At 34.4% G+C, this 72,089-nt stretch overlaps 4 protein-coding genes across 4 annotated transcripts; 3 read left to right on the top strand and 1 right to left on the bottom strand.

Annotated features, from left to right (window-relative positions):
* Nucleotides 1–21,583: 21,583 nt before the first annotated feature.
* LOC149153655 (uncharacterized) lies at nt 21,584–22,333 on the bottom strand. Its single transcript, XM_089443889.1, has one exon. The coding sequence runs from the start codon at nt 22,331–22,333 to the stop codon at nt 21,584–21,586; it is 750 nt and encodes a 249-aa protein (XP_089300015.1).
* Nucleotides 22,334–25,255: 2,922 nt separating this feature from the next.
* LOC149153656 (linoleate 9S-lipoxygenase 6-like) lies at nt 25,256–31,062 on the top strand. The gene is made up of 9 exons (XM_089438123.1): nt 25,256–25,588; nt 25,700–25,983; nt 26,668–26,920; nt 27,012–27,353; nt 27,463–27,548; nt 27,664–27,771; nt 29,364–29,668; nt 29,775–30,038; nt 30,126–31,062. Exons 1-9 carry the CDS (start codon nt 25,381–25,383, stop codon nt 30,895–30,897), a joined length of 2,622 nt encoding a protein of 873 aa, XP_089294249.1. The 5' UTR covers nt 25,256–25,380; the 3' UTR covers nt 30,898–31,062.
* Nucleotides 31,063–50,124: 19,062 nt separating this feature from the next.
* Nucleotides 50,125–50,499, top strand: LOC149153657 (chymopapain-like). Its single transcript, XM_089443890.1, has one exon. The coding sequence runs from the start codon at nt 50,125–50,127 to the stop codon at nt 50,497–50,499; it is 375 nt and encodes a 124-aa protein (XP_089300016.1).
* A 7,720-nt stretch (nt 50,500–58,219) lies between these two features.
* On the top strand, nt 58,220–60,354 carry LOC149153658 (linoleate 9S-lipoxygenase 1-like). The gene is made up of 4 exons (XM_089445408.1): nt 58,220–58,494; nt 58,620–58,903; nt 59,176–59,870; nt 59,976–60,354. Exons 1-3 carry the CDS (start codon nt 58,287–58,289, stop codon nt 59,455–59,457), a joined length of 774 nt encoding a protein of 257 aa, XP_089301534.1. The 5' UTR covers nt 58,220–58,286; the 3' UTR covers nt 59,458–59,870; nt 59,976–60,354.
* Nucleotides 60,355–72,089: the final 11,735 nt, after the last annotated feature.

The raw sequence follows: 72,089 nt of genomic DNA on the forward strand, positions 1-72,089 counted from the left end.
GTAATTTATGGAAATCTATATTGATTTCATAAATGAAGGGATATATGTTAACACTTCATTTTTATCACCATGAGACATCTATTATTGACTTTAGTAAACATCACCATGTGGAATTTGAAAAAGGAATTAGTGATGGGTATGTTAGTCTATTATTTGCATGAGTAACCCCATGCAGAAAAAAATCATTGATAGGTTTTTACAGAGTAGTTTCTCACAATATCATTTTTTCCACTAGCATTTTCATGGCACGGGTTTTGAGTTCCATCGTAATGTTTTTTTGGTTAAGGAACTACGAGTATATTATAATCTAGGGTTAATGCATTTGAGGAATATACATATTGTATTATAAAATTGTAAATATTGAATATACTAAAAAAATGTTTCTAGTTTTCTGAATTTGGGTTTCGAGAGTAAAGTCTTTCGCTAAATGTGTGTGTGTGTGCCCATGCATACCATTGCATCTTTTTTATTTTTATTTAGAATATTTTTGCAACAATTAATTGTATAGGGTCAACACCTACATCTGTTATCTAAATAGTTTGGCTTCAAGGGGATGCCTTTGTGGCTAAGGGTTTTAGCTTGGCCCTTAGGAAAACCTTGTTAGAATCGCAAATATGTAGTGTTGATTCTTATGGTGAAAGGAAATGGCGAGCAATTAAAATATAGCTATTGAGAAATTCTATGGGGAGTTTTGAGATGTGGAAGCTCAAAATGGAAGATATATTGGTGGAAAAAGATCAATGGATTGATATGGATCTTGGTACTAATACAATGAGGATGTTAATAGAACATTGGACCAAGTTGGATTAGAAAGAAAAGAGAACAATACAATTGTATCTCTCAAATTTAGTATTACTAGATGCTATAGGAGAAGCTACAAGGAAGGCATTGTGGAACAATTTAGGGGCTTTGAATTATTCTAAGTCCCTCGTGAATAAATTGTTCCCACGAAAGAAGTTGTATAACATGATGATGAAGGATGGAGAGCCAGTGAAAGATCATTTTAATGCCTTCAATATTGTGGTAAGTAAGCTATTATTTATTTATCATAATATTTTAGATGAATATAAGTGTCTCATATTGTTTTTTTCTTTACCAAACTCATGAGATAGTCTAGTGTTTTCCATAGGTTGTAATGCAACTACTTTTAAGTTTTGATGAAATAGTCTTATGGAGTAGATGAGCTAGAAAAACGAATAAAGATAGAACATAGATTCCTTATTTATAAGAGGATGATCCTTTTATAGAATAAAAATAAATCCCAATGTGGGCGATTTAAATCTAGATAAATCTCGAAGAAAATTTGTAAAGGTATGATGGAGAAATGCAAAAGAAGGGAATTACAAGAAACATTGTATATCCAAAATTGTTAAGAAAGGGAAGGGATCTAATGTTGCTCCTCTCCAAAAGCAAAAACCTTTTCAAAAGGATGGGATATGTACTTGTCTTCTTTAAGTACACATGCAAGGTTAGTCAAATTAGGTGTATCTTTTCATAAGATTTCTCACAGGGAGTGGTTTTGTAATATGAAAGATATGATGGCATTGATGTTTTCCTAAGAGTTGATTTAATAGCCAGAATCATAAGATGAGGAAAAGTCAAGTTGAAGCTCATTGATGGAAGGATTAGAACGCTTTATGGTGTTATACACATCCCACATTAGCCAAAAAATTGATTTCTATAAGCAAGATGAGCAATGCAAGTGTAAAAATAATGTTTGGAAAGGAACCTATAAGATGGTTCAAGGAGAAATGGTATTTCCAAGGGTATTTTGGATTGTAACTCTGTATAAGTTGCTAGGAAGCACTATTAGTGATGAGTGCAATAGCTCCATTTTTCCTAATAGTAGAACTAAAGAAGGAAAAAACCATGTAGTCTATGGAGAAAAGAATATGTTGGGGTGTCAAAGACTAGGACATACCGAAGAGAATGACCTTCAATTACTACATGATAAAGGTATTGTTAAAGCTATGTCTAGATTTTATCTAAACTTTGATTTTTCTATGAGCATTGCTTATATGAGAAGAAAAACCAAGTAATATTCTCCTCTAGTGCTATGAGGATAGAGGGAATGTTATACCTGATGCATAGTGATGTGTTTTGTCAGTTCCATCATTGGGTAAATGTGTATTATTTCTCATTTATAGATTACTTCTTGAGGAATACATGGATTTTTTTCCTGGGAACGAATATGAATACTTTGACAAGTTTAAAGAGTTTAAGGATCTTGTGGAAAATCAAATAGAGAAGAAAATCAAGGTGTTGAGGATATATAATAGTGAGGAATTCTATGGGAAAGAGTTCGATGAGTTTTTTAATATGTGCAGTATAGGAAGGAAAAAGACTACACCATGCACACCTTAATAGAATGGGGTTGCAGAAAGGATGAACATGACAATGATGGAAAACGCAAGGATCATCCTCAAAGGTGCCAAGTTAGGACATGAATTCTTGTAGAGGCAATGGGCATTATGTGTTACCTAGTAAATAAATCACACTCCCGAGCATTGGATGATAAGAATAGGAGCAAGATATATAATAAAACTTGAAATAGTATCTTTATTAGAAATAAAAATGTTATGAAAGGTTATAAACTTTGGAACCCAGAAACTAAGAAGGTTGTGTATAATCAACATGTGGTATTTAGAGAAATCAAAGTTGTTGTCAAACAAGAAGTCCTACAGAGGGAGAAAGAACTTTAGAAAGTAGAGTTTGAATTGAAGGGTGATGAATAATACTCTACAAAACAACATGACTGAAGAAAATCATGTTTCAATATTGAGGATATTGGTTCAAGAAAGAAGGCAACAAGAGAGGTATTCTCCACTTGATTTTCATTCCAAATTTTCTTTTATTTATTATTGATGATGATCCTAGAACTATTAGGGAGATAGTGGATTCAAAGGATGGAAACATTGGAAAAAGGCCATGGTTAAGGAAACATAAATCTTGGTTAAGAATGAGGCTTGAGACCTAATGGAGTAGTTGGTTGGAAGAAATCCCATTGGCATCAAATGGGTGTTTAAGAAGAATTTGAATGTAGAAGAAAAGTGGACAAATACAAAGCTCATTTAGTAGCAAAAGATTATTTCCAAGTAGTAGAAATTAACCTGTGAATTTTTTTCTCCTATGGACAAGTTAACTTCTTTTAGATTTCTTTTATCTATTGTTGTTGCTTTTTATTTTGAAGTAGAATAGATGGATGTGAAAACAAAATTTGTACATGGGGATTTAGAAGAGTAAATCTAGATGAAACATCCAATAGACTTTGTAGTGAAGGGAAAGGAGTTGGAGGGTTGAAAAAGTCATTGCATGGGTTAAAGAAATAATCAAGGATGTGGTATAAATTTTTTGATACTTATACAGTGGGACTTGGATTCATAAGGAGAAAATCATATCACTGTGTATATTTAAAATTAGTTGGTGATCATCTTATTTGTTTGGTCTTGTATGTGGATGATATGTTGTTTATTCGAAACAAAGAAACCATATAGGTTGTGAAAACTTAGTTTTCCACTAAATATGACATGAAATATCTTGGTGTTGCAAATTTCATTTTGGGAATGGAAATTAAAAGAGATCGAGAAAACAAGAATGTATAGTTAAACCAGAGGACATATGTTGAGACAATATTTTATAGGTTTAATATGCAAGAATCTAAACCGATAAAGGCCCATGTTCCTGCAGGTGTAAAGTTATCTATAGATCAATGTCCCGACATGGGAAGAGGACGAGGACATGTCCCATGTTCCTTATGCTAGTGCTATTGGTAATTTGATGGATGCAATGGTCTATGCTAGATTGAACATTGCATGTGAAATGAGATTTTTGAGCAGTTATATGTCAAAACCAAAGGAACATTGGGAAACAATAAAGAGGGTTTTCAAGTGTCTACATGGTAGTTATCGATTTCGCTACTAAGGAAGACTAGGATTGGATAAAGTGTTGGACATGCATGGGTTTGTTTATGTATAATTGACTAGAGATTTGGATCACAAAATATTTACAAGTGCACGTGTTTAACCCATTTGGATGATCAATTGGTTGGATAAGAAAGAGACAATATACAGTCACACTCTCAACTACAAAAGTTGAATACATGGCATCCCCTCATGCAAGCAAGGATGTAGTATGGTTACAAATATTGTGTTCAAGTATTAGGTTTGTATAGAAAACTCTAATGATATATTTTGATTGTAAGAGTGTAATATTCCTAGTGAAGAACCCAATTTATCATTATAAGACAGAGCATATTGATGTTTAGTATCACTTTGTGAGAGGAGAGTTTGAAGGCAAGATAGTGTTGTTGGTGGAAGTGGACACCTTGAAGAATTTTTCAGATTCACTAATAAATTGTATGAGCACTAAGAAGTTTTCTTGGTGCAAAGAAACATTGAATGTTGCTTTCTTGGATCATTGATCAAGAACCCTTGTGGTGCCTGAAATGCAAATAAAATGACAAATGAGAGAATATTTTTTATGTGTTATATTCTTTGCATGATTATTGCCACATGTGATTCATTACATTGGGCACAACAAGGGGTCACAAAGGGGATATTACCCCTTGTGCGGGGTCCCAAAGGGGCTTGTTGAGAAAAAAATCATTGATAATTTTTTATGGAGATTATTTTATTAAGCGATTTTTTTGGTATGGTTTTTGTCTTTGGTTGTTTCATGGCACATGGTTTTGAGGTCCATGGTATTGTAATTCTAGTTAAGGAACTATGGTTATATTCTAATCCAGGGTATCAAAATTTTGATACTTATACATCGGGACTTGGCTTCATAAGGAGAAAATCATATCACTGTGTATATTTAAAATTAGTTGGTGATCATCTTATTTTTTTGGTCTTGTATGTGGATGATATGTTGTTGAATGGAAACAAAGAAACCATCTAGGTTGTGAAAACTTAGTTTTCCACTAAATATGACATGAAAGATATTGGTGTTGCAAATTTCATTTTGGGAATGGAAATTAAAAGAGATCATGAAAACAAGAAAGTCTAGTTAAATCAGAGGACACATGTTGAGACAATATTTTAGAGGTTTAATATGCAAGAATGTAAACTGGTAAAGGCCCATGTTCCTGCAGGTGTAAAGTTATCGACGGATCAATATCCCGACATGGGAAGAGGAAGAGGACATGTCCCTTGTTCCTTATGATAGTGCTATTGGTAATTTAATGGATGCAATGGTCTATGCTAGATTGAACATTTCACGTGCAACGAGGGTTTTGAGAAGTTATATGTCAAAACCAAAGGAGCATTGGGAAACAGTAAGGAGGGTTTTTAAGTATTTACGTGGTAGTTATCGATTTCGCTACTAAGGAAGACTAGGATTGGATAAAGTGTTGGATATGCATGGGTTTGTTGATGTAGAATTGACTATAGATTTGGATCACAAAATATTTGGAAGTGGATATGTTTAACCCATTTGGATGATCAATTGGTTGGATAAGAAAGAGATAGTCTTTAGTCACACTCTCAACTACAAAAGTTGAATACATGGCATGCACTCATGCAAGCAAGGATGTAGAATCGTTACAAATATTGTGTTCAAGTATTGGGTTTGTATAGCAAACTCTAATGATAGATTGTGACTGTAAGAGTGTAATATTCCTAGTGAAGAACCCAGTTTATCATTATAAGACAAAGCGTATTGATGTTTAGTATCACTTTGTGAGAGGAGAGTTTGAAGACAATATAGTGTTGTTGGTGAAGGTGGACACCTTCAAGAATGTTGTAGATTCACTAATAAATTGTATGAGCATTAAGAAGTTTTCTTGGTGCAAAGAAACATTGGATGTTGCTTTCTTGGATCATTGATCAAGAACCCTTGTGGTGCTTGAAATGCAAAGAAAACAACAAATGAGAGAATGTTGGTTATGTGTTATATTCTTTGCATGATTATCACCACATGTGATTCATTATGTTGGGCGCAACAAGGGGTCACCGAGAGGATAGTAGCCCCTGTGCGGGGTCCCAAAGGGGCTTGTTGGGCAAAAAATCATTAATAAATTTTTATGGAGAGTATTTTATTGAGCGGTTGTTTTGGTATGGTTTTTGTCTTTGGTGGTTTCATGGCACATGGTTTTGAGGTCCATGGTAATGTAATTCTAGTTAAGGAACTATGGTTATATTCTAATCCAAGGTTAATGGATTGGGAGGATATATATATATATATATATATGGTAACATTGTAAAGATAGAATATACTTGAAGAAAAAACATTTTTGGTTTTCCTCATTTGGATTTCCAAAGTAAAATCTTTGTGTTAAATGTGTGTGTGTGTGTGCCATTGCATCTTTTCTATTTTATTAATAATATATTTGCAACAATTCATTGTACAAGATTAAAACCTATAATTGGATATAGCATAAACCTTGAGAGACCATATATTAGCCTCAATATTAATGATGTGCATGATTTTCCCCATTAAATATGTACAAAAGAGGCTAAATAAAATTGAAATTAATGAGCATGCTCTCCTTGAGTAGTACACAGCCATTGAAAAGATCAAAATTGATGTAGGGATTTTCCTAGGTTGATTAAATCAATCTTAAGTTGATAGCTTGTGTGAATTAACCCATGGTGATTAAGTTGATACTTTATGTGAATTTAACCCATATTGATTAATTCAAGCTTGATTATTTGTGCAAAGTCTATTGTACCTTTTATTGGGATCACACTCTTCTATCTTTATTGTGTCATAATTAACCACTTGTGAAAAGGTCAATGTGCTTTATATGGAGTATGGTGATCTATTCATCCTTTATCAATGTTGTGTACATATTATGCATTAGTATTTCTTAAGTAATGAGTCACATTAATAATAACAAACCATTAGAAACATCACACTCTATTTAAGAGAATCTTTTTCCATAGTATTTAAAAGCATCTTTAATATATGTTATCTATATTTTGGTGTGACTCCCCTCTAGATATATGAACTTGTCCTTGGACATTGGGCTCCGACTATTGTGATTCTTTTTTTTATGGAAATTCTACCAAACTTAATTTAAGCTAGTGAACGTTTAATCCCATTGGACATAATAAAGCTTTAAAGATGATCGAACTACAAGGGGAAGGAACTTAGTTTAGTCACATCAGTTCATATGGTATAGATCTTGTTGATGTATCTCTTTCTTCTTGGAAATATAACATCCGCCATTTACCCCCATTTAATTTTGTTGGTTTAGTGCTTTTATTTGAATTCTTATGCTTATATGCCATTGAATCTTGCAAGTAGATTCAAAGGTTTTTTTTCTTTATTTAACAAGTTATATCTATATTTTTACAACTTGTAAAGGAGAAACACTATTTTTATTATCTTTTATAGAAGGATGTTGGAGCTAGAACCTCCTTTTCTTTCCATCAATCCAACCATGAAGATTCAACAAGGAGAACTAAATTACATATTCTTCTCTTCCCTTCTATCTAATAACCCTAGTTTGAATCTTTATTACTTGTTTGATAGAGTAGAGTAAACTTATTGTCTATGAATATCATTTAATTGGCTACTACAGATCAAGTTGTAAGATTGCACAAATAAACCTATCAAACCTTCTACAAGTTCTAGACTCATATAGTCTTCCTCCTGCGAGCTTCCAATTTTTAGTTCTTTCTTTTAAATCTTATTCTCTAATCTAAACCATGGTTGAATGCCCCCTTTCTTCCATGTTTTTCTTTACTTATTCTTCGTTACTATGTTCCTAGGTTAAATTCATTTTCCTACCAAACCCTGGTAAGATTGACGATCTATATGTAACGTGCAACCTTCTCTACTTCCTTTAATCCCCTGATAGTTCTCCCAACTACCATGCTAACTTCCTTGATTATATATGGATCCACCATTTGTATAACCCCCCTACCACATGGCATCCTTATATGGATGTGATACTTTTATCCCCTCCATTCATTTTGGTGTCATCGATATATTATAGGCTTCCAATTTAGTGATCCATAATTCATGATCTAACCCAAAATTCCTTTGTGGAACTTTTGGGGACCTTCCCTCCAATCTTCTACAGAACTCTCACATCAATCTTGGTCAATGGCCATATTCTTGGATCAAAAGTTGTTAAAAACTTTGTAGGCCTTCTCCATGTCTCCTCCTTGCACTTCATAATGACCTACACACTAGAACATGCAACACACCATGATTTCTTCCTTACACAACCTAATCAATCCACACCATTTCATATTATTCAATGTGTTCTTCCTTCTTGTTCATCCATGCCAATTTTGTCCTTGAGTGGCTAGAGATTCTCTTGCATCACCTTATGAGGAAATATTTTTGCATAAACAAAGTCTTTAGAAATGATGGCCTTGACTTAGCGAAGGTGGTCCCTTGACTCTTGTTCTAACATAGATGGTCAAGGTGTAAAGAGGAGTGTTTGATTAGGATAATGGAAGGGTTAATAATGTTTCTTTAAGTTCATGAAGGTAAAGAAAGAATTGCTTAAAAGGAAAATGGAGGAGCCAATATTGTTCCGTCAAGTTCATGAAAGTATAATAAGAAGTGTTCGGTTAGGGGTTAATACCAATCCTTGAAGTGGGTGAATGTATAGAGAATGTATACATATAAGTTTTTTAATTAGGAATATGGAGGGGTAATATTAATTAAAGGTACTGAGAGATGTATCTATTCTGCTAAGTAACATGACACGTGATCCTCCTCCCTCGACTTCAGGTGTCAGATAAAATACACGGGTGACACGTGTCTGATATGAGTTTGAATCATGTCCTCTTCGTAGAACATGAGTTTAATTAGTGTCAGACAGAAGATCCACTGGTGTCCTGAATTTTGGACATTTGTCCAGTGAAAAAAGCATCTTAAAATCGTTTATTTCCTTATTCTCATGCAACTTAGTCATAGTTTTAGAGATCTCAAAGGATTTGGAGTGCAGCTAAGGGAAATTAAGCAATTTTAGAAGGGATTCCAAGTGTTGGAAAGTGGATTTATCCAAGTCTTACTATTGCTATGCAATTAATGGTAATTTAAAATTCTTAAAGTAAAAGTGACATTCTTCTTAAAGACGAATGTCACTTTACTTATTTTTTTAATACTACCATTAATTACCATTAACATTATCATTAGATTTTATATGGAGAAAGTAGAATTTTAGATCCCACTCAAAATTCAATAGATTTAACAATTTTCAAGATAGACTTAATCATTTTCAAGATTTTAGGATTGGGGGATTGCAATGTTCCCATTGGAGTTGCCATGTATGAGGGTATGGGACTAACATTTAATTAAGATGATTAAGCCCTCTATGTACCTTGATGTTGGTGGCATTAATTGTTGAACTCTTGTGTCATGACCTAATAAAAATGCACCCATCACTCAAATAGAATTTCAATTTGATATGCTAAGATTTTTCTATTTTATTTTAATGCTTAGAGGGTGATATTGATGATGAGAATCCCAATATAAATAATGATTTTGATGATATATAGAACTAGTTATTGTTATATTATGGCTTTATGTAACTGTACAAGTCATTTAAGGCCTCTTTATTGATGTATTTTTAGTTAGAAATAGATTGCACTCAATGCTATTTTGATTATATACATTAGTTATATGATTAAATTTGTATTATCTTTATTTAAATGTTTTATATTTCATATTATATGTGTAATTGATTAATTTGTTATATTTTTAAATACATATTATATTTTTTAATATATAATATATGTGTCCTCTGTGTTATGTTCTGTTCTCCGGAGACACTAAGTCACTTGTCCGATATTTGTTATTTGTATTTTCTTGTCTTTTGAGTTCGTGTTTTTGTATCATGTGACTTCGCTATTTTGGAAAAGGGAGGGCTAATATTAATCTTTTTATATTAGTAAATGAAGTATAAAGAAGTATTTGGGTACGAAAATGAAGATAAAATTTGAAGTTGGTGAAGGTAGGGAAGAAGTTTGAAATTGATGAAGGTATTAAGAAAAATATTTTGATTAGAGAAATGGAGAAATTAATATTGGATTTTAAAGTTGGTGAAGATATGAAGAAATGTATTTGGTTAAGGAAATGGAGAAATTAATATTGGATGTTAAAGTTGGTGAAGATATGGAGATAAAGATGTGGGAAGAGGATTTTGGTAAGATGGAAATGAAAGTATGAAATGTTTCAAATAAAAAGTGAGAAATTTCCTTCAGTAGGTGAAAGCATGAAATAGTGTTTTGTTTTGAATGATTTTTTTTAGAAGATGATAGCTTTAAAATTGGTGAAAGTATTTGGAGAAACGTTTAATTTGGAAAATGAGAAAGTATGTTTAATTTGGAAAATGAGAAAGTATTTGGAGAAACGTTTAATTTGGAAAATGAATAGCAACTATTATTCTCTAAGGCAAAGACGGATTTGTGGATGGAAAAATAGACTGGCCATTATTGATCATTTAATGGGGATGGTAAGAGATAAATGTCTAGTTGAGAAATGCAAGGAACCATTATTGATCTTTAATAGATAAAGAAGTATTGTCTGGTTGGAAAGACGGTGGGGGCAAAGTAATCTTTAGCTGGGAAATATACGGAATGGTTGTTGATCATTTAATGTTAAAAGATTAGAAAGTCTTTGTCTGGTTGGAAAGACGGTGGGGGCAAAGTTATAGAAAACGGAGTAGTCTTTAACGCGACTTTTTGAAAGTCTTTCTGGCGATTTTTTCCGGTGAAAATCCGGCAGTAATTTATTGGAATCCAAATTTGATAGCTAATTTTTGCACAATGAAACCGTCCCAGGGGTTTTTCAGGGTGCTGAATCCGAATATGCAGTTAAAAAACCATTTTAACTGCAACAAATCATGATTTCATGTCAATTTCTTCCACCGGATTCCGTCACCGGAATCTCAAAAAGTCGCATTATAGACAACTCCATAGAAAACAGTACGGGAAAACGATAGGGGCGAAGTTATAGAAAATAGTCATGGGCTAGGAAAACAGTGGGGTCGTTCATTTAAGTTTTAACCAAACACAAACACAGTACATGGTACAGGAGCCTGACTTTATTTTGAAAGGTGAAGTATATTTTATAGGCCTGTGAGTTTATTTTTAAAATTTTTAAAGGTTAGGTTTAATTTATAAATAAATGTTTTTGTTTTTTCTAATTTGTTTATTGTAATTTTTTATAATTTAAGATGTTTTTTAAATATATAAATAAATTTAGTGTCTTGAAAAATTATTGAGTTGAGAGGTTTATTCTATAACTTAGTATAAGGGGATATGCAAGGGTAATATAGGGGATCTGTAAAGTTGTCAATGAGTCTGTTCTCTTTTAAAATAAAAATAGAAATTAAAAATTATGTTTTAAATTGAAAAATAATGTAAATTATAATAATAAAAAAGGAAAATATTGTAAAATAATTAGAAGTAACAAAATGTGTAAGTAAGATCTCTGCTAACTAATTTATATTCATATAATTTATATATAGAATTTTTTTTGTTAAAATGAAATATTTTAATGCTAAATTATATATATATATATATATATATTGGTATATTAAGTTTTAGTGTTAAAACATTTATTTGGTTCTATATATACTCTATTTAGTATTTAAAAATACAATTTAAATAATGAAAAATAATACATTATATTGTGCACTCTAAATAAGTTTACAAGTGGAAGAAATTTGATCCCTCTTAGCATATGTTAGATCCGTACTTAAGATGGATCTATGCTAGTTATACATTTAAATTTTGTTAAATAAATAGGCTTAAATTTATTCTTAAAAATTATCACTAAATTTTGAACAAAATAAAATAATTAAAAAAACATGCACTTCTGTGGTTACTTCTATCATAGCTCTATACAAGACCCTGGACATGTCGGGACAAATCAGGAACTGTAAAAGGAAAAACAATATAGCAGGAACTGTAAAAGGAAAAAACAATATAGCTATAGACTACAGGCACAGGAGCAATAGAAGTCATCCAGCATCGATGTCCATGGATCCACCATGTGCTTTTTTAGATGGAGCTGCTCAACAGGGGAGGAGCGCATGGGGTGTTTTCATCAAAATAATAGATGATCAGTGTTTTGGAATCCATTGGAATGCAGGACAGGGATCTAATAACAAAGCTGAGGTAGCAGGGCTCCTTTCCTTTTGTACTTTCCTTGACATTCCCAAGTTACATATCTACGGAAACTCAAAGTTAATTATTGATCATGTTATGGCAAAACATAACATCGAAAATATTCATCTTGCTAGATGGTGGGATAGAATTGCAGCTTTATGGAACAACAAGAAGATCTATACTATTTCACACACTGCCAGATCAAATAACAGGGAGGTTGATGCATTATCCAAAATGGGCCTTACTTCTCCCCAAGTGTATGGAGGATGCAAATTAAAACGGAAAACAACTGCTTCCAGATCTAAGGCTTTTGTCTTCGTGACATTTAACTCTCATCATGTTTTGTTTTCATTGTATGGTTTTGTTTTTCATGGTACGTATTTTACATATGCTAGGCCTATACATTGGCACTATACACAACAAAGGTATGAATATTATATTTCTCTGTTGGCATGGAAAACAATTTTGTTTTAGATATCTGATGAACAAATGCTTCCTATCTCCACCAAAATTTTTTGTATATATACAGGTCATACATCATAAAATTCTGCCATACATATAGATGTGGAGAAATCCCCACAGCTGTACATGTATAGGCATCTTGCTAATTTATTCAATATCAATATATAGCTTTTTTAGTGCTGAAAAAAAATAATGTATAATGTTAAAGAGTAAAGTTTTTGGAAATCTAAATTACAGTTGTGAAACTTTAGAATTTTGAGTATGACTTGCTGAATCTATTTCTATATTCAAACACTCCAAAATTTCTCAACTCCAAAATTTCTCAAGTGAAAATCTAAATTACAACTATAAAACTTCAGAATTTTAGATATCCGCCCGTGAAAATATTTCTTGCCAAATGTTTTTTTCCCTAGTTCGGACGAGAAATTTTGAGACAAACGCCTTAAAGTAAAGCTGGAAAGTGGAATGGAAATAAATATGTATCTTTCCGTGCGGATAACCTTGGAATGGAAATACAATTGATGTGAATGAGCGATCAAGAACAGAACGGACTTGAAGTTGGTAGCAGTCATTTCATATATCTCACGTTAAAATTGACGCCCATTTGCACGTTTTTGTCCATTTTAGGCGTCAAATACAGGTGATTTTAAAATATCCACGTCATTGCTGACTTGTAAATAATTGAAAAAAGTGTCATAATGACGGGTACTCACAAAAACACATGTTTCATTCAATATATATATATAATATTTATGATTTTGGGAAGGGATATGAAGCATAGGGAAAGAAGTTGAGTGGTACTTAAAACTAAAATTAAAATATTTAAGATCGTACTTAATTTTAAATGGGATATGAGATCGTACTTAATTTTAAATGGGATATGAATTAAATTTGACATTATCTACTTGAATATTTGAATTAATTTAAAAATCCAGTAAAATTTATTGAATTTTAATCAAATTAATTAAAAGTCCTGAAAACCTAAATTTACATAGAATATAAATTCAATATTAATTTATTTGTATATTAATCTGTTTAATATATATTAAATATAAATATATGGCAGATTTAATATATTTGTTATATTATAATAATATGATTAATTTATATAAAATTAATTAATTTATTTGTTTTATATAATATAAATTCAATATAGTTTTTGTGTATATTATTTAATATGTATTAAATTGAAATATATAACTAATTTTTATAATTAATAATGTTCATATATATTAGTCTAAGAATGGTAATAGATCGGCCTGGAGTATGCCGTAAAACTGCTTCTGCTTGGCTAAGAGCTCGTCTTCCTCGGACGTAAGGAAACAGGTTAACGGCCCAAGACCCAAAGGCATCTGGCAGGAGTGAAAGCCTGCTCCCTTACGGACCACCAGCGGGTTATTACAGGTGGCGTGGTTTTCCTTGATAACAGTGATGAGTCAAACTGACATTCGCGGATAGCAGCCAGAGATGGCTGTCCTCACTGTTGGTTTGACACCTGAGTTTGATAGGTTTTGCCACCTTCGAAAAAAAAAAAAAAAAAAAAAAAAAAAAAAAAAAAAAAAGAATGGTAATAGGGATTTTATTTGTTTGTTTTTTAATATTGAATTAAGAATTTTAGTAAATATAGATTTATTAATAAACTTATTTTATTAGATTGGACCATTATATAATGTAGAATAGTATATCTTAAAGAATAAATTACCTAATATAACTAAATTTAAGAATGACATAATATTTAAATAATAATAATTATAGACATATGACCATTATAGTTAATATGATATTATATTATATACTAAAAATATCAAATCGATTCTAATTTTAGATATAAATTAACAAGTTTACCTGTTGTAGCTATTTATAGTATTGTTAGGGGTTTGACTAGGATCCTTAGGTCAAATTTAGCAGTTGGCAATATAGCCGTTGGAGTCTCTGCACTCTCTATTTATTCAGCTTAGCCGGATTGGTTCTTCAACTTGTCCTCACGATGAACCACACTGGTTGGTTCGAAACGCGTCGACAAAAGATTGATTATGTGATTTTGCTGAAGATTATCTAAACAACCTAAGAGTATTGCTTAAAAATCATGATCGTAGTGGCATGCCTTCACTTACCGTGCACACAGCTATTTTCTGCGTCTAAAAATTTTGAAATTAAATAGACGCTGCTCCACACTCGGCGCTAGCCCAACTTCTGCCAGCTATTTTTTGAAATTAAATAGACGCTGCTCCACACTCGGCGCTAGCCCAACTTCTACCAACTATTTTTGGAAATTAAATAGACGCTGCTCCACTCGGCGCTAGCCCAACTTCTGCCAGCTATTTTTGGAAATTAAATAGACGCTGCTCCACACTCGGCGCTAGCCCAACTTCTGCCAGCTATTAACCGTACCTGCTACCAACCTCCGTTGGAACCTCCCTTGGATTAATATAAAACGTTTGGCTTATGCTTCAGTTTAGTTATATTTTGTTGCAGCCATAAAGGTTAGAATAATTAGAATACAAACGTTTTTAATTTTTAATTCAATATAACACATTTTTATTAAAATTTTAATATTAACTTTTATTTTTAAATAAAAAATTTAGAATGGAAATAATGTTAATTATATCTCTCTCCTAAATAGAATAGGATAAAATTATTTTTTCCATCAATTCTGGTGGTTTTTTCCATCAACTCTAGTGGGTTAGTTTAGGGTGATGTTAACAAGTTATAACTAATTAATCTTATATTTTTTCCACCATCTTTGATTGATGGCGTCAGGCGTGTAAAACTAAGTTTGTAATGAATTGATGTTGCACTGCACCATCAAACTTAAATAAGAATTGAATCGAATTTTCCCATCGTACTATTACCACTATAATCTCGTCTGCACACGCTAACTTTAGCATCCTTTGTACTTTTTGACAACATTGAATTTGCTTCAAATACATGGTTTGAGGTGTCCTAACTTCTAACTCGACCTTTGCTGCCAATTTGGAGGAACAATAAGAAATTAGGAATGGCAGTAGAATCCGCAACGCTATCTAGGAAATTGGAATCTGGAATCATTGCCTTTTGTGCATGGACATGCGGATCATCAACTTTGATCTGGTCAACTTGCAACCACATTTGCTAAATTATGCCAGCCTCGCTGTGGAACTACCTTTAGCATCATCCATGTTGATGTAACACCAACATTAAAATTCAACAATTCTTGAGCCTTGATCAAGATTTGGGATTCAGTGTGGTCCGTGGAAATTTGTTTGAGCTTGAGGTCCAAAATTCAAATAGTGCTGGAAATTTGTTGGAGCTTGAGGTTTGAATAGTGCTATAAAATTGTTGGAGCTTGAGTTCCCTGTTCGAGGAGAGTCAAATCCAGGTCTCACTGCTAAATCGAATAAATGCATGACAATCCAATCTTGTTAGTATTTCTTCTTGTCATGAAATTTCAATGTGCGTGTGTTTTCAAAAGATTTTTCGGAATCTTGAAATTTTACTATAATTCCCATGGGCATATATTTCGATTAATATATTCATGTGGACATCATAACGCTACAATTTCTCACCTTGCTTCCTGTCCAGAGTTTGCCTTCAATTCCTTTTTTTCATAAATACAGTTACGTGGTAACATTATTATGTGGTAACTGTAATGTAATAACTAGTGATATTTTTTTAAGGGTGGTTCATGAGTATTGGGTGGCAGTGATGTGATATTTTTTTAAGAGTGGTTCAGAGTATTAGGTGGTTGACATTTCAATTGGTGAAATATTTAGCAACAAAAACTCGACCCATTAAACTAACCTTTGGAAATGTAATAGCAAATATAATTTCATAGCTTGCAGATTTTTTCTATAATTTCATAGATTTTAAATTGCATTTAAACAAATTTATAATTCCATCCCCACCCCTGAAAGCATTCTATGAAAATAGTGTTTTTTTACTGATTTTTAATTCCTGCTATTGATATTCCATTCAAACGAATTATGATAAGACTAGCAGTTTAACAACCTCAAGAAATACAATTACTTTATGGCATATTAAAACTTCCTCAAAATTGTATTTTTATATTGGTTCATTTTTTATGTTTAATGGAAGGAAAGCTATATAATATGGTCTAATTTTTTTAGATGGACTAGCCAGTGCTTTATGGCATATTTTTTTTTTCTCCGTAAATACTAATTCTATTAAAAAAGTGAAAAAATATATACAATGAGGTCAAGACCTCAGAGGAGGCCGCAGCCTTTCCTCAGCCAAAAAATCAGGGACATTACAGTTCAGCCCTTCAAACAGATTTACAGTACTGATTCAAAAATTTTGCTTTGGTTCCTGACATACTGACCCAACTGACCAGACCTACCATCTTCATTGCCTATATTGACCAAAAAAACAGAGTAGCAGCTAACATAGGCATGTTTAAGACAAAATTTAAAGCCTGTATTGGCTGTTGTTACTACCTGTAGCATGAGAATAAACCATACATAGACCTCTGACTTCAAACTCAAAAACATAAGACCAAGATTGCAAAGCATATAAGCAAGAAAGCGACCCGGCAAGAAGGAGCTGTGATCAATCTGCATGACTTGGTGAAGCTGGCGTATCCTCCTTTGCCTGGCTAGTAGAAGCTACCCAGGTCACTAGACCGTCTTCGTCCAGAACCGGCTCACCATCATCAGGATTAATAACCAAATGTAGAACCCCAGCTTCTCGTTGAGATGTCCTGCAAGCTAAATCATCTTCCTGTATTGGACCAGGCTGCTGAGGCGCTTCCGAAACAGGGGCATCCTCTTGCATGTGGTCCACATGAAACACTCTCCCCGTCAGATCCCCTAGCAGAACACTATCATCCTGAGAAAGAGAAGGAGCGGTCGGAGACGAACTGAACTGGTTGCCCTCCTCCTCCGAGACAAAGATGGTAAAATTAACTGTCACCATGGGCCTGTTGAGCCAACTTTGGAAAATAAACCTGGAGGTCTGATAAGAAGTATTCGGGAGAGGCCTATCTCGGTCCGAAGGCGGAGAAGAAGGAGGAGCCAAAGCGATGGGAGCCACATTCTGAGGGGCATTTTGAAGAAGGCCACCTCTGTTCCCTGAATGACTGCCTCTGCGCGGGATTCCTCGTCTTCGAGACATGGTTCTAGAGACTAAAGAACTGGGAGAGCGTTTGAAACATAGCCAACCAGAAGTGCTGAGAAATTCAGGACAATTCCCCACCCTTTCTAACAACCAGACCCGAATGACTATGCCGCGAGTCTGAAGCGGCTTTGCTTCATAATAAACACAGTCATTAACTGCGGTACGCGGATCCATATCAGTGAACCAAACCATATGCAGAGCAGCCATGCTTGCAATGAATTCAAACCAAATTCGAGGCAGCGCGGTAGTTAATTCCTCTGCCCTAAACCTGATATACCAACCTAAGACATGTACCATACAATCCTTCCGCCTGCCATCCGTTAGGCCAGGTGTCTATCCCGCGAAGTCCTTCATTGATTGCTGGTAGAGTCACCCGCATCCGGGTGAGTGTTCTTTATCTGAGAAATGTCCTGAGAGACAATTTCCTGGATTTTGGCAATCTGGTCCTCAGGAACTAAGCTGGCGATAGTACCTTCAAAGAAGCCACCCTTAGCTTCCACTCCAAGATTGGCCAGAAAGTCAGCGAGCTTATTACCTTCCCTTCTGGTATGTTTACATGAGATTGCTTGGTGCTGAGAGAGCCAGTTGTTTATTAGCTCAAGCCTCTGGGCCATTCGCCAACTGTTGCTTACTTTGTGAATAGGTGAACCGTGCAGAAGTTTTATGATCATTCTGATTATGATTTGCGAATCCCCTTCTATAATCAGTGGAAAGAAACCTTTTTCATGGGCTAATTTGAGACCTCTCCATAGGCCCTCCAATTCTGCTGAGTTATTGGTGTCCCAGCCTATCGAGCCCATGAAGATGCATTGAGGATTACCATTATGATCCCTGAAGACTCCTCCATATCCTGCTTTCCCTGGATTTCCCTTTGAGGCTCCATCAAAGTTAAGCTGGAACATGTTAATGGGCGGCGGAGTCCAATTGCTTGATTCTTTTCCCTGCATTGTGGGGTTCCTTTTATTTATTGACATTTGGTTTATCTGGATCCTCCAGTTATCCCATACTGTTTTTTCCTGAGGTAATGTGGGGAGGTCGTCTGAGTGCCATTCTCTAATTGATAGAGTCTCCATGATGTTCTGATGTAGTTTATTCCAGATTTGCTCTAGAGACATAGTTTGATCTTTGAAAATTCTTCTATTGCGCTCTTTCCATATGTTCCACATCAGTAGGCCAGGTATAAGATGCCACAGAGTGTTGAGGAGATTACTTTGAAATGGTTGTTGACTCCAGCTGCGTAAAGTGGCTTTGAGATCTCCTTGTACTCTACCTTCTTTTTGACAACGGAAAGCGACTTTCTCCCAAAGTTTTCTTCCAGTTTGACATGTTTGCATAAGATGTATGGTTGTTTCCTCCTCCTGCCTGCATATGAGACATATAGAAGGGCCTGAGAAGCTTCTCTTTCTAAGATTATCCCAAGTTAAAATTCTATTGTGACAAAGGAGCCATAGGAATGTAGAGACCTTCGGCCAGTTGAAAGTATGCCAAATTTTCTCCCATAGATTATCTTTGTTTAGGTGCTCTTGGACTATTATTTTATACGCTTCCTTTGTGGTAAAGATTCCTTTCTCTTCATAACCCCATCTTAAAATGTCCATTTCTTCTGAGATAGTGATTTGCCTCTTTTGTAATTCTGTATTGAGATGTTGCTGCGTTTGTTCAGAGCTGTGCAATAAAAATTGATTTGCATTTTTCCATTGCCTATGATCTTGAGTCATATCTGTGCTCCAGAATTGACTGACCTTGGCGCCTTGATTGATCTCCCGCTCTGGAATTTGATGATCTTGGAGTATGTCTCTTATTTTTGGTAATTGCTGCCAGGAGTCTTCCCAAAAACGAGCAATTGTTCCATTTTTAATTTCCCAAAAACTGTGTTCTTGTATGAGACTTCTGTGTTGTATGGCCGAATTCCAGATCACCGAGCCCGTGCTTATCTCTGTCATTCGTATTCGCTCTTCTATGGGACTGTTGCTTGCGTATTTAGCTGTCCAGAGAGAGGCCCATGGAGTATTAGGATGGGCTAGCCATCTCCACCAAATTTTTGCACCCATTGCTCTATTGCTATGCTCAGGGTCTCTTAGCCCAATGCCTCCTGCATTCTTAGGAAGACATACTTTATCCCATTTAACCAAAGCCCATTTTCGATTTTGACCTGAGCTTCCCCATAGAAAGTTGCGCTGGAGATTCTTGATTTCTTTGAGAACCCATTTTGGGGCGGCCAGGATGGAGAATAGATACAGTGGCATGGATTGAAGGACCGCCTTGATGAGAACAATTCTGCTAGCCATATTCAGAGCACGATTGGTCCAGAGGGAGAGTCGTGACTCTAGTTTTTCCAACAATTGCTTCCAGGAAGAGTGTTTTAGAGCTGAGGCCATTAAAGGGGCACCAAGATACTTGGATGGCAAGGAAGCAATAGTGAATCCCAGAATTCGACCAATAGCTTTTTGGGTAGGAACAGGGGTATTGAAGAAAAAGATTTGGGATTTAACTCGATTAATAAGGGCTCCAGAAGCATCAGAGAAAATTGACAGGATTGATTTGAGGAGGCGAGCTTCTTGCACCGAAGGATGGCCGAAAAGCATATTATCATCTACAAATTGCTGGTGGGAGTAAGCAGGGGAATTATTGAAGGAAAGGCCTCTTAGTTGCTGAGCTAGCCTGGCCGAGGTGATACTTCTACCCAGTCCTTCTGCCATAATTACAAAAAGAAAGGGAGACAAGGGATCTCCTTGCCTTATACCTCTGGAGGGACGGTATGTGGCCGAGGGAATACCATTAATTAAAACAGAGAAAAAAACTGAAGATAGAAGGTTGAAAATCCATCTGACCCAAGAATGAGCAAAACCAAAGGCTATAAGAATTTTTTGAATATAGACCCAACTGAGACTATCAAAAGCTTTGGATAGATCTAACTTAAGCAGCATACCTGGCTTCTTGGTTTGCTTTAAGGAGTGGATTATCTCATGAGTTAGAATAATCCCGTCCGTTATTTGACGTCCTTCTACATAACCCGATTGCTCGGGCGAGATAATAAGAGGGAGCAGCAGCTTTAGTCTTGTTGCTATTACCTTTGAAGTAATTTTATAGATGATATTACACAAAGCAATTGGTCTGTATTTGTCTGGAGTATTGGAATCTTCCCCCTTTGGAATTAAGGCTATGAAGGTGGCATTTAACCCTGGATACATCCATCTGAGTGCCCGGGATTCCTCCACTACATGCCAGACCTCCTCCTTTATCAAGTCCCAGAACTTGTGAAAGAAATTTGACGTGAAACCATCCGGACCCGGCGCTTTCCCTTCCTTCAGGTGTTGTACTGCTTCTTCAACTTCTTCTAAGTTGATAGGCTTGATGAGAAGACTGTTGTGTTCCTCTGTTATTATCTTTGGTATGTTCTTTAGAAGCTTATTGATAGCCGACATTCTATTGATATTGGGTTCCTGATGCGCTTTCTTAAAGTAATTGAGAAATTCCTCTTCAATGCCCTCATGAGTTTCAATTTTATCCCCCTGTACATTTTTGATGTGAGTAATGTAATTTATCATTCTGCGCTGCACCGTAGTTTTATGAAAAAATTTTGTGTTTTTTTCTCCATTTTTTAACCATCTGATCCTTGATTTCTGCCTCCATAATATTTCCTCCTGTTTAGCCCTTTCTAAAATTCTAGATTCTATGACTTGCTCCTGCTTGGTTAGTTCCTCCGTGCGTCCGTCAGTGATGATGGTTTGCTGGATTTTCTTCATTTCTAAATTGAGATTGGCTTGAGCTGTAAAGATGTTGCCAAACGTATTATAATTCCATCGTTTGATTACTCCTTTAAGATGCTTGAGTTTTTGCTGAAACCTGGACATTCTGGTGCCTTCAGAAGGATTGAAGTTGAGCCAGGTTGTTCTAACTAATTCCTCAAAGTCCGGGTGAGTTAGCCAGAATTATTCAAATCGAAAGGGACGTTTGAGATTGTTGCCTGGTCTGTTCCATTGCAGTTCGATAGGCCAATGATCTGATCCTGAGATAGGAAGTATAGATGCTGTAAATTCCTCTCCTAAGTGAGTCGCATTATCTGAGATGAGGAACCTGTTAAGACGTGAAGCAATTTGCTGCGCTCCCTCTCTTTTATTACTCCAAGTGAAGAGACCATTGCTTGTGGGGACATCTATCAGCCAATTGTTGTGAATAAAATTTTTTAGTAGATTTCCTTCACTATTTGCTCTGCTTCTACCGCCTTGTTTTTCTTCCATGCTTGCTATCATGTTGTAATCACCTCCAGAGATCCAAAGTGGGTGTGGTCTGTCTGAATTGAGTTCTGACAGTGTATTCAGGATTTGAACTTTTTGAGCAGTATCCTGAGGAAAATATACATTTGTTATCAGCCCATTGATATTAGTACCTGTGAGATGGAAAGTTGCCTGAATGAAACTTTTATTAGCTTGTATATTGTTTAGTTGGATGGCTCGCGCATCCCAAAGGATTGCAAGTCCTCCCGAGGCTCCCTGAGCATCAACAGCGATTACTAGTCCTCCTGGCCAGGCTTTCGCTGCTATTTTTTCCAAAATTGTTGAACTGCATTTCGTCTCCTGCAGAAAGAGTATACTTGGTTTTTCTTGCATAAGCATATTTTTTAATAATCTGCCTTTCCTGGGGCCATTAAGCCCTCTGATATTCCATGATATCAACTTCATTGAGAAGTTTGGGGGTTTGCATTGAAATACTTGGTCAGTTTGGCATACCTCCCTGACTCCACTAATATCTCTCCGATCTTGATGGTTCTCTCAAGTGTCGTTTTCCTGCCTCTCTTCTTATTGTCCTTGGTGATAAATTTGCCATCCCATGGACTTCCTATTTGGACTCCTAGAGAGTATTTCTTCTGTGCTCTGTTCAAAACTTCTACTAGGTTATCCACTTGCCTTTCTGGTATTTTTTCAAAATTCCCTGTTTTGCATGCTTGTTCCAAACCTAGTATGTCCAGCTCTCCTATATCTAAGGGCTCCAGATCTTCTTCCATAATTTGAGGTTCTTGAGAGGTATCCGCTCGTTCCTTTACTGATTTTTCATTTGGCACCGTATATTCCACATCCATTCCTTGTGATTGCCATGTAGTGGGTTTAGGTTGAGATTGCAGATTTGATTGTTTCTGAATCTTCTTTCCTATTTGCCCTGAAGTTTCTCCTGGTTGTTCTTGATCGGCTTCTTTGTCCTTCTGCCTATCCTTCTCCAAATCTTGCTCATCATTGTTGGCCAATGCTTCAAAACTATTGCTAGTTGTTGGCATTGTCTTATTGCCTGGGTTTGCCTGTTGCTTTCTTGTTCCCTCTCCTTCTGTTTGTTACCCTAGTGAAGCCGTCTGTAGTTTGATTATCTGAACTATCCTGGGAGGAGGGTTTCTTATTTTGTGGACAGTCTCTGTAGAGATGCCCTATATCATGGCATTTCCTACATCTAAATGGTACATGCTCATAGTCTATAACTTGAATCCATTCAGAATCTTCATGAAAGAAACTTACCGTATCTGGCAGCGGTTGCTTGAGATCCATATAGACACAAATCCGAGCATAGGACGTGTATCTACATGATTTTGTTTCTTCTGCAGTCTTTACAAACTCGCCAAGTGCGTTCCCAATCTCTTGTAGAGATTTTTCTTCCCAGTACTCCCACGGCAATGAATAAAGCCTTATCCACACTGGCGCACAGCTCAAGTCCTCCTTATCTGGGTTGAATCTTTCGACCCACGCTTTGAGATATAATCCCGCTGAGTTGAAAAAATAAGGACCCCCATCTAATATCCTGTTGCGATCTTCCAGGCAGTTAAAAACTGCTGTGAAGAACCCCTTTGCTCCCAGATGCAGAGAGATGTGCCCCTTTGGATGCCATTTGGCACTAATCCAGCTTCTCAGCGCTTTCTCCGTCGGCCATATTCCTATGAATTTACCGATCAGCGCATGATCTCTCATGTACTGTATCCTAGCATTGATACGGTGACTTGGGAACTCCACCCTTGGTCTGTGGGTAGCTACTGGCTTGCAAGTTGAAGAACTTGCCCTGCATCTTTCTTCTGCATCTATGTCCTTACCCTTCCTCCTACTGTGTTCCATAGTACCGCCGCTTGTTTCATTGTCATTTTCCCTGTCTTCCGTATGCTGTGTACGCTTGTCCGCATTGGGGGGAGGCTCCTGGCCCTCCCCCTGAGGAGGTTGCATATTGCCTTCTTCCTTATGGCCGCGTATCTGCGATCACCAGTTCGCCTGACTCTACCGAATGTGCCAAGTTTGACAGGCCTGCCGTTGCAGGTTTCGCAGTAAACCCTAGGTTTGGTCGCAGCAGCCGTAGCGCATCCTCAGTGCTTTATGGCATATTAAAACTTCCTCAAAATTGTATTTTTATATTGGTTCATTTTTTATGTTTAATGGAAGGAAAGCTATATAATATGGACTAATTTTTTTAGATGGACTAAACAGTGCTTTATGGCATATTAAAATTTCCTCAAAATTGTATTTTTATATTGGTTCATTTTTTATGTTTAATGGAAGGAAAGCTATATAATATGGACTAATTTTTTTAGATGGACTAAACACTTTTGAGAGATTAAAAAAGGGAATATAGTGTTAAGGTAGAGTGAGTGAATTTTTTTGTTTATAAATTTTTAACGGAATATAAATTTATGATGATTTGTTTTAATATAATTATTTTTATTAATTTAGTATTAGAAAAAATAAAATAAAAATAGTATGGTTATCAAAAGTTAGATAAAGTGTTAACATAATTTTGATACATTTCTAAAATAAAAATGGATAATCTTTTATGGATGGGTAAAAGTAAATATTAAAATTCAGGCGAAGGACAGTTTAAAACCAAAACCGTCATTAAAAGATTCCATGACAGGCAGAGGGACCCGTCAAATTTAAGCCTTGGCCACGACGGTATATATCTATACACACGTGACTTAAACGAAGTTTCAGGAATGCACGCACCTTTACACAGTAGGCTTCTTCTTGTTTTCACGTATTTCGGTTGAATTCTATCCTTACCTGTGGAGCTACCTAACACTCTACTGAAACCCTTCCATCGATACACGTCTGCCTCATTGGGTAGACGCTGCGTCCGTGCATTGAATATGACTTCACAAGATTCTGACCGCGAATACGCGAAGGCCACCTAACAGTCCATGGATACCATAGAAACATCAACCAACATATCAATTCAAATCTGTAACGAGTGCAGCCTTTCGCAATCTCAGCAATTATTTGGCAAAATCATGGAAACCTGCCCTTACGTGACTGATCCCAACATCTATCGCTGCACTCAACATTTACTACCGCACTACGAGGCGTAACCCTTCGAACTTGTCACTTTTAACCCTTTGAACTTGTCATGCAGATGGCATAAAAGTCCTAAACCGTTTCACAAGGAAACTTTAACCCTTTGAACTTGTCATGCAGATGGCATAAAAGTCCTAAACCGTTTCACAAGGAAACTGTGGACTTTTCCTGTATGGTTATTGAGACCACGTCGAGTAGGTACTAGGTAAGTTTCCAAGATATATCGCAGAGCGTCAGCATCCCGTGTACAATACAGTATAAAATGGATCTTGGCTTCTTCCTTTTAGCAGTACCATCATATCTTTCTGTTGCATCTCTTCCTCGGCAGAAACTATCATTACAATTATACCCCCCCTTGAGATTCTTCCAGTAACTAGGGTACTTGCTGCAATATTTCAATTCATTCATCCATCATGGATAAACTTGCAGAGGTCTTTCACTTTGGCCCCCATCACAAGTCTACGTCTGGACAGCAAAAGAAAATTAAAGGGTTTGTGGTGCTGCAAAAGAAAAATGTTTTAGATTTTAGCGATTTCGGTGCAGACATCCTAGACGATCTTAGCGAGCTGATTGGGAAGGGAGTTTCATTCCAGCTCGTCAGCACATCTCAAATCGATTCCAGTGGGTGCTGCTTTCCCTTCATATAGATTCAATCCTCAAGCTGCTTTTTCCTTTTGATTCACCCATTTTTCTATAATTTAATATGTAAGCTGTTCGAAAATTCATCTGCAGGCAGTGGAAATGGAAAGTTTGGCGAGAAAGCGCTTCTACAAAACTGGATTTCTACCCCTGAAAGACTCGTTACAGGCCAGACTACGTATAGTATCGATTTTGATTGGGACTCCGACTTCGGACCCCCTGGAGCTGTCTTCATCACTAATTCGCATCATGATGAGTTCTTCCTCAACTCACTCACGCTTGAAGTTCCCCATCATGGCAACGTCCATTTCGACTGCAACTCATGGGTGTATCCCGCCTCTACAGACAATAGAGGCCGTATCTTTTTCTCTAATCGGGTATGTAGTGTTATGTGTAGATTAGATATGTAGTGTTATGTGTAATTCCTTAGAGTTGTTTAGCTAAATTTGATCGGGTTTTAAAAGTCCAGATGTATAAGAATTCATGGTTTTGTTAATGATATTTATGTTGGAATCTAATGGTAGGTCTAGATCTAGTGTCTAATAACTTATGATTTTGTCAATAATTTTTATGTAAAATATTATCTATTTAAAAACACTTACAAAATCAACTTAATTTTTTTTTACTTTTTGCCTACCGAAAGAAAGAAGAAAGAAATTATTTTAATCGTCCACAGAAGCTAAAGATAGTTTATGGGACAGATTGCTTTTTCATCTCCTTGATGTATTCTGCCTTTTTTTTGTGAAGATTAACAATAAATGCTCCTGTTTTCTTGACAAACCCCTCGTTAAATAGATTATCCCAAGAGCTAGCTTCCAGCTTATCTGCATAACTTTCCCTGTTGTCTTTGAAGACCTCACATTCTAAAATCACTCACCAAAATTAACCTAGCATCCTTTTACCTTTAATAAGATACCTTAGAGATGAATAGCCTGAACAAAAGCATGGATTGTGTAAACAAACTAACCTTACATTGATCACATCTCTGAGATCGAGTACAATGTCTTGAATGGAACTGACGAAATTATGTGCTACTAACCGTGTTTTACTGTAATATGCAGAGCTATCTCCCTTCGAATTGTCCTCCCGCGCTCATAAAACTGAGGAATGAGGACCTGATCGGCCTGAGAGGCGAATACGATGGAATGGCAGAGACTGAGAGGAAGGAGGAGGACAGAGTGTATGACTACGATTTCTACAATGATCTCGGAGACCCAGACAAGAGTGTGGAGCTCAGCCGACCAGTACTGGGAGGGTCTCAACAGTTCCCATACCCGCGGAGGGGCAGAACGGGCCGCCCTCCTACAAAAACAGGTTAGTGCATTTGTAGTGCCGATCTATAAAACAACACAATCCTTATTTTCCCACTCAATTGTGTGGCATTCGTTGATTTTTGGCATTACAGAGCCCGCTACCGAAAGCAGATTGCCACTGGACATGAGCCTTGACATCTACGTTCCCAGAGATGAACGTTTTGGGCATCTGAAAATGTCTGATTTCTTGGCGTATGCCCTCAAGTCAGTCGTCCAATTCCTGATACCAGAGCTCCAATCTCTGTTCGATCCAACCCCGAACGAATTCGATTCCTTTGAAGACATTATAAAGCTCTACTCCGATGGGATAAAGCTGCCCGACAACCCAATTCTGGACGCTATAACGAGTCTCATCCCTCTTGAGCTCATCAAGGAGTTCCTCACAACAGACGGCGAAAAATTGCTCAAGTATCCGCTTCCTCAAGTTATTGCCAGTCAGTACTTTTCTTCTAAACTGATCCCTTCATGTTCTTATTCTGCATTAATTTTAATCGACCTGATTTTAATTGAAATTGATACAAATTATGGAATGAATGGACACAGCTGACGAATTTGCCTGGAGGACAGACGAAGAGTTTGCGCGCCAGATGCTGGCCGGTGTCGATCCTGTTGTTATACAGAGACTTCAAGTAATTAGCAAAGAGCTGGCCCCTTCCTGCCATTATCAATATACAGAACATCGTTTGATATTTTAGTTATGCTAACTTCACATTGTTTTCATGTTATGAATGATTGAATTGACAGAGTTTTCCTCCGAGAAGTAAACTGGACCCAGAGATATATGGTCCTCAGATCAGTTCTATTACGGCTTCACATATACAAAAGAATCTCGATGGACTCACAGTGGAGCAGGTATTATCCAACCGTCTACTTGTTTCTTAATCTGATTCTACTTATGTAATTCTGTAAATTTATTTTTTACTATGCTTTCATAATGATACGATGCTTTCATAATGACCTGAGTAACAATTTACAATGAATTCATTCTGCCTTTAAATAGATTACATGAAAATATTATAGACAAAACTATAGGTTACCAAAACTGATAAATTTATTGTATGCATGAGTCGAGTTTACCCTCAGTACCCTAAAAATCCTCACTTTAAACTTTATTTATACAAATTAACTTGCTAGCCAGTAGCAAGCCAGAGAGACAGCTAGTTAGCCATTGCCCATTTAGCCAGCATTGCCAGAAAAAGTCCTATGTTCTTTAGGATTATTTATAAGATCAAAAAAAATCTCGATGAAAATAATTTATACCAACCTTCCTCATGAATGCCACCATCCAGAACTATAATGGGTGATGATAAAGAACAAGTTATCCTTACTCTTTCTTCCTCTTAAATTCTAGATGATTCTCACCATGTCCATGATAATACAATGTATCTTTTCTAGATCTGCTCAAGAGTATCATTTTCTCATCCTTTATCTAGAATTTATTACAATAATGGTTAAAGTCATTGGATGAAACAATATTCTCTACTATTATTTTTCATTGAACAATTCAGCAATATGTTAGTATCAATACGATCCACCATTATTTGTCCTCAAACAATTCAACAACATGATTTTTTAGAAATATTTCAAACACCTCTCTTTAGCTTTTTATGAGGTGGGGCCCAAACCTTCCCAATTGCATTATTTATGAATACTACAGAATATAAGGCTTTTTTGACTGGACGAAATACAACAAAAATGTAACAATTCTAATATATTTGTTTTCCTTTCTTGACCACTTCTCATAAAATAACTTTTTATACAATTGTATAGGCCTAATGATTAAAACCCTATGCTTCCTTGTAAAATATCAGGAATTCAAATCTAAAAAGAAATAAAGTATGCACACCTCTATAAAATTTAACAATTAACCTTCTTCAACTATCTTTTCTTATATCATAATATTCCAATAAAAACAATAAATCACTAAACCATAACCACATAAATAAATTAACATTATAATTAAATAAAATATAATCTAATAAATAATAAATAACAACAAAAATTAAATTATGAATAAGTAATAATAAATAAAAATTATTCAAGGTAAATTTCAATTAAAAAACATATAAATCAATGACCGATAACCACCATGAATATATTAACTTCTTGACTAGATAAAATTTAAGGTAACAAAAATCAAACTATGAATAAATAAATAAATAAAAACTATTTAGGTCAAACTTCAATTAGAAAAATATTTGTCTTACCGAGCGACAGATATAAAAAATATTTAAGTCAAACTTCAATTAAAAAAATATATCTCTTCCCGTTCGAAAGGTGTATATTAAGTTATTAAAAATCTTATATTCCAAGTTTTTGAACCCTTTTGTATTTATAAATTAATATGATATGTCTCTTATCTTTGTCTTTATAAATTAATATGATATATCTCTAATGTATGGGCACATGTATTTATAAATTTATATGATATGACGTATGTTCAGAGTATGGAGGACAACAGGTTGTTCATTCTGGACCACCATGATGTCTTCATGCCTTATGTGAACCGAATCAACGCTCTGCCTACCACTAAGATATATGCTTCTCGCACAATTCTGTTCCTTAAGAAGGATGGCACATTAAGACCAGTCGCAATCGAGCTGAGCCTACCCCCTTCACATCAACGCCGCGAAAGCGTTCAGGAGGTGTTCACTCCTGCAGAGGAAGGCGCACAAGGAGCTCTATGGCAGCTCGCCAAATGCTACGTAGCCGTTAATGATTCTGGTTACCATCAGCTTATCAGTCACTGGTAAAATCATGCAGAATCTGGGAATATACATGCAGAATCTGTTTAGTATTTACAATATCATTATATAATATAGGGTCCCAACTGAGTGATGGTGGGATTTTTTCAGGCTTAAGACTCACGCAGTCACGGAGCCATTTGTCATCGCCACCAACAGACAGCTGAGTGTGATGCATCCCGTGTATAAGCTACTGAGTCCCCATTTCCGAGACACCATGAACATTAATGCTCTGGCTCGCCAAATTCTTATAAATGGTGGAGGCATTCTTGAAACAACAGTATTTCCTGGAAAGTATAGCATGGAGATGTCTGCGGTAGCGTACAAGGACTGGAGGTTTGACGAACAAGGGTTGCCTGCAGATCTCCTTAAGAGGTAATCATAATCAATACTGCCTAAAATCTAATCTCGATCTGTGTCATCCATTTGAATTTTTATTAATATGTACTCAAAATTTGACAGGGGTATGGCAGTGGTGGACTCATCAATGCCCTACGGGCTGAAGCTGATGATCGAAGACTACCCTTATGCTGTGGATGGATTGGAGATATGGTTCGCAATAGTTTCATGGGTTAAGGAGTACCTGTCCTTGTACTACCAGAATGATGATGCAGTGAAATCTGATACAGAGCTGCAAGCATGGTGGACCGAAATCAGAAATGTTGGTCACGGAGACAAGAAGGACGAGACATGGTGGTACAGCATGGAGAGCGTGGAAGAAGTTGAAAAGGCAATAACAACAATCATATGGGTGGCCTCGGCTCTTCACGCTGCGGTTAATTACGGGCAATACCCTTACGCCGGATACATGCCTGATCGGCCCACCATCAGCAGAAGGTTAATCCCGGAAGAAGGGTCCCAGGAGTTCTCAGAGCTGGTGGAGAATCCGGACTTGGCTATCCTTAGAACTCTAAGTAACCAATTTCAAACCACCCTTGGTATAGCCCTCATAGAAATCCTGTCGAGGCATTCAACAGACGAGGTTTATTTGGGGCAGAGAGCCACGAGTGAATGGAGTGATGATAAACGTGTGACAGAGGCTTTTGAACGTTTCGGAACAAAGTTGAAGGAGATAGAGAAGAATATAACAGAAAGAAACCTGAATGCAGAAATATTGAAGAACAGGTCTGGTCCGGCCAAGGTTCCCTATACTTTGCTTTATCCAAACACCTCGGATCTGACTCACAAAGGAGGACTTACTGGCATGGGAATTCCCAACAGCACTGCCATCTAATTTACTCCATGCGCCGTTAATTAGTAATTACAATGTGATTTGTTAAACAATATTAGTTTTATTCTACGGCATTAATTCATAATGTCATGTGTATGTTAAATAACAGATGGTGCGTTGAAATCGATCAATTAATAAATAAAGATATTACTGATTCATGACTGTTTATATGTATGTTTATTTGATATATAAGAATTCATGATTTTAGGATCTTGTGGAGGTGTTTCAATTGAATCATATATATTTATCTTCATTTTATTTAGTATTCAATCTGCAATTTGCTCACAATTTTGACGTTTTGAAGTCCAACCCGCTTTCCCCAGCAGGTCTGAGACCTTGACCAACTGTCTTTGAAGTTTTTTTTCAAGTACAAAAAAGAGTATGATTATATATTAATAGTTCAGAAATTAGGAGATTACAATGCCATTTAAATGTTCCACATCATAAAAGTTTCATCTAGAGATGCCATTTCAGCGTTTTGTTCAAGTATTGCCAAATACAAAACATAAAAGGAGAAATAACAGTCCATACACCACATACATATCCAGAATTATAAACTTGCATGACATAGTTGTATACAATTTAGAACCAAATAAGAAAATAGTATGCATTCAGCATGTCTTTTGCTTCTAGCCAGCTGTACTGTGTGAAATAACAACATGTCTATCACTCTGGATGATTGAAATCAAAACAGTTATAAGACTAGTAGAGTTACAAAAATTATACAAAAAAAGAGGGGATGAAGAAACTTAGCTAGGGAATGGGAAGTCTCCTATATCTATGACTTTCTGATTCTAGATCATTTCTAAGTGCATTTTTCCATTGTTACCATTTAAGCCCCTCTTCGATAGTTCATCTACATCCATATTTTATTCCCTGCCCACATGCGTGATAGTGGAGTTGCTGTGTTGTTTCCATAGTAATTCAATTCTCCTCAACCAGCCATGTAATAATGGATTTGTGATGTTTGCATTGCCCATTATTTGATCAATTATAATTTTTGAATCCCCATGGATATGTATGAGAGATATCAAGGAAATTAGTGAACCATAGGAGGCCCCATAAGGCCATTGCTTCAGCCTTTGTGTTAGTGCCACTACCTCCATGCCAGTATGCTCTGTATGTCAGTGCCTCTGAGATGACAACCCAAAAACCGCAGCCACATGTGTGCCATTGAGCAGCACCGTCAAAAAAACCCATAGGGTATTCCATCTGAAGTTCAATCCTCTTATGACGAGGTGCTTTGGAGCATATTTCATTTGATGTATGCAGTGTGTGGATGATTAAAACATTTTCAATTATCTTATATAAATTTCCAGTGCAATTCTGAAAGATGCAGAGGTTTCTCCACTTCCAAATTTCCAAAAATAGCGTAGGCGGAAATATTCTCCAAACAGAGTTTTGAGAGCTCCATCACCGTAAACAATCCACAATGCATGCATGTTGAATATGCACAAAACCAATATATGAAGAAAGTCTTTTCCATACTTGAATTATATGTTGACATGTGAGGAAAATATGATTGTTATTTTCCGATTCCTCTTTGCAGATAGGACAAATGCTAGGTCCTTGCCATTTGTGCTTTTGCAAGTTTTCCCAAGTAACATTTTTTTTATGGAAAACTAACCAAGTAAAGAGAATGATTTTGTTTGGGATTTTAGTTTTCCAAAAGGCAAATAAAACATGTTTCTCACTTAGTTGTGCATCCATGGAACAAAGAGAGAGGTATATATCTGCAACTTTAATGTTATCATTCTTCATCTTCCCAGACCAGATTAACTTATCATGATTTCCAGCACGACATATCCTGAGTTGTTTCATCCCAGCTACAATGTGGTCCCATTCCAGGTCCTAATGTCCAGATAGACCCAATTCCTGTGCGCTCTTCCAGACTAGATATGGACCCCTCCATAGTGAAATGGCTTGACACCAGAAGTATATGCCTCTTCTATTTAGAGTATTTATAAGCTACTCTAGGATCATATCCTCATTGCCAGCACCTAGAATGTGGTCGGTGCCAATGAGAATGTTGTGGCTCGAACCAATGTTCCAAGCCGGGGGTTGTAGGAAGATCCTAGTGGCTTTTTGGAAGCTGAGCCAAATAGCCGATCCATTTGAAACCCCAATGGAACCGCTTCAGAACCAGTATATAAAATCATGATTCTTTAAGTATTTTTGTTTGATGACCAGACTCCATGTTCCCGTCCCAAAAATGCCTCTCCAAAGAGACTTGATTAATAATGCCCATCCAAAACAACAGAGGTCTAGAATTCCCCATCCCCCCATGAACTTTGGCAGAGTGATCTTGGATATCTTAGACAAGTGAAATTTCTTATGCTCATGACTACCACCCCAAATAAAATTAGCCATAACACAGTTGAGAGAGTGAATGATGGCAGTAGGAATATGGTAAAGATGGGCCCAGTATACCCCTAGTTGATTAAGGACTGCTTGTGAAAGGATGACACGACCCCGCAGGGATAGAATTCTATATTCCCACCCAGAAATCTTCTTAAAATATCTATCTACAAGCCATAGCCAATCGACATTCCTATATTTACAGGGTTTGATATGGTATCCCAAGTACTTCATACCATGACCCATCAACTCGGCTTCAATTCCAAATAGATTTTTTATATATGCAGTGATGTCCAAATCACAACTCCCATGTGTTAGGCCCCTATACTACTAGTGTAACCCCCTATTGTTGTTAGTATAACCCACTTATTATATTGATGTACCCATGTAGTGCCCATATTGTTACTATTGTGCCACATAGAAGCCCACTATTGTTATTATTGTTCCCTTACATTATTATTGTTATGTCGGCTCTGATTATGTTATAACCCCTTAGACTCCTATATATAGAAAGGAGGTCTTTTCATTTGTTTCATCCAAGAATTGTTCATTTATGTAATGTAAAGGAGGTTGCCCCCTCGAAGAGGCTGAATTCTAAGGCGTGGATCTCTCTTTTCTATCTTTTTGTGAGCTGGTTTCATAACATTTGGTATCAGAGCTTTGGATTCTAGGGTTTCGCTGCTCCAAACAGGTCATCGTGGCATTTTCTCTATAACTTTTTTCTGTGACGTTTCAGAAGTCGCAAAAAAAACCCATTTGAGAAGAAATCGCGCTGAACCTTGGGTCCGAATTTCAGAGCCTTTCGCGAGATATTTGCGGAGATATGATCTGAGGAATTTGGTCTTTTTGCAGACTCCTAAATTACATTCAAAACAGGTGACCTGAGGAAAATCGTCATAACTTTCTCTCTGGGGATCGGATTGAAGTTTTGTAAGAAGGTATAGAAAGAGGACAGACTGTAGTTTCTTGTGGGTGTTTTTCAGATCCAAATGTCGAAATAGTGACTCGTGGCACGTCGTACAAGTTCGCTCTACTGAACTAGTCCATAATCAAGTCACTGTGGGAGATTTCGCATAACTCTTCCTTGGAGAATCCAATTTGGGTCAGACTTGTGGCATTAGAAAGAGGACACAAAGGGCTACTTCAGGTCACAAATTTAGAACTAGTTGATTGAAAAGTACAGAGTTACAGTCATTTCAAGGTCGAGCTCCTAAAATCAAGAAAACGCAAGATGAGGAAGTTTGATGGCAAGGATCCGGTAAATTGGATACTTAAAATGGAGCAATATTTTGATCTACATGGTGTACAACTGTTACAAAAGGTATGTATTGCATCTTCATATTTAGAACCAGATCAATTTTTATGGTATGAAGGGCTTTGTTCTCGTAAAAAACTTGTTACGTGGTCAATTTTCACGGAGGAAATGATAGCACATTATGAGGATACAAAGAGCAACACCTTCTTTAGAGCAACACCAGAACAATTGGAAAGAGTAAAAGGGCTTTGTGACATAATGGAAAGAAAAATTATGGAAACCAGGAAGCATACCCCTCACAACTATAAAGATGGAAGTGTTGTTTCTCCCAGCCTTCCACAACCTACAAGGGTTACACCACAACAATTGGAAGAAAAAGGAAAAAAAAGGCTTTGTTACAATTGTGATAGCAAATGCACTAAAGGTCATAGGTGTGCTGAGAAGAAATTATTTTACATAGAATATGAAGAGGAGGAAGAAAAGGATCAAGAAACATCAAAAGAAGAGGATATACGCCAGGACACCACCCCAGAGAAAGAAGAAATGAATCAGACCATATCTTGTAAAGCATTGGAAAGAATTACCACTCCTCAAACTCTCAAGATAGAAGGACATATCAAGAAGAAAAAGGTGCAAGTAGTGAAAGATCACATCGAGAAAGAAGAAATGAATCCATACATATCTTGTAATTCAATGGACGAAATTACCACTCCTCAAACTATCAAGATACAAGGACACATCAAGAAGAAAAATGTTCAAGAAGTGAAAGATCACATTGAGCATCAAGAAATGAATCCGACCATATCTTGTAAAGGACGGGAAGAAATTACCACTCCTCAAAATATAGAATGACATATCAAGAAGAAAAAGGTTCAAGCAGAGAAAGATCACATCGAGCATCAACAGCAAGTTCTCCAACTTTTAAAGGATAACGCCACTTCGGTGCAAAATCAAACGAAACAACAGGTAGATCAACATCGTAGTGAAAAATGTTTTGATGTAGGTGATTGGGTATTTTTACTGCTACATCTCAAGCAAGCTATTTATGAGAAGGAAATGTTGGCAATACTACATGCACTTAAAAAATGGCGACCTTACCGAATGAGAATACTCTTCAAGGATGAGGATGTGGAAGCATTGTTTTTTGCTATTTATATTATCCAACCAAATTGGATAAACGAAGCAAGGGATGAATGGAAGAAGGACGAAGAAGTATGGCCACTTATTCAAAAGTTGCAAAAGATCCCAATTCAAGCAATATTGTCAGAAATTGAAGAGGAAGGAAAAATCATATTGGAACCTGGAGCAGTCACAGAAACAAGAAACCGACAGCTACGAAATCGATCAATTTCAGAGTATTTCATCAAGTGGAAGAACTTACCCGTTGAATATTCCACATGGGAGGACCAGAATTTTATACAGAAGCATCAAGAACTACTCAAGCGTTGAGGACAACGCTTTTTGAAGGAGAGGGGCATGTTAGGCCCCTATACTACTAGTGTAACCCCCTATTGTTGTTAGTATAACCCACTTATTATATTAATGTACCCATGTAGTGCCCATATTGTTACTATTGTGCCACATAGAAGCCCACTATTGTTATTATTGTTCCCTTACATTATTATTGTTATGTCGGCTCTGATTATGTTATAACCCCTTAGACTCCTATATATAGAAAGGAGGTCTTTTCATTTGTATCATCCAAGAATTGTTCATTTATGTAATGTAAAGGAGCTTGCCCCCTCGAAGAGGCTGAATTATAAGGCGTGGATCTCTCTTTTCTATCTTTTTGTGAGCTGGTTTCATAACACCATGATAAATAATAGATTTATGAGCATTCATATACAGACCAGTAGCATTAGCAAATTTCCTGAAAATATGAAAAAGGCACAACCATGAAAAATGATTCAACATACCCATGATGAGCACATCATCGGCAAAGAAGCCATGTGATATGTTGATGTTGCATCCCATCTTCAGAGCTTGGAAATGGTTTCGTTCCACCGCTTTTGAAATGTGCAGGCTCAAGTCGTCCATAGCCAAGATAAATAACAACAATGACAAAGAGAAACCTTGTCTCAGTCCACGCCCCACCCGGAAGATTTTGTAGGGTATCCGTTAATAATCATAGAATAATCAACATTAATCACGCACGCCATAATCCATTCCACACATTTGAGATGTAAGGCTATTTTGAATAGGACCAGCCTGAGGTAACCCCAATCTAGGCAGTCAAAAGCCTTCTTCAGATCAACTTGCAGGATGGCAGCATTGAGGTTTTTTATATGAATTGAATGCATGCATTCTTGTGCATTTGCAACGGCGTCATGTATTTGTCTGCCCTGTAGAAACCCGTGTTTCTCAAGAGATATATGGTGTGAAAGAGTACTTCGCAGACACCCAACAATGGTTTTTGAGGTAACTTTGTAGATAAGGTTGCACATCGAAATTGGCCTGTAGTCCTCAAAACAGGCAGGAGGATTGTGCTTTGGGATAAGGGCAATATAAGTAGACTTAATGCGGTGGTGTATATTCCCAGTGAGTCTAGACTCCTCCACCATTTGTAGAAGTTCATTTTTGAAAAGATCAAAGAAATGCGTGAACAGCTCCATAGTCCACCCATCTGGTCCCAGGTTTTTATCGCCATTGAATGATTTAAGGACACTGAGTAGTTCCTCCTTAGTGATGCTTCTGTACAGTGCATCATTTGATTCTTGGTCAAACATAGACGGGTAGTGCTCAATCCCCCATATGAGATCTTCTTCCACAATGTTGTCATTGCACTCATATGCCACTTTGAAATGTGAGGTCACAACTTGGAGATTTCCACCTGTGACTGGATATGGTTTCCCTCAACATCATGAATCCCCCATACAGAATTTGCATTAAGCCTATGGTTTGCATAACAATGGAAAAATTTAGTATTTATGTCTCCCTCTTTAATCCAAATAGCCTAGCTCTTAAGGGGCCAAGTGGCTTTTTCAAAATCTAAGAGTCATTTTCTTTTTAATTCCAACTCTAGAATGTGTGAATGGGTAGCATCTGGAAGATTATTCGTGGCCATCAACGAGAGGAGGAGGTCTAGCTCACATTTAATGTTCTTAATCTCTTTTTTCATGGACTGGTTTTTTCTCTTCTGTAAGTTTTTCACTTCCCCGTGGAGAGTCTCCAGTTTGTCCAGTATATGATCCATAGGGGAGGATCCTATATCCCCATCGCGGCACCATGTATCCTTCACTAGAGTGTTAAACTCCGGATCATCTAACCAGGTTCTATTGAATTTAAATGGCATGCCTGGGCGTACCATCGAATTCTTCCAAACAAGTGTAATATCTCTGTGATCTGATAAGAAATTGCTGATAATCTCCGTCAGTACATATCCTAAGTGAGCAACCAACTGTTCATGCATTAAAAAACGATCAAGTCTCTTGGCAACATATGCCTTGCCTGTGCACCCATTGTCCCAAGTGGGAGCCATTTCCTTTGGTCAAATGTCCACAAAGTTGTGTGCAAGAAGAGCATCATGAAACATCCCCGCCAAGGGGCCAATCGCTCTCGATTGTCCCCATACTTCTTACAAGGCAATAATACAGTTTAAATCACTAGCACTGATGAGGGAGGCCAACTCCATTATACCAGAAGAAAACAAACTGTCCAAGAAAATGGTCCTATCTCTGCAAGGAGCATAGGTATTTACAATATGTATGCAATCGCCCATTCCGTGGATATGTCCTTCAAGGAGGATGTCGTGAAACATCTATATGCTTTAAAATTGACCCATATAGGGTACCAAATAGCCACTAAACCACCAGAGAGACCCACAGCTGCAGTAGCATATATATGCCATTCCGAGAGCATTTTTCTGAAATATTGTACAACCTGAGGAACAGAGTGCATGGATTCTTGTAGTAGAATGAGATATGGGTGAAAAGAGGAGAAAATACTCTTGAGGGCCCGATATTTTGGGGCACCCCCCAAACCCCATATATTTAGTGATAGAATGAACATCATAGAGATGCCTGCTTGGGCAATTGTGCTCTAAGGGCCCATGAGGGGGGGATGTCAGCGATAGGCACATCGACCAAAAATCAATCTATAGGGGAGGTAGGAGGATTAGGCCTAGGATGTCCTCTAAAACGCTGACTTCCTTAGTTTTGTTTCCACTGGAAAGTGATGTTACCTACAGAAGTAGGGATGATGTGGGGGGTAGGAGAGCCAGACGGCTTGTGGATGGTAAGGGTCCGCAAGTCCAATGACTTCATATCGAGCAGAAAGTCCAGGTCATTGCCCACTAAGTTTGCAAGTGAGTCTAGTGGCGAGTTGGGTGGAGTGACACTTGTCCTAGGCCCCTTATTTCTTGAAGTCTTATTCCACGGGCAATGAAAAAATGACACTTCGTGTTATACACCATTACTCTGTTATTGAAATTGAAACTTTGCACATGCTTCTAAAGAACAACCTTGCACTTGCTCCTTGATGCGTAAAATTCTCACATCTTGCAACTACTTTTTGATATATCATATGTTGCTCCTATTCCTTGTTGTTGCTGGAAAGAAAGTGGTGGTTTGTCTCCAATCTTGTACATTGATAGAGTTTTGTCTTGGCAAACACTGATTGGCTTATATTGACTTCGTAGGGTTACAAAATTTCACCTCTTGGATTATAATATAATATAATAGTTGCAATATTATGAAATTTTTTTTCACAAATTATATGTTTTATAGCTATCAAATGTTTTTAATCTTAAAAAAAATTAATAATCAAATCACGATATATATTTTTCAAAGGATTTTTTTCAAAAAATATTTTGGTTAACCTCATTTAATAACAATGAATTTTTGTAGTCTCTTATGATTAAATATAAATAATTAGAAAAGTGGCAGTTCATGGCTAATTAAAGATTAAGGTATTGAAAGCATGTCATCATGAAGAGTATTATGTCTATTATACAACAAGGTGGCATAATTAGAGATGACAAAGCTTAACCATGTGGTAATAGTGGTAGGTTACAACTCTAAGTAATTAATGTATACATATGAAAGGCAACGAGGAAAAACGTTTAAAGAAGAATGATATGAATAAAATTTGAGTGTAGCAAAAGCTCTACTTGTGTCATAATGATGACATGTTATAATTATTTAGAGACTACTTGGTATAATGAAATTGCATTTCACCATAGTCATTACAGTAGAAATTGCAGTTGCTAATGAAATCAAACTGAAATTAATAGACACAAATTTCTTCTATTAAATTCCGCAGAAGGAAAAATAACAGTAGAAACACATGTAATCATTCAATCACAATACAAAAAGTTTTTTATTGAAGAAACCAACTAGGAAAACCCTTCGTCTATTTGTATTATATTAGATGAGAACAATGATCTATTACACTGACTACTTCAACGATTGAAGCTCAATCTACATTGCAATATTGATCTCCTCCTAAGTACGATCTCGCTAATACTTAGCCAAAATAGGATTCCTACTTCCTTGTATTTCCTTGCCAATTCTTGCTCCTAAAGTATAGGGAAGCTCATATTTCCTTGCGCAATTCCTGAGGAAATTAGCTCACCCGCTACATGCAAACATGGTACACTCACTAGAATATAATAATTATTACACTATGCCTTTTCTCTCCAACTTCACTAGGAAATTTGAATTGCATGCATGACTAGGGCTATTTTTAGTAAATTGGCTACTTCACTGATAGTTAGTTATGTTTACAATAGTTACAACCACTCAACTGAACTCATACTGACTCTATTCTAGAGCAGAGCTCAGATAACTTACTTTAACTGAAGATAACACCTCTAGATAGCTATATATTAGCCACTAACTTGCATACAACTCTACTTCTAGCCCACAAACTTGAATTGAATGACTTAACTGAGTGATTTGGCCATGTCACTCTTGCTAATTTCTTGACAACGCATCCTGCTGAAGTGGAAATTCGAATTTATTCATTTGATTAAGGCACAAGTCAAATGAGTCATTTTGTTGCTACAATTTAACACTCCCTCTTAGAAACAAAAGGGTTCTAAACAACCCCAATGCTGCTCCTGTGGAACTCAAACTTTTGTCTTGACAAAGCCTTTATCAAAATTTCTACATTCTGCTCCTCTATAGGAATGTGCTATAACATAACAATCCTCCTCTACACACAATCTCTTAGGTGATGGTACCCTATGTTTATATGCTTGGACCTATCATGAAACACTAGATTTTAAGAGAATTTTATAAAAATCTAATTGTCACAGTGGATCAATGTAGGCTCCATTCCCTGACTGAAGAGACCAACCAAGATCTTCCTCCAAATAGCCTCACATGCTACTTGACTAGCATCCATATACTTGGCCTCTCCTAAGTTAAATGTTACAAATTTATGTTTCCTGTTGTACCAAGAAACTGCTACTGACCCAACACTGAATACAACTCCCAATGTGCTCTTCCTATCTGAGGGACTCCCTGCCCAGTCTGCATCTGTGAATCCTTGGAGCTTCACTCCATTAGTATGCCTGTACCATAAACCAAACTCTGGTGTGCCTTTGAGGTATCTTAGAACATGTTTTCCTACTTTCCAATGAATATTGGAAGGCTCCACCATGAACAGACTATGTTGGTTCACTACAAAACAAATATCGTACCTTGTGTTCACAAAGTACATCAAGCCCCACCAACTGTATGTAGATAGTGCCATCTACTGCCTCTCCTGTACAAGCATCCTCTTTCCTCCAAGTAGTACCTAGAGGAGTATCCATGGGTTTTCAATCCTGCATATGCAGTATCTGAAGGATTTCCAAGGTGTACTTCCCTTGTCCAACAAATATCTCTCCATCTCCTTACCACACCTTCAAGCCAAGGAAGTAGTTCATCAAAACCATGTGCTTCCTGTCAGTATCAAATCATCCACATATAGAACTAAGATGAACAAACTTCCATCTACCATAATGTAGAGATTGGCATATGCCTCACTCTTAGTGAAGCCCAATCCATTGAGATAAGAATCTATGCGAGTGTACTAAGCACGGGGTGCTTGCTTGAGACCATAGATGGATCTCTTGAGACTACACACGTGTCTCCTTGCTAAAGGTCTCAAAACCCTTAGGCTACATAATGTAGATCTCTTCCTCAACCACTCCATTGAGGAAGATAGTTTTAACATCCATTTGGTGGATCCTCCACCCCGACTGTGTTGTCAATGCAAGTATGGTCTTGGTAGATGAGTATCTTGCCACAAGGGTAAATGTCTCCTTATAATTAATCCCCTCCAACTGTGAGAAGCCTTTTGCCACAAATATGGCCTTTTACTTCTCAACACTGCCATCAGCTACATGTTTCACCTTATAGAACAGTCTGGAACCAACAACTGACTTGTTCTTAGGTTTGGGCACCACTTACCAATTAGTGTTCTTCAAGATGGGGTTATACTCCTTCACCATGGAATCTACCCACACTTGCTACGAAACAACCTCTTCAAAATAATATGGCTCAGAATCTATCAAGTCTATCATGATGTTATATACCTAGGGGGGATAACATGGGGTACAAAGGGAGGTATCCAAGGGAATAATGTAATAATGGGATGGACCATAGTAATAAATAAGGTGGTTAACCCATATCATGTAAGGGACCACAAGTATTTAGTAATAATGTAATGGGCCCATGGTATTAGATAGATGGTATTGAGGGAACCATGGTAATGACCCATGGTATTGTATCTATGAGGCCTATAAAGAGGCTAGAGACTCCACATTGAGGGATGTGAAGGATTATTGTATGAATAGGCATATGGCTTGTGGAGTGTTCTCCTTCCTTAAGGAGTGAATATATGGTGTTGCCCTACCTTAAGGGTTTGATCAATAAAGTGAATCATTTCTATCTATATTCAGATCTTGTTATTTCTTGGGTTTGTTTTTATTGTCTTATATTTTCATATCAGATCTATAACAAGTGGTATCAGAGCACTTTCTTGGGCACAAAAGTGGAGAATTTTTTTATTTTTATTTTTGCAGGACTTCAAGGGTGGTGAGTTTGCAGATCAGATCTGTATGTTTTGGTGCAAGATCTACTAAATATAATTGCATATCTGTATTATTTGTGAAAAAATAGCCAATTTCAAAAAAAAAAATCGGTTGAATCGGAGTCCGAATGAAGGAGATATCGCTGATCTAAAAATCAGTGGGGTTGCAGACAATTTTTCAGGGCAGCAAGTTTATGGTGCAGATCTGGACGTCTTGGTGCAAGATTTGCAAAATATAATTGTAGATATGGATTCTATGTGAAAAAATACCCGATTTCAAAAAAAAATCGGTCGAATCGGAGTCCGGATGAAGGAGATATCGCTGATTTAAAAATCAGTGGGGTTGTAGACAATTTTTCGGGGTAGCGAGTTTGCAGCACAGATCTAGACGTCCTAGTGCAAGATCTACAAAATATAATTGTAGATCTAAATTCTTTGTGAAAAAATACCCGATTAAAAAAAAAAAATTGGTCGAATCGGAGTCCGGATGAAGGAGATATTGCTGATCTAAAAATCAGTGGTACTGCAGACAATTTTTCGGGGCAGCGAGTTTGCGGTGAAGATAGGGACGTCCTAGTGCAAGATTTATAAAATATAATTTCAGATCTGAATTTTTGGGGAAAAATTACCCAATTTCAAAAAAAAAATCAGTCGAATCGGAGTCCGGATGAGGAAGATATCGCTAATTTAAAATCAGCTCTTTTTTGCAGAAATTTTGGTGATGACGGGAGAGTTGTAGTGCAGATCTGAAATTCTAGTGCCTGGATCAAGATTTCTATCACATGGGTAGATGCAGAATGGTTGTTCCATTTTCAAAAACAGGTCATAATAGGGATTCTGAGCAATATGGACGAAATTGTGGTCATTTCAAATTTTCGCCAAGTAAGTGAATTTTTCTCAAACCCTCTTCATGGAAAATTTTACTGGAAAAGGTGATAGCCCTACTATTGAAGAATACATAAAACAAACTAAGTCAGTATGAGAAAAAAATTGGAAGGATTCAGTGTGGCTTAATTTCAGAGATGAGGTTTACAAATGGTATTTCTCACTTGACGACAAGTAGTTGTCCAAACTTTCAGATGCAGAATTTGAAAGTGTCATTTTAAACAAATGGTTTCGGACTAGAAAAAAGGAGAATGAGACACGTAAAGGGTTATTTTCTACGGTTGTCTCCTTATTGCAGGTTCATGGATTGATTCAGAAGGAGAAAATTGTTGTATCTATAAATCCTAGTTGCAAGCACAATTTTATGAATGTTAATTTGGTAAAAAAATTGCAAGTTCCAGCAAAACACATCGAAAACACACAAATGGATGATGAGGATGTTCAAGTGTATAAGGATTTGAAGATTTCTATGGATAAGTATGTGTGGCATGGTGATTTTTATAATTCAGAGATGGATAATATGGATGTTGTTTTAGGATATCCTTGGATGGAATCCATGGGTACTATCAATATTAATGTGTAGAAGAAATTCCTGAAGCTCTGGTATAAAAAGAAGAAAATTACATTACAGGATATTTCCATCAATAAACAAGTAGAGTCCATGAAGGTTGACGCAGAAGATGTTCCAGGGACTGACATATCATATGATGAGCCATTGATGATCGACAATCAAACACAAACAAAGGCTAAAGCAGAAAAGGATACAGGTGTTGATACATCAGATGAGGGCTCAGTGGTTGAAGTAATATTGGAAGATAAGACACCACAGCAGGGTGAATTAAATAAAAAGACACCGTGGGTTAAAACTTCAACATATCATCACCCACATCACCCCGCAAGAAAACAACCAACAAAATGGCAACCAATTAGCCACAAGGACAACAACCCCCGCATGACAGATAGAGAGGAGCGAAGATCCACCTACTACACATCAACACAGAAGAGCTACCACGGTCAACTTCCATCTCAAGCGAGCGAGGCACCAGCAAGATCGAGGGTTCACCTTTCTCTTGGATGGCTAGATACACGTGCATGGTACCAGTGGGCTACTCTTTTGAGTAGATCTTATTATTTGTGTTCTTCTCATGTTTCGGGGACGAAACATGTTAAGGGGGGTGGAATGTTATATACCTAGGGGGGATAACATGGGGTACAAAGGGAGGTATCCAAGGGAATAATGTAATAATGGGATGGACCATAGTAATAAATAATGTGGTTAACCCATATCATGTAAGGGACCACAAGTATTTAGTAATAATGTAATGGGCCCATGGTATTAGATAGATGGTATTGAGGGAACCATGGTAATGACCCATGGTATTGTATGTATGAGGCCTATAAAGAGGCTAGAGATTCCACAATGAGGGATGTGAAGGATTATTGTATGAACATGCATATGGCTTGTGGAGTGTTCTCCTTCCTTAAGGAGTGAATATATGGTGTTGCCCTACCTTAGGGTTTGATCAATAAAGTGAATCATTTCTATCTATATCCAAATCTTGTTATTTCTTGGGTTTGTTTTTATTGTCTTATATTTTCATATCAGATCTATAACACATGAGTGCCATATATCCTATATATATGTCTAGTGATCTCCTCTGTCTATGCAAGGAGCTAGGAGTTCCAACCTGCTCCCAAGATTCCTGCACTAACTTGTCAGCCATCCTGGTCCTTTTCCTCCCTTCTCTAGAAGGCTCTGTGTGAGTGGGTGCCTCTACTGAGTCTGCTCTCTACTCCTCCACATGTGGCTTCTCCACATCATCCTCCTGGAATGTCCTCTTGCCTTTGAGTAAGATCTCACTCTTTGGATCTGACTGAGGCTCCTCCTCTCATGGTATGCTCATCTCTCGCTCTAGAGAACTCCTCATGGATTTATCCTCATCAAATATCACATCCCTCCTCATAACATTCATCTTGAGTGAGGGCGTGTATAGCGGGTAAATATGAGGTGTCTCAGAATAGCCCATAAATATCCCCTTTTCTGTAGTGGGATCCAACTTTTTCTTGTTATTTTTGGAGACATGACGATAGACTATGGATCCAAAAATATGAAAGTGGGAGACATATAACTTCCTCCCAGTGAAAGTCACTTCAATTGAAACCATTCCAATAATCTTTTGAGGTCTCCTGTTCTGTAAGTAAATAACTGTATTGCAAGCTTCGACCCATAGGGATTGATCAGGTGCTCATCATTTAGCTCAAAAGTCAGAGTTCTCATATTGGCTCAAAAAATATATGGTTTCTTCTGTCTCATCAATACGATCGCAATGCAATTTGTTTCATCGAAAATGAAGTCCGGATGAAGGAGAAAAATCAAGCTGTTTGTTTTCCTAAATAGCTAAAAAAATTGCAGAATGGGATAGAATGATGACATGGCAGTCCAGTCAGCAAGCGGAATCTTCTTCAGTTTACACCCAATAGGACTGTGACAAGTGTCACCTCAGGATTTGCCAGTGTGGTTGTGTGCAAATTTCTCTAAGGTGGAATTTGATTTTTTATTTTAATTAAATATTATTATATATAATTATTATGTTATATTATACAATTATATATATATATATATATATATATATATATATATATATATATATATATATATATATATATATATATATATATATATATATATATATATATATATATATATATATATATATATATATATATATATTAAATAGTTTAATTAAGTACTCAACATATGCGCATTTCTTTTTATGTGATATGGTATAAGTTATACAAAGCAATGGTATATAATATGGCAAAATTAATGTGATGGGGGAGGGTAAGTTTGAACCTGTGACCTCCCCCTCATAACTACCACACCATACCAACAAACCACCAGCGCACATGTTGAAAGATATGGCCACGTTATTATGTTTAAATGCGTAGTTCAAGTCTGATGGCAAGGTGGTGGGAGCCAATCCCCACCCCATGAGACCACAAGAGTGCAACCAAGGGCCATCGCTACCATTAAGCAGGATTAGTGCACCAGTAATCAGTATTAACATTAATTAAGCAGCAGTTTAAATGGAGTTTAGTCCGGCGTCAATTTCGGCGGTGCCTCCAACTATGGTGGAATTCCTATTTTTGGAAATTTAATTGGCAGTTCTTCCAGATTTGGTGGAGGAAATGTAGGAAAAATTGGTTTTTCCATAACTGAAACAATTCTCAGCCAAATTTCGAAAATGAATAGTCATTTTTGGCTAATTGGCATGTTAGGAATTCATTGGAGTAGGTTGCGGAGGTAGAAGAGGTCATCTACAGGTGTTTTTGGTCACTTGAATATTTTTTAAGCCTAGGGTCACCAGGTGTTGGAGGCCATTCCCAGAGCAGCCGGTAACCAAATTGAGTAAAAAAATAGTCATTTATGATATATTTGAATGTTTTAAATTCATTGGAGCACTATTGAAGCTAATACAAAGGCCCACACTATGAAGCTGGACCAAGGAGATGTAGCCCATGAGGGGTGAACTCCTTCAACAAAAAATTGTGTATTGAGCTCTATTATTTGTGCTTGTTGTGTTTTTATATGCTGTTGTTCAACCATTTAAATTCATGGTTTTAATTTCATGCAAAACACTAAATTTCACCAAGTTAGATGAATTTACAATCACATGCTTATGGATAAACTCTCTATGGATAAGCAAACCAAAGCAAAGAAAATTTTATATTTGGAAATGATACTAGCACAACATTAACTAGCAATCAATTTTAGATCAAGTTGGTATCAGAGCACAAAGTTTCTTGAATGATTTGCTTGAAGGGTTTAATGGTTGCAAAATTGTGATGCTTACAAGGTTAGAGTTGTAGAGAGGAGAAGGGAAGCTATTGGTTACAACTCCTGAGGTAATGCATAGAAGGAGAGCCACAAGGCCACAATCTCCAACACCCAAAGTTCCAATTCCAGCTGCACTTGAAGCTCCTCAATTTTTGCCTTCAATTGAGATTGAAGAGGTACAATCAATACAAATTTCTGAGCCTAAATGCATAGCCATTATGTTTGGAGAAAGAGAGCCTGGAGGTCCCTTTTCAGAAAAGGAAGAATTCAATAAAGCTTTATATACTTTGATTGAGATGGTTAAAGTCCTCTATGAAGAGAGGAACACTAGAATGGTTGGAGAGAGTTCTAAACCTCCACATGGAGAAGGAAGCTCAAAGGACAAAAAAGATGAGAAGAAGGATTTCAAAGGGAATGGTGGAAAGAAACCTACATCTCCACCATCCTCATCATCTTCCTCATCATCTCCATCATCTCACACAAAATCATCTTCCACTACCACCACTGCAACTGCGCATACTCATTCCAAAACCCCAAAAGGAAAAACTCCATTACTGAAATTGGACATAAAATTCGAACTTCCCATGTAGAATGTAGAAGTGAATGCGGAAAAGTTGGACAATTGGATTTGATAGTTGCACTGCAAAATTTAGAACCTTCAAGAAGACGACATAAAGATCCAGTTGGCTTCACTGAGGCTAGAAGGATATGCACTAGTTTGGTGGGAAGAAAAGACTCAAGGGGAAATGAGAATCCATGGGTTGAATTTGTTTCTGCAATTAAAAGACAGTTTTATCCTTTAGCATATATGAAGAAATCCATTATGAGTTGGAAGAATTTTAGGCAGCTTAAAGGCCAAACAATCTAAGGTTATACACAGGAGTTTAGAAAAAGGGCTTTGTTATTAGGAGTGAATTTGAATTCTCAAGATACACTGTTGAAATATATTGGGGGTTTACATTCTTATATTAAACACACTATTCTTATGTTCAATCCAACTAATTTAGATGAAGTATGTGTGCAAGCCACACATCTTGAATTTAGAGGAAAGAACACTTATGAAGAGGATAGTAATAAAAAGCCATCGAAGGGTAAGGAGAAAGAGAAAGGAGGAAAATGGAAGGGAAAGAAGAATGCAAGTGTGAAGAAAGAAGGGGAGAAAATCACATGCAAACATTGTTCCAAAGAGGGCCAAGATGAAGCATACTGCTGGAAATTGCATCCAGAAATGAGACCAAATAAGTTCAACAATAAAGGGAAATAAAAAACCACTCAAGAAGATTTAGGTTCTGAATCGAGTGATGAAAATAAAATCACTATCATGGGAATCAAAGGAAAACAAGATATTGCAAGCACTAGTTCACAAAACTGTAACACTATTACTACTCCAGATGAAAAGAGATGAATTGAGTTATTTCATCTTAGGGTCATATCTAAACACACCAAGATTGACACACTCTTCGATAGTGGGTCACAAGCAAATCTAATCTCTGAAGACTTAGTCAACAAATTGAATCTTGAAATTGTACCTCACCATAAACCATACCCTTTGGGATGGATAACAAGAGACACAAGTTTACAGGTTACAAGAAAATGTTGGTTTAAGTTTGCAATCACTGCAAATTTTGTTGACGAAGTAGAGTTAGATGTGGTACCGCTTGATATTTCAGGTGTGGTGTTGGGTAGTCCATATTTGTATGACTAGAAAGTAGTCTTTTACCGCCATGAAAACAAGTATCACTTGTTCAAGGATGGTGTGGAGTACATAGTGACAGCCCATCAAAAAATTTGAACATTTCTTTGGTTAATGCAGGGGAGGCAAGAAAGACTAGTGAATTCAAGTAAAAGTTTGTACTTCTCATGTTCGAGCCAAATGATGATATTGTTTATAATAATGTTGTTGCATGTAATGCAAGTTTCAATTCTGATTTGGTTGGTTTAGTTCATCAGAGTGATGAAGTATATCAGGTTGTGAAAGAATCATCCTTCAAGGAGAAAGAAACTTCACATGAAATATCTTTGCAGCAAGAGGTTTCTCTTTGTGATGTTATCATGCAAGGGTTGAAAAAATTGCAAAGTGTAGAGACACCAATGCAATGCAAAAGTTTGTTGAACAATGGGCTCATTCAATCATCCCTTATGCCATGTTTTGCACTGATGGTTATGGTGCCAAAGAGGAATGGTAAGTATTTTAGGTAGTTTTTGCCAAAGCAAAGTTGTAAAAAGAGGTCAGTACAAGAATATACATACCACCAAACAAGAATGGCTTGTATGGATTTTAATGTTGTATGTTATTTGTAGCACTTCTATTACATACATGAATTTGAAGTATGGCAAAAAAGAGTCATTTCTTGAAAAAATTTCCACATGGGTGACATAAACATGTTTAGAAAGTTTTCTTATGCACATGTCTTCTGTGAAGGAAAACTGTTTAATGTTTTGAAGATATCAAAGTACAAGTTGGGTTTCACTTCTTTGATGCATTTGGGCCATGGTATTGGAGGAGGTAAGTTGAAGGCAAACCTCTCCAAGTTGGATGCCATTGTTGATTGGTTAATGTCCAAGATCATCATTTTGATAAGAGGTTTGTTAGGAGCAGCCCAATGTTGGAGGAAAGTTGTTGTTGACATTTCATCTTTCGAAGCTCCTTGGCATGCATTGTTGAGTAAATATTAAGTTGTAGTGATCCATGCACTTTCATTGGATGGATACTTGTCAAAACTTTCATTTGGTTCGAAGGTACAAAACACTTCAAGGCAGAAGATTCAATGTGTTATAAGAAAATAGTTAAAGTTAGAGAATTAGTTTTCGCTTCGGTCCAACTTTGGATTGGACTTATAGTGACTCAGCAATCTGTTTCTGATTTTGGTTTCGGATGGATTACATATCTCTTCCTGCATTCTTCTTTTCCTGCCTGATACTCATCGCCTTGACATCTGCGAGGGATTTCGGATACTCCCCTGAGGATCTTCTCAGTGATGACAGAATTGCGTCTCTCTACGAATCATGGCTTGTGACGCACAAAAGGGTATATACATTGGCAGAGGAGAAGCAACATAGATACGAGATTTTCAAAGACAATCTGAGATATATAGATGAAGTTAACCAGCAGAACCTGAGCTACTGGCTTGGCCTTAACAAATATGCAGACATGAGTCATGACGAGTTCAAATCAAAATGCCTAACCAATCATACAGGTTATGGCAAGAAATTCATATATGAACGCGCTACTGCTCTGCCGCGGCTATAAATTGGAGGAATAACGGTGCAGTGACCGATGTGAAAGATCAAGGCGAACGCGGTGAGTTTGTTGATCAAAGCTGATAGTGTAACTAATATCAGTTAGGTTTATAGATATAAAAAAAGAAAATAGATATACATTTTGTTGTTTATTCAAGGCCTATCCATTGTAAACACTTTTCTATAAAAACATGACAAACATTTGATACCAATCCAAGAATTGAGATTCACTAACCGATCATGATCCACTGAATCTTTGCAACATCACCATAAATCCATGAATCACTTCCATGGTGATTTCATTGCATGAATCACTTCCATGGTGATTTCATTGCAGATGACCAACACCCGAGCTCTTTAATTGTATTCAGTAAGGCTTTGAACACCAGCACCAAGAAATACTTCGAACGCCAGCAAATTTTCTTGAACGCCTAACTAAATCAATGCTCCCTACTTTCCCATCTGCCAAGTGAATGGCCCATATATTTGTTTCTCGATTCCAATTTTAAAATTTGAATTCACCAACTATTAAATTCTATCAATCAGAACGGAAGCCAACCTGAAAATTAGGATAGGATAACGAAGTTTGGTACGGATAACGTTGGGAAGATGGAGTAGGATACCCTGTAGGGCACTACCCGCATTAATTATACTGAACGATGGAGCCTCTGGGGGTTGGAGAGCTGTCGTAAAATGTAGAGATATGCATGAGTACACATATTCTGATATGTCATGGGTCCATGCACTAAGCGACTAATTAGCTTTGTGTATGGCCTTTAATCTTTGGGCTGGGAAAACAATAGGGGTGAATATTGTTCATTTAGGTTTTAACCAGACACAGAACATGGTACAAGACTACTGTAATGTTTTCAGAAAATTGTAAATATTTTACTTTATTGCAGTAAAACCAAAATTGGGTATTATGATTATTGTTTGAATTAAGTATTTAATTTTGTTAATTATTAAAGAGATTAACAAATCTTATAACTTTTCATATCAAGAAAGTTAAGGTAGGCAGTTGCCAAAAACCCTAACTACTTGTTTGATTATGAATTCTCTAAATAAAGAACTCAAAAAGGGGAGAAAAGCCTGTGAGTTACAGGGGAGAAAGGGAGAGGAACCATGCTGAGGGGTCAGAGTAAGAGAAGCTAAGTTTGGTGGTGACCAGATAGCGAAAGCGCTGTGTGCGAAGTCTTGCAAGAAGACATTGGTCTTGTGAGCAAGCTTGGGGGAGACTTGGACCCGAGGACAAGTCTCATGGATGGGAGGATTGAGTGTGCGAAGTCTTGCAAGAAGACATTGGTCTTGTGAGCAAGCTTGGGGGAGACTTGGACCCGAGGACAAGTCTCATGGATGGGAGGATTGAAATCTGTAAATTACAGAGGTGACTTCAACAATTGAATTTTCTTTCTTTATTACAGCTGTACAGGTAAGTAAATAACCTAAAGCAACTTATTTTTTTATGAGCTGTTAGGATAAAATGTTTAGTTCTGGTAGATGCTGTAAATAACACCTAATAACACCTAAAATGATTACTGTACAGTGATATCTGAAAATTAGAGATAAGATATTCCTACTTAAATAGAGATTTGAACAATTAATTACAGACTCAGGAAAATAGTTTTTCACAGAGAAAAAGGAAAATTATGCATGCATAGTATTAACAAAAAAAAGCTAAGTTCAATTAGCCATGAGAAGAATGTACGAACAAAGTACTTGCTAAAACTGAGAAGCAAAAAAAATCACGGTAACCCTTTTCTTTTCTCTACATTTTCTAATACTGGCAATAGAATCCAAAAAATTATATGGCAGCACTGAGCAATGGAATCCCAAAGTAATTTAGGGTGAATAAATAGAATAAGCATGACACAAATAGCCATATAAATATATGAATAGCTTAACCATAAAAAACTCTTAATAATCATTGAAAACAAATGTGCATCTTAGAACAAGAACTGTGCTTATAAGTCAAGAAAACGTTTTAAAAACCCCAAATTCCACATATGTCGAAATAATAGAGTTCGATTCATTGCCCAGTAGTTCGTATGCATCACGCTCCGGAACTGGAGAGATGCCAGAACATAGGGTTATCCAACGAAGACATCAAATAAAACTAAAGATAGAGTTTAGTCGTATCTAAAAACATTATATGCCTAGTCATCAAAAATCATGCTATGCCTATGCTGTAAAGACGACAAGCCCAGAAGGCATCAATACACCTGGAAGCATTGCGGAGAAGGATTCGGGCCTTCTCGTGAGTTTTCCTAGGTTTCCAGTGTAAACCCAGATGCCATTTGAATATCAGAAAGAAGGTTTCAAGCCTCCTCTTAAATACAAACAAAGATGATAAAGGCTAAACCCTGATTCCATTTCAACAAACAGGAGATATGTATAATCATTCGAAAATAGAAACGAATACCCAGTTAAATATACATTCGCAGTAGTGAAGTTTTCCTCGGGTCAACCCCTTTTTGTTCAAATTTGAATAATTACATATTTTTTTTCAAGTGTAAATCTAGACAACCTAGACAATTACTCTAAACAATCGAAAGCAACATCTACAAGAACAACCGACCTCTTTACTTGGCCATTACACAGACCGCAACTAGACTAAAGCATACCCGTAAACCCTTTAATGACTAGAGCAGGAGAACGGTGGCAGGATCAACATAAACTGCTATGTGGGTCCTTAGGAATGCCAAGACTGTATCCGCAAAACCTACATCCCAGTGTCGGCAAGGTGTCAGAAGATACCATCGAAGATGAACTTAGACGAAAGCCAAGAAAAAGATAATGAAATTTATGGACTTACCTGACATATGTCGCACCTGGGTAGAGAAATCATTTGCCTCAAGAGCCATTACGGATGCCATGACATCCTCGACACTACACAAACCCTCCTGGAGTGAAACCCTAGTAGCATAGCCCGAGAGTCGAGAGCAAAAGTGAATAATGAACCACACCGCTAGCATATTGCACATTGAAGTTTTCCAGAAAGTATAACAACCGTAGGATCGACACCCAAGCTTGTGCACCGTCGATGAAGCGAAGAGAATGAGGCAAGGAGGACCGCTGGAGGGCAACTGGCGTAATGGACGAACCCTGCTCCTGCCACAACTCCGTCGCAGAGCAGAACATTAATAAGCTTTAAATTACGTACAGAGAACTATGTACAACACTAAATCCCAAGTGTGATTTGAATTGTAAACATTACACATATCATATGCATATCAGTACTAAAATATCATTTGAAATAAGATTGTATATGGTATCAACATAAAGCTTATAGTAAGTACCATCATAACCATGCTCGAAAGTTGTTATTTGACTTATGGAAATTACAATAAACCTTGATAAATAGTAATCATTCATATGACTATGGTAAGTAGGTAAAAGAGTTATGGTAGAAGGTAATTTATTATTATTATTATTATAATATATATGGAGATGTGACAAGTATCATTTTATTTTGAAAGGTGACAGACATTGTAGATGAGCATGAGATTAATTTTGAAAAGATAAGTTTAATTTATAAATATTATTTATTTATTTTATTTTTCTATTATAATTTTTTTATAATTTTTTTTTTTTTAAATATAGAAACAAATCTAAAGTTTTGAAAAATTATTATACATTTAAATTTTGTAAAATAAACAAACTTAAATTTATTCTTAAAAATTATCATTAAATTTCGAAGGAAAAAAAAACAAATTATTTATGCACTTATCAAATTAAGATTTAATTGTGTTTTAGATAAAGGATCAGGTGCTCTCTTAACGCACTCTTTGATGTTAAGTTTCAACCAAAAAAACAATTGTAATGATAATAAATAAATGTATTTCTTTTTTATTAATTTGTTTATTATAATTTTTTAATAATTTAAAATATATTTTAAATATGTAAATAAATTTAGTGTTTTGAAAAATTATTATACATTTTAAATTTTGTAAAATAAATATATTTAAATTTATTCCTTAAAAATATTATTAACAAAAAAACAATTTCAATTGTAAGAAACAAGTGCTACTCAGTTTAAATATAATAAAGCTAAGAGATAGATGATAATTTTTTAACATTGATTAGATAAATATTAAATAAATTTTATTTTATTTTATAAAATATATTATAAGATTAATATACATTTAAATTATAATTATTTTATATTTAAATATAATTTGAATTTATTAAAATTTTTAAATTTAAAAATAATAATTTAAATTATTAACTTTACCAAAATATTTTTATAAATAAAAATCGTGAACATAAAATTCAAAGAAAGACAAAGTATATATAGTAATTGAAAATATATTTCTTTACATCTAATTGTTTAGATCTTTCAATTTCTAATTGTTAAGAATGTATATTAATTTTTTGAACCAAATCAATGCATAAAATAATATCATATGGAGGAGGCTCCTACCAATTCAATTCAAGTTTCCAACTCTAGTGAATGCTTGGATTTTGATTAAATTATGGCATATGTAATATAGAGATTTCATAACAATTAATTCATTGAATATATATTTGTTTGATTGTTTATGGCATTTTCCAAACTTTGTATCTCTATGTCTCTATGTAATTTTTGAATTAATCAATAACTATATTATTCTGTTTTTTATACCAAAAAAAATTAATAGCAAAAAGTATTGTAACTAGGATAAAAATAATACTACTATTATATTTATACTGAATTGGAATAGAAATTTTAGAAATTTAATTTAATTATTAATAGCTATGAGAAGGATGGTAGGGATTTATCTTTTATGGAATATTTTAGAATAATTTAATAGTGTTATAGAGAAAATAGTTATGTCCATTCTATGATTTTAATTAAAATGACTAATTAAATAGAGTCATATAAACAAGTGTCATAGGAAATGAGTTATGATTTTATGGACATGTGAAATTGATAACCTATGATATTTAATGATATTATGCATCATTAAATCATCTTAATAAATATTTTTATGATCATTAAAATCCATATATTTATATTTTAAATAGACTTTGGGTAAATAATAAATTATTATTATTCCATTTTTAAAAAATAAATATATGATCCTATAATATTTGAAATTTTATAATTTTAAAAACATAATTGAGATTATGGAAAAATTGAGAAAGTTATGTTAAACATGATTGCAATAGCACCAATTGGGATGTTGTTCCCTCATTTAATGTCAAGAAGCATAGATTAGTTTTCCTTGGTTAAGTACATAGACTCACTTCAAATAAATGAGTGCAATCAAACCACCTACTTATCAAATTATTTTTCTAAATATAATAATATTTAAATATCGACCAATTAAATAATACTATCATAAATCATGATAAAACATTAATTTAATTAATGTTTTAAATTCTATCTATTACACATATAAATAACGTAATATTATAAACAACATGATAGTAAAACTCTTTAATAATAAATTATTTATTTTATAATTTTTTCTAAAATAGAAAAAAAATATTTAAAATTTTGAAATTAAAATATTTTTTATCCATTGTTTTTTTCTTATAATTTTAAAGTTGTTAACAGAGTTAAAATAATTTATATATTTATAGATAAAAAATATATAAATTATTAATAATAAATAATAAAATAAAAAAATAAAAATAAAAACCATATTTTCTTTTGTTAACTTATGGAATTTAAATAAAATTTCCAATTGTTGTGATATAGGGTTTTTCTTTGAGAAAAAAATACAAAATACAATTATAAAATAATATTGCATTTTAAATTTTTAATGAAAAATGGAATTATGAGTATATGCATTGTGAAAATATGGAACTTTGTTATTTTGATAAGTATATTAAAGAAGATACAACCTATGAAAATATGGAATTTTATTATTTTAATAATAGCGTTTTTTGCCTCTTAGTTTAATAAAATATTGTAATGTCATGATGTATTATGTGTACTCCAAACAATAATATAATTTTTTAATATAATTAAATATATATATATATATATATAAAACATATATATATATATATATATATATATATGACATTGAAGAGAATGATAACAAGTTAATAATTATTTATTTAATAAATGATGATTCTTTTTACGTCTAACGAGGCTAACGAGGCGGAGGAGTTGCTCGGAAATTTATGGAAATTCAATAATATTTAGAGAAAATCCGGCAAGGATTTTTGTAAATCCAAGTTATAGTTATTAAACTTCAAAATTTTAGGTGTCTAAACGTTTTTGATGGTGCTGAATCCATTTCCACCATCAAAAACACGATTTAAACATTGCTTCTATCAGATTTTTTGAAATTTTTTTGCCCGGATTCCGGCCACTTTTGACTGTCCGGGCAATTCCTATGCCTCGTTAGACGACTCCATTTTTTTATATGATGCTCATATTATAGTATACATGTCATGTCATCAGAGTATAAATTGATATAATGAGAGTTGTACAAGTTGGACACGTTATTTTTACATATTTTTTTCAAATTTATATTTTTTAAATTAAAAAATAAAACCCATAAAAATTGTCTATCCAATACTTTATACCAATGAGAAAATGGAATTTTTGAATTTAATTACAAACCATTTGTGTTTATGGTACATAGTAATTAATATATAATGTTATTTTTCAAATTATTTATATTTATTGTACATAGTAATTAGTAATAATACATAGTAATTAATAATAGAGTACACAAAAGTCAATTCTTACTATTATTACATAAAAGGAAACATTTCAACCAATCTTTAAATTTTTTTAGTAAAAAAACTAATAAAAAATCAATGAAAAATTAAATACTTCATAAAATTAAACACTTGAAAGACACATATAATAGAAGCCCCAGGGATTATTATAATTAAATATTGATATGAAAGTTATTACATGTGAAGGTTGGTATCAACGTCAGTCGTTCACAGCATGAAGTCCATATTCAACCTGAAAAAGCCAATGTAATTTCTGCGTAAATACTCAATGCAACCTGTGGATTAAGGTATTATGCGTCTGTCTTTTTCAATAACTACATGACACTGCTGTTACGTGCCATTTGTGCTTTTATGTGGGTTGTATAATAGTTTTAATTTTTTTATTAATTATATTTTTATACCGTTACAAATAAAAATAAGAGTGGTAACAAAATTTAAATATTATGAAAAATTAATGAAATTTAATTAATAATTTTAAATTATAAAATTTTTTTAAATTTAATTAAATTAAACATAATTAATAACAGATTAATTATAATCTGTTTCAATTAATAACTAATCAATTATACATTGCTGATAGCAGGTATATCAGTTATAATAATGTGTAATGTAAACCAGAATTGTATTTTTAGAAATCAAAATTATAACTATCAAGATTCAAGATTTTAGGTATTTCAAAATTTTTGTATAATTAAATCCATTTATGCCATAGAAAAATAAATGTTTCGAAAACTCGACCCCAATAATAATTTTTCTTTTTTAATTTCTTAGCTGATTCAAGCATAAATTCTCCATTAATTTCTTAGCTGATTAAAGCCTCGTTAAACAACGCCATAAATGCATTCAATCATCCAAGAACTTTACGTGCTGGAAACTGTAATGGAAATAAATATGTGGATAAGGTAGGGCATACAATTGGTGTGAGTGAGCGATGAAGAACAGAACGGAATTGAAGTTAGTATGAGTCATTTAATATACCGCACGTTAAAAGTATCATCATCTCATTTATTTCTGTTGCATCTCTTCCTCGGCAGAAACTATCATTATAATTACATCCCCCTTCACATTCTTCCAGTTAGGGTATAACTTGCAGCAATACCCAATTGTCCATCCACCATGGATACACTTTCAGAGGTCTTTCACGTTGGCCCTCATTGCAGGTCTACGTCTGGACAGCAAAAGAAGATTGAAGGCTTTGTGGTGTTACAAACGAAAAATGTTTTAGATTTTAATGATTTCAGTGCAGACATACTGGACGATCCTAGCGAGCTGATTGGAAAGGGAGTTTCATTCCAACTCGTCAGCGCATCTGAAATCGATTCCAGTGGGTGCTGCTTTCCTCGAGCTTCGTTTTCCTTCCTCTTTTTTCCATTTTTTTTTTGTTAATTTCGCAGATTCACCCAATTTTCTGTAATTTAGTATGTAAACAGTTCGAAAATTCATCTGCAGGCAGTGGATGTGGAAAGTTTGGCGAGAAAGCGCTTCTACAAAACTGGATTTCTACGCCTGAAAGACTCATTACCGGCCAGACTACGTATAGTATCGACTTTGATTGGGACTCCGACTTCGGACCCCCTGGAGCTGTCTTCATCACTAATTCGCATCATGATGAGTTCTTCCTCAACTCACTCACGCTTGAAGTTCCCCATATTGGCAACGTTCATTTCGACTGCAACTCATGGGTGTATCCCGCCTCTACAGACAATAGAGGCCGTATCTTTTTCTGTAATCGGGTATGTAGTGTTCTGTGCCATCTTTCATTGATAGTTAGGTGGTTTAGATAAATTTGATTTAGTTAAGTTTGGAGCTATTATGATATTTAAGTGGAATGTAACTGACGCTACTTATCTGGACATCTTTTGACTTTTTAGTCTATTTTAAAGATAAATACCATAAACAAAACCATGAAACCATGAGTTATCTAACCAAACTACCCTGAGATTGATGACATTTATGGGTTAGGTCAAATTATGCGCTACTAACCACGTTTTACTGTAATCTGCAGAGCTATCTCCCTGCGAATTGTCCGCCCGCGCTCATAAAACTGAGGAATGAGGAACTGATAAGCCGGAGAGGCGAATACGATGGAATGGCAGAGACTGAGAGGAAGGAGAGGGACAGAGTGTATGACTACGATTTCTACAATGATCTCAGAGACCCAGACAAGAGTGTGGAGCTCAGCCGACCAGTGCTGCGAGGGTCTCAACAGTTTCCATACCCCCGCAGGGGCAGAATGGGCCGTCCTCCTACAAAAACAGGTCAGTTTACTTGTGATGCCGATTTATAAAATAGCACAATCCCTATTTTCCCACTCAATTGCTTAATTGTGCGGGATTCGTTGATTTTGTGGCATTACAGACCCCGCTACCGAAAGCAGATTGCCATTAGAAATGAGCCTTGACATCTACGTTCCCAGAGATGAACGTTTTGGGCATCTGAAAATGTCTGATTTCTTGGCGTATGCCCTCAAGTCAGTCGTCCAATTTCTGATACGAGAGCTCCAGTCTCTGTTCGATCCAACCCTGAACGAATTCGATTCCTTTGAAGACATGATGAAGCTCTACTCCGACGGGATAAAGCTGCGCGACAACCCAATTCTGGACGCTATCAGGAGTCTCATCCCTCTTGAGCTCATCAAGGAGTTCCTTACAACAGATAGGGAAAAGTTGCTTAAGTATCCGCTTCCTCGAGTTATTTCCAGTGAGTACTTTTCTTCTAAACTGATCCCTTCATGTTCTTATTCTGCATTAAATTTCGACCTGATATTAACTGAAATTGATACAATTATGGAATGAATGTACACAGCTGACGAATTTGCGTGGAGGACAGACGAAGAGTTTGCGTGCCAGATGTTGGCCGGTGTCGATCCTGTTGTTATACAGAGACTTCAAGTAATTAGCAAAGAGCTGGCCCCTCCCTGCCATTATCAATATACGGAACCTCGTTTGATATTTTAGTTATGCTTACTTCACATTGTTTTCATGTTATGAATGATTGAATTGACTGTTTTCCTCCGAGAAGTAAACTGGACCCGGAGATATATGGTCCTCAGATCAGTTCTATTACGGCTTCACATATACAAAAGAATCTCGATGGGCTAACAGTGGAGGAGGTATGATCCAATCGTATACTCGTTTCTTAATCTGATTCTGCTTATGGAATTATGTAAATGAAATTCATTGCATCCAGAATGTTAACAATTTACAGTACAGCAGAATAAAGATGAAATTCATTGCATCCAGAATGTTAACAATTTACCGTACAGTAGAATAAAGATGTCATATTTCAATGGAGTAACTATTTTCGATTAAAAAGAAATACTAGAGATATCTTGAGATGAAAGGATGAAAGGGTAGCACTAAATTGTGGAGCTTTAAAAATCAATGATTTATTATAATTGACTTTTTTTTTTTTAGCTTTTATAAATTTAATTTAATTTAATTTTTTTAGCATTATAAATGTAAGACATTGTTAATGTTGGTGTAATATTAAGACATTGTTAATGTTGGTGTAAAAATATCAAGATCACTAATAAATGTGTAAGACATCGTTAATGTTATGTAAAAATATTAAGATCACTAATAAATGTGTAAGATATTGTTTTATATATATATATATATATATTTTGTGTGTTAAGTTGTGTGAGTTTGAAGATGACTATATATTTAATCTTTGGCTTGAGAAACGGTAACCTAGGGGCATCTAAGTCATCAAAATCATCTAGGGATTACACCTAGTGTGGCCTAGACTAACCTTCAACAACGTTGGATTTTTTTCCCATAGAATTGCGAACCAGTGACCTTCACATCACAGAATGCCTTAACAATACACCCCATCACCATCTATTCTACACCTCATGAGCTAAGATAATGCGATATTATTTATTATTATTATTATTTAATTTTTTGAATAAGTTTGTTAATTTTTTTTAGTTTTGTATCATCTTAAACTACTTTTAATTAATTAAGCGTTCATTTTTCTCTAACCTAAAGAAAGAAGTTAAGTATACAAAGCCTAAATGCATCTAGAATGAAACTATACTTCATTATAAACTACTAATAAATTACTTCAAATGACTGAATGAAACTATACTTCCTTATAAACTACTAATAAATTACTTCAAATGACCCAATTATACATGCATGCAATAATGTAATTACATATAGAAGTCTTAGAAACTATATTAATAAATGATAGAATAATAACTTTAAATATTAATGCATTTTGATAATCCTTAAATACAACTTTTTTTATCATTTTTTCCAAAAAAATATGGAGATCCACCTGAAAAGATTACATCATTCTAGCGACAAAAACTCAACCCATTAAATTAACCCTCATAACTAATATTTTTTGAATTAAAAAATTATATAAGATAAAAAAATATTATCCATCAACAAAAGTTTATATATATATTCTAATTACACACCTCACCAGCAATATTATTATATGTCATTCAAGTATTCTATCTCACATGTCCCACATTTAAATCTCACACGCCATCTTTTCATCATAATCTATACATAATCTTGACATTTAAATCTCACACACCATGTCTTCAGCTTGAATGATCTTTATCCTTGCCCCTTTTTGGGGCCATTTTATTTTTTATATGGTCGAAGTTTGAAGTTGTATTTTTCATTTTGAGTCTTGGAATATAGGAATATGGTGTTGATTTTATTGATGCACTTGAAAATATATCTTAGCTAGGAAAGCATATGAGAATATTTTATAAAGATCTTCGGCGAGACATATATAACTTAACACGTTACTCCAAATCTGTCTACCCCACGGGTGGGATATTTAATTGATTGGATGCCCATCACTATAAGTATTCTAATTCAAAATTGTTTGTGGTGGCCATAAAAGGCAGTTGTATTGACATGGAATATGGATTAGGCCGAATTTAACATAAATTTTAGATGCACATATATATATATATATATGTTGGGGATGGAGATATAAGTTGATATAAATATAGATAATGCTATGAGATATGTTTGTAAAAAAATTGTTAAAATGTTAGGATTTTTGTGAGTAATTAGTGTGTTGTTAAATTTTTATTTAAGATTAATAAAGGGTTTTGATGTGTTGATGGGAAAGAAGATACTATTTATTGATTCAAGTTTATTTGATTTAGTGGATTTATTTTAAAGAATTGGGTTGCCCATGTTCTAGACTTATGTATAAATTTGGGAATTCATAATTTTTAGATAGTGATAACAACAGTCTAAAGGGAATGTTGTAACATGATGTCAATTGAAAGAAAAAAAAAATTAAAAATAAATAAATCATTCACCTCACAAAAATCCTATCATAAACCTTGAAATGATAGGTAGGACAAATGAAATGATCTAATTAAAAAAAAGAATCTTCCACTCAACAAAAATCCTAACATAAATCTTGAACTGATAGTTACGACAAATTGGAACCTTGTAATATACATGGTTCCTTCATATCCTACCACTTCATATCTCTACTATAAAGAATATTGAATGTCCTATGTAGATAAGACTGAATTGAGTAAATTCATAAAAATAGAACTCGTCAATCTTGAAGCAAATATTATCTATCTTAATTTCTTAAAAAGCTATGGAAGGTGAAAAATCATCCACATATTTTTTTTGGTTTGATATAATTCATATGCAACATTTCCCAATACACAACCTTATCAATTAATAATTAGCTTTGATGGTGTCAAAATATGATAATGGAATATGTACTATGAAAAGTTGCAAAATATTTTCTTCTTTCAACATAATAATACTCAAATTGAAACATTTTACGGAGTAGTTTAAACATATTATCACTTATAAACAAATTATCCATGCACATATTATTGAACCAAATATTATTAAAACATTATAAACAAGAAAAATATTTAACTACTTCAACCTTATGGAAACATTGAAATAATTTGTGTCTTCCTCTTATTTTCATTTGTGGTGATTTTACGTAAATAGAAAAAAAAAGACAATGTTTATAATAATCAAGAATGTCACCATTAATCCAAAATTCCTCTATTTTTCCTTCACACCCATTCCTGAATATCAAGATAATTGAATACGAGAATTTATCTTATCCTTAGTCACATACCTTGATGTTAAATGATTTTCTTTTATATAATATCCTCTTCTCTTTCTAACTAATTATGATGCCAAATTATATACAAACTTCCCAATGCCAAGACTAAGATGTGTTCATTATGACATGAAATTTTCTTTGTAGAAAAAATTAAAAGGATTACATTTATGCAATAAAACATATATTCAAAGTGGATTGTAAAGAAATTTTATGAATTATATTTTAAAAACATTATCAATAAGACTGTAAAAAGAGAATAAACTTAAAATAAAAATAAATGTGATATTGCAAAATATAGCACATGAAAGTTCCTATTCCATACTCTATTCATCCAAATGAAAAAAATGAGATATCATTGAAAATTTCATATACGAAATAAATTGTCACCTCATTTAAAAAATATATATATATATATATATATATATATATATATATATATATATATATATATATATATATATATATATATAATGATTCAAAATCTTAAAGAATCATATTTCATGAATTGATATGTCAACTATAATTCAACATCTTAAAGAATCATATTTCATGAGATGATATATCAACTTAATTGAAAATGTTTTGATGATTCATCCTTTCGTTATTTCCCTCCACATAAAAAATCTACTAGTCTACATAAAAGGAATTATGCTATGTGTTTCACACTTTCTTTTTATTAATGTATTCATTAAAAAAAAACTCTGGAATGGGTGGAGATATTGGAGGCCTTTGTTTAGCGAGACAATACTCATAATCATCACAATTCAAATTTTATCTATCATATCCAAATCAATATTTGGCTCTCTCCTACTTCACATTGTGTTGTTACAAAATGGACAATACAAAACACATAGACCATTGAAAAATTATCTATACCCTATTAAGAACTTGATACAAACATAAAAATATAATGTTTAATATATGTAAAAGGAAGAGGAGAATGCACATAGGGATGAAAGAAAGAGTCTAGAAGAAGAAGATATAAAACAAAAAACGACATATAAAGTTAACTTAAGCTACACTTATATCTCCTTCATTCGAAGGCTTTAATGTGTGGAATAAATTGAGGTCCCTTGCAGAAGAGATTGAGTAAAATTGACAATTTTTTATCAATTTGTTGTATTATGAAGACAATGATAGTGAAAGGATCAATATTTTAGAAATATCTTTCGGTATATTACATTTGTTTCCTATAACCTAGAAATGTATGCAATGGTTGTCTAGGAAAATTTGTATTATATCCATAGCCTTGCTATGGCATAAGGAAAACAAAAAGTCTAGACTTCATTCGGTCATTATATTGAAAAATGCTTCCACTTGGATCTCTAGGTGTGAATTTATTGTCACGGAAAGGATTGTATTTTCCAAAGGTTCTTAGAATCATAAGGTATGAATGTTTCCACAAAGTAAATATAGCACCCTTAAATGTCATGAGAGAAATATGCTTAAAAGGTCATTGAGGAAATCATTTTATTTAGACAAACAAGACCTAAATAAAATAAAAAAATAGAAACATGGCATGGTTGTGGTTACACATGGCAACACCAAGGTATAATGAGATGAACATGCGAGGTATATTGGGATGGACAACTAGCTTTGGAACAACCATTGTCTAAAAATGATTGACTAGCATAGAATCTATATAAGAGATAAATAATAAGGGGATCTTGCACAATTGTCCAGAAAATTTAATAGATATGCGGGCATTCACAAGCCTCATCATCACATATGCTTCCTTTAAGGAAAACACTTTCCATCAAAGAAAAAAAAAATCATAGAACAACAATGCATAATTTTATTCATCAAAGAATAGGAAAATTACATTTTTCATATGCGTGGAACACATTCCAAAAGAAAACAAACCAAGAAATTAGCATTTTCCATTTAAAATAACCCACAAGGGTCAACATGAAAAAAAAACTAAAGCATCAAACCAAAACAAAAACCCTAGGGGCCACAAATACGAACCCATCGATAGGCCTCCAAACGTTACAAAGCAAGATTAAAAACCCTAGAAAAAATTATCCGGTGAAATAGGATAGATAAACTTCCTCCAAAAGAAACAAAACCAAGGCAAATGTCACCCTAGTAGCCTTAACATCAAGCCCAAAACTGGGTGACAAGAAGCAAGGCCAAATAGCCCAGAAAAAACTAACTACGACCCATGAACCAACACCAACGAACAACTGAGCAACGATAAGCAAACCCCTAGGTAACATGAAGCATGGCCGAAAAGCCTAAGAAAAGACAACGAGGACCCCAAAACGAGTACTAGCGAACTCTACAACAAGACAGGGCAACAGGCATTAACAAACATGAGTTGGGCGACAACAAGAAAAAAAACCAAGTGAATCCCCAACCCCAGGGTAGAAGAAACTTGACAGAAGCGAAAAAAACCATGCACAACAAAACCATCATTGAAAGAGCACTAGCAAAAAGCAACAACACCTGCACTAGCAAAAAAAACATACCTCCAACATCTCAGACAAAAAAATGCACAAACCAAAAAGATAAAGTGACTAGGGTTACAATCACCCCACCCTTTTCTCCCTCAACTCCAAAGTTGCCCCTCAAAGTTATATTTTAAATAATATATAATAGGGACTAAGATAATTTCATTTTCAATTTTAAATTTAAAATATAATAGATGATATTTTGTAAGATGATAATTAATAAATAACATAATGTTTTGTGAAAATCGGGAAGGAATGTTTTTTAAGTTTTGGAATACTAAAGTTACATAATTAAAATTTTAATTAAAACAGAAAAAATATAATTAATATAATTAAAATATTTATAATTTGTTTTTTTCCAAATATATTTATAAGTTTTATCTGAAAAAATTATTTGTAATTTTTGTAAACAATTTAATAAAAAAATATTTATATAAAATTAAAAAATGTAAAATGAAAAATATATATAAATAACAAATTAGTTAAAATTTCAATTAAGATATAAAAACAACCACTAAATTTTTATTTTATATAAAATTTGATAGGTAAAATATATAATAATATAAAACGAAAAATACAAAAGTAAGATTACATTTATACTTTCCATTTGTCTACACCATCGCCATACTTTCCATTTGTCTACACCATCGCCAGCATAAATAATAAAGTAATGGAAACTAAAAAAAATATTGTTTTAAAAATAATGATAAATAATAAAGTAATGGAAACCTAAAAAAAAATGTTTTAAAAATTATGAAGGACTAATCTTAAGAATAAAAACGTGTTTTAAAATTGTTTTTAAAATAATGATAAATGATAAAGTAATGAAAATCTAAAAAAATAAAATTGTTTTGAAAATAAAGAAGTAATCATATTAAGAATAAAAATGTGTTTGATAAAATCTATATATTTAGTATTTGAAATATAAAATAGTTGTAGAATTGAGGCTTCCGTGATTCATAACAATTGGCGAAAATCACATGAAATATCATTTGTCGATTTGTTTCGAACCAACGAGTGTGGTTCATCGTCACAAGTTGAAGAAACAGATCCAGCTTTGCATGTTAATGTTAAATAATTCGAGCAGAGCCTCCAATGCCTAACTTGAGCAACGACTAATTTTGACTTTTGAACCAGGGTCATAATTTTTTTTATAATTTAATGGAAGTTAGTTATATTAGGTGACCATTCCCTTAAAATATATATATAAAATAAATATATAAAATAATTTTAATTGGTGTTTAAGTTAATAGTTAGTTAAAAATGTATTATTTAATAAATACATAAAAATTATAAGTTATCTAATAATTTAAATGGAAGTTAGTTATATAAAGTGACCTTTCTTTTAATATATATATATATATATATATATATATATATAGTAATTTTAATAGGTTGTTAAGTGTGATAGTTAGTTAGATTTAATAAATACATATTAGAATGAGAAAATAATATTAAGTTAAATTAAATATCTAATTGTTATTTAATTTAAAATATAAAATAGTTTTTTAATTTAGAAAATATTTATATTAATATTTTGGAATATTAGAAATTTAATTTAATTATTAATAATTATCAAGTGGATAATAAATTTTAATTATATTATATTATATTTATGAAGTTTTTAGACTTGTGGTATTACTAAATTATGTTATTGGCTATGGTGTTGTAACAAAAGTTATTTAAGATTAAAAATCTCCATTATAAAATAAAAGTGAATATCTTTAATTAGAATTTTTATTAACTATTTTTTTATATATAAATATTTAATTTATATATTAATTATTTTTAAAAATAATAATAATAATAATAATAATAATAATAATAATAAATTTAAGACAGTTTTTTGGCGATAATTTCACATTGGTTTTGAACCAGTAAGTGTGGTTCATCGTCACGACAAGATGAAGAACCAGATTAGTGAAACAACTAGAAGGGAACAACTACTTTTGACCAAAAGGAAATGACTACAATTGACCACAATTGACCGGGCAACAACAACTATATTTGAATGGACTAAGAGTTAGGTAAAATCTAGTTAATTAATTAAATAATTAGTTAATTTGTTAGATTTATTTGTTTTCTTTGGTCAAAAGTAGTTATTCTTTTCTAGCTGTTTGATATCTCTTTATTTAACTTGTTGCCTTGATCCGGTTATTCATCTTGTCTTCAGGATGAATCACATTTGCTAATTCGAAACGCTTCCACAAATGAATTTTGATGTGATTATTGCCTAAAACTTGTCTTAAAAGTCTTGATATAGATCAGAAAAGCCTTAATTCCATAATAATAATAAAATTATAATTTTGTTAATTTTTATATTTTATTTTATTAAAAAAAATTAGATAAACCTTTATACTATGTGAATTTGGAAATAAAATAAAAACAAAATAGGTTTCCCCATAAAGTGTGTTTTTTTTATATACTTATCAATTTAACTTTTTATTTAAGAAAATGTTTTTGTACGTAGGTTTTTTTAAAGTTGTTATTAATTTTTCATTTAAACAAACCAGGGAAAAAAATCAATCAAGAAATAATTTTTAAAAATAAAAAATATAAAAATTAAAATAAATAATTTTATATATTCATAAAATAATGAAAAACAATTTTAAAAGTTAATTTGAAATTGGATAATTAGCTTTGCGGGCCAAGGAGAAAAGGATGAGAAACACGTTAAAAGTGGGCGCGGGTGGGTGCAATTAAATTTCGGAGTTGGTCTCCAAAAGAACCACTATACACGTGAATATTAATATTAATATTAATATAGTTTTGAAATATCGATTAATTTAAATATTGATGCACCGTCAAACTAGGTATACATAATGAATTGAATTTCTTATACTTTCATAACAATGTGAGTCAATCATACACATGTTTCTGCATGCTGTTTCTTTCTTTATAATCATCATATATATATATATATATATATATATATAATTCGTTAATTACGTAATAATAAATTAACTCGGTTTTTTTCATGAAATTTATTTTAAATTTGATCGGCTTGCTGGCCAAACAGAATTTTTCACTATCTAAGTCGTTCAATGGGTGGAAAATTTTTCATTTTTGAAAGCCCAGCTGTTGTCATGCATGAATACAAAACTATGGCCTGCCTACCCGCGGATTAAGAAAGCATTTGGAATTCTATAATACTTGACATGGATTTTTAATCACGATTTTTGACTTTGCTCATGTATTTTAAAGTTTCAAATTAAGCAGAGTTATTGTTAGATCATATATATTTTCATCAATAATATTGAAAATATAACTTTCAACTAATTTTTATTTTTATTTTTTATTATATATTTTTGGTAGCTAGAAAATTTTTTATTATATATATTTTTGGTAGTTAGAAAAAGCATCATAAGTTAGTTGTCAAATTAATAATGGAGAGGGTTATTATTGGTTGTTATCTGATAATACAGATTGACTCAAAATTAAATTTATGGAAGTTTTTATAACAATTGAAATTAGGCTTACTATGACATCAGAAAAGCTTAAGTCGATTGCAGATTCCCCAAATAATCCATTGGATTCCCAAAGACTTAAAGATGGAGGATGAGAAGAGCTACTAGATTTAAATGTTCATCATCCAATTGTAAAGAAAAAGCTATTGCAATTTTTTCCTCTTAGCCGAATCTTGAGATTTCTTAACCATTGTATAGCTGTATATTGTGATTGAGATCCTGGTAAATTAGCACTTCATTGTTTGCTCGCCAACCTTGTTTCCAACTTGAGAAAGCTATCATCCCAGTGATAAGCACCATGCATGCGTGTTTCAAATGTTTACGATGACATGAAAACGACACAAGCAAATTTATCCAATCGATAGCCCCCACGTTGAAAGGAAAAGAATAGCAGACTGAAAGAAAAAACTAACAAACTGAAACTCGCAAACCCATACCTAGTAGGACTCATGTTATAGTCGTCAACAGAGTATATTAGTCATATCTCAGCCCAAGGTTTCTTCTCTTGCGACGTAGAGAGGTAGAGTTCCATTTATATTATACCCACGGCCTTCAACCTGCTCCTCGTGCTACAGAAATTCTGATTGTAATAGGTCTTTGTTCCATTATAACTGGTTGCAAGACCATTTTTCGTTCTTTAATGCTTCTTCATAGCATTCACATGGTGCCATTGTTTCTGAAAACAGTAACTTACCTGGTCCAATAATAAACACTCAGTGCAAGTAAAATAGCTGAAATCTAAAACCCTAGCTACGACCTTCTTTTTAGTATTGCATGGATGTATGTAAGTGGGATATACCACATAGGTTATTATCGAAATACGACTGCATATTTTTTCATATGCATCTTATTTGGAAAACTTCTTCGACCAAACACTCCCAAACGATTTTATTTGACATCCATAAAATGAAGGTAATGGATGGTCTTATACATAAAACATTTCTTTGTTAAAAGGAAGGGAAGGTGATGAATTTTAAATTATAATTTAGTGATTGAACATCGATATAGGATATCTGTCTGATGAGTTATGGAATTTTAGGGAACACGGAAAGTAGAGTTAGAAAAAATAAATAATAAGGAAAAATATATAATAAAATAGTATAAGATATATCAATTGGGATGTAATAAGTTAGTTATATTATATATATATATATATATATATATATATATATGAACATAATTTTAGAAAAGAAATTAAATTAAATTAAAAGATAGATAAACTTATCAATAATAGAGATTAGAAAATATTAAAAGGAAAAAAAGTAAAATTAACAATGATGAAACATGGTATAGTTTTACATAAAAAGATAAAAAAGGAGATGACTGAAAGGAAAATTCTAGTATAAATGAATAAAGAGTCAAGCAGAGTGTGGTTGTATGGTGGAGACGGTTTGTTGTCTTTCTCTCCCCACTTTGGTTCTAATCTCATGCTATGATATATTTGACTATGTAAAATGAATCAAAGAAAAAATGTAGTGTGCATCCTATATCTAATTCATTAAACGAAAAGGTTCACAAAATTAAGCTTGAGCTCATTGGAGTAGGAAGAAATCAAAGACATGCAAGGGTATGATTACTATAGCAAGAAATTATAACTACTTGAGTAATTTGAAGGGAGGACATGTTATGGGTGAAACAAATAAAGCAAAATACATCAAGTGGAGGCACTTCAAAAAAAAATGTTTCATAAGAAGTTTTTGACAAAACATTGTTTGCAAGGTGAACAACTAGAGTTATTTGATTAATGCAAAATGGGAAAACCATTAAAGATACAAGGATTAATATGAAAAATTGAATAGATTTGTTCCTTAAGTTGAGAGTAGTGATGTAGGGAGCAACAAGATGAATATCACAACAAGATATATGGAGCAAAGCCTGCCTATATATATGGAGTTACAAAGATTAGTGAAAAATAACTAATGACCTATCCATGAGTAACAATGATGGGTCTATTATTAGAAAATGAAATTATGCTTTCAAATATATGGGCATTACATAACTTGGAGCATCAACAAGGGGCCATAAGGGCATAGGCACCTAAACACTAAGAGACTACATTAAGTGTGAAGTAAATGAGAAACACAAAATTAAATAGTTCAAGAATAACATAGTCTATTATCAATGTGGGGGGAATCGTTTGCAACAGAAAGTGTACATGATGAAATGAGAATTTTCAATTTTAGAATACTAATAGTAATACATGGTAACCATGGAAAGACTCACATAAAAACAACAAAATATGAAGATTTATGTAGTAGTAGACACATGTTTGGTTCACAACATGGTAACCATGGAAAGACTCACATAAAAACAACAAAATAGGAAGATTTATGTAGTAGTAGACACATGTTTGGTTCACAACAAATTTCCTCAGTAGAAATTAAATGTAGAATACAAAGTAAACCCATCACCTTTTTTATTGATTTAGTGAGTCAATCATAATTTTATTTCTTCTAAAATAACATTTAAATTAAAATTAGAAACAATGAACACTAAAACTATCAAAATAGAAATGGCTAATAATTGCATCATAAGAAAAACTAGAGAGATTTTGAAATTTAATATTTGGGACACGAAAAATTTTAGGGGCAAAATTTGGCAAATGGGCTATTTTTGGGACATTTTTTGAAAAAAATATTCACCAATTTGGTTAAAAATTCACCCATTTTTTACATATATATGATTAAATGAATGATATTCCCAAAAAAATTATTAATTTTAATAGTAAATTACATGTTTTTTTATTGAATATTCGCCTACGTTCTATACATATGAATTTTCAAACCAAAATATTCGCCTAGTATATAGGAAAAATATTAAATCCTTAAAAAATACCCTGATTTGAGATTGATGGATATGACATTTAACTAATTTTGCATATTGTAACTAGGAAAATATGATGCCATAGATGATAT

Source organism: Pinus tabuliformis, chromosome 9 (genome assembly GCF_031772625.1).
Source record: "Pinus tabuliformis cultivar Carrire ecotype Pingquan chromosome 9, CPIR1, whole genome shotgun sequence".
In the NCBI taxonomy this organism is placed as follows: Eukaryota; Viridiplantae; Streptophyta; class Pinopsida; order Pinales; family Pinaceae; genus Pinus; species Pinus tabuliformis.

Bases quoted from the DNA above. Each gene is read 5' to 3' on its own strand.
- LOC149153657 (XM_089443890.1), top strand. From the start codon at position 50,125: ATGGATTACATATCTCTTCCTGCATTCTTCTTTTCCTGCCTGATACTC.
- LOC149153655 (XM_089443889.1), bottom strand. From the start codon at position 22,333: ATGAAGTTGATATCATGGAATATCAGAGGGCTTAATGGCCCCAGGAAA.
- LOC149153656 (XM_089438123.1), top strand. From the start codon at position 25,381: ATGGATAAACTTGCAGAGGTCTTTCACTTTGGCCCCCATCACAAGTCT. The intron at 25,589-25,699 runs GTGGGTGCTGCT...ATTCATCTGCAG, and splicing joins CACATCTCAAATCGATTCCA to GCAGTGGAAATGGAAAGTTT. The intron at 26,921-27,011 runs GTTAGTGCATTT...TTGGCATTACAG, and splicing joins CCGCCCTCCTACAAAAACAG to AGCCCGCTACCGAAAGCAGA.
- LOC149153658 (XM_089445408.1), top strand. From the start codon at position 58,287: ATGGATACACTTTCAGAGGTCTTTCACGTTGGCCCTCATTGCAGGTCT. The intron at 58,495-58,619 runs GTGGGTGCTGCT...ATTCATCTGCAG, and splicing joins CGCATCTGAAATCGATTCCA to GCAGTGGATGTGGAAAGTTT. The intron at 58,904-59,175 runs GTATGTAGTGTT...TGTAATCTGCAG, and splicing joins GTATCTTTTTCTGTAATCGG to AGCTATCTCCCTGCGAATTG.